At 41.5% G+C, this 60,948-nt stretch overlaps 1 protein-coding gene across 3 annotated transcripts; it reads right to left on the bottom strand.

Annotated features, from left to right (window-relative positions):
• Positions 1-10,256: 10,256 nt before the first annotated feature.
• On the bottom strand, positions 10,257-35,572 carry apln (apelin). Of its 3 annotated transcripts, none has more exons than XM_088989473.1 (3): positions 33,617-33,712; positions 16,709-16,881; positions 10,257-14,147 (listed from the first exon to the last, which is right to left on the bottom strand). In XM_088989473.1, exons 1-2 carry the CDS (start codon positions 33,690-33,692, stop codon positions 16,715-16,717), a joined length of 243 nt encoding a protein of 80 aa, XP_088845599.1. In that variant the 5' UTR covers positions 33,693-33,712; the 3' UTR covers positions 10,257-14,147; positions 16,709-16,714. The 3 variants fall into 3 exon arrangements, with proteins under 3 accessions (XP_088845599.1, XP_088845602.1, XP_088845601.1); XM_088989476.1 differs by lacking the exon at positions 33,617-33,712 and adding an exon at positions 17,000-17,164; XM_088989475.1 differs by lacking the exon at positions 33,617-33,712 and adding an exon at positions 35,100-35,572 and having other exon boundaries at positions 10,258-14,147.
• Between the last annotated feature and the right edge of the window lie 25,376 nt (positions 35,573-60,948).

Genomic DNA, 60,948 nt, shown 5'->3' with positions numbered 1-60,948 from the left:
CACTCAGTCACACAGTCTTGTACATTATTCAGAAAAGTTTTTTTCTTGCTAAAAGATACTCCATTACAACATAAAGATTCACTTTAACTTCATAAGAATCCGTCAACACGGTAGCGAGTCCCCAGAGGCTTTCCCTAAGTGAGCATTCGACAAAAGGTGGAGCGTTCCGCCATGTCTGCGTCCAAGTCAAACCACACACACACACGGCTACCTTGTGCAGCTTTGCCAGAGGAGATGTCAGCCGGGCTGATGTTTTATAGCTTACTCCATAGACAAAACACCTCTGCGGCAAATCCCCTCAACGACATCTGCTGCCAATTGAGTTGAAGCATTCATGAAGCCTGCTTAATATTCACAGGGGTTAAGATCTGCCTGGATGGTGGTGTTGGTGGTCAATGGAGGGGTGATCAGCGGGTCCGGGCGTCCAGACAGAGTGAAAAATGAGAGGTTAGCAAAGAGTGATGTGGAGCAGGGGGCTGTTCAAAAAAGAGCTAATTTGCTGGGATAATAATAGTGTTCATGGCAGGCCAGACTGTGCAACCTCACAAGAAGTTTGCAACATGGCCTCGCCAAATCAAAACACATTTAATCATCTTGCGAGCAGCTATTCTGGAGATGAAGACTCATTGTTGGTGAACGGTGCCCAACAGCAGTGCAGATTTGAAACCTAGAACATGTTCGAAAGTGTTTAGATGGAATATTATTCAAATAGTGTCAAAGGTGAAACTGATTCTACATTTACCTGTAGCTTTCAGCCTTAATGTAATTATTTTCATATGAAGCATTAAACTGCCTATAAATCTGGATGCATTTTGACATCAAGAGGAGGGGGGGGGCTCACACCCGATTTTTAAGGAGCACATGTGGGCATTTAAGAGGGAATAAGAAGCTAATTAATTGATCATTAAACCGGAGGCCCTTTTTAATAGGACCACACAATGCCCCCGTGGATTGTTGTGAAACATCGGAGGTGAGCAGCAAAGGAAGCGGATTTGTTTGCAGGAGCATTTATAAGCAATGTATTTTATAGCACACCGTGAGTTTGTTTCATCCAGAAGCAAATAAAATTCCTTGAAAGACAGAACTGGTTATATTTGTTTTCGGGGTGCAGTTTTCAATCCTCAGAACAGTTCAGAAATCTTTCTGCTTCAGTAACTTGCAATATATGCAAAGTCAATTGGAATCTATCGATCTTTTACAAGACATAAACAAACCGGGTCTGTATTTTACACGTGACAAGGCGCTCTGTGAACAGTTGACCCAGTCTGCTGGCAACTCTCCTGAGAGAGAAATGCCTTTGCTGCACCTTGTTGCCATGGCGACTGCATAAACATGTATCTAATCTTGCCGGTTGTTATGTATGACACCCGTGTGCATTGTGTGCCAGGTGACGAGCGCCATCAGAATTGATATTCATCACGTCCCTGTGCAGTGTTGAAGCGCATGCATGATGAATGCATGCATAATGACAGGAAGACAAAGAGACATGGGACTTCTCCCCCTACAATTTACAGTGGTTCAAAAGTGTCTTCATTGAAGCAAAGTATCTCAAGGATCAAGAATTACAGCACTGTACACGCTTTGTTTTTAGAGAGGTCCAGGGGGCGGGGTTAATGTTCCATTCAAATTAGCCACTCTTCACTCTATCACCCTTTTCTGGCCCCCAAGCCCCACCGCCATTTGAAGGAAATGTTAAAAGTGACTGATGCAGTTATGTTGTTATGTTAACAATTTCCCAGTGTCTATTTTGGTACGTGCTATAGATACTACATCAGTGTGTGCACGTTAACAAAGTTTCTGGCTCGCGAGATAACACACATTTGGATCATACAAGGAAGCATGGGAAGGAAACAGTCTATCTAGCTGAGGTCACGTGCTGCTTTTGAACCCATGATGATAGGAACACATGGAGTTGGCCTCCAGCCACACGCGTGCACGACCAGAAACACACACACACACACACACACACACACACACACACACACACACACACACACACACACACACACACACACACACACACACACACACACACACACACACGTGCACACACACACAGACATGCAAACACACAATATAATTTATCTCTCAACTTTAGCTAAAACTATGCCACTGAATTCCTGTATATCTCTGTTTAGGCCCATGTGTGAGGCTTCAACATTTTTCGGGATTTAACAAGCAGTCTGGTTTGACAGAGTCTAACCCCTAGAGAAGTTTTAAGACTTTTGTTGATCTAAGAAGCGCCCGCTTACTCCTCTGCTCTGATAGTCACTGGTGATCCTCTTCAATGTCCTGTCATTGTGGCATCAACATTTGGATATTACCAGGCTGCCACATGGCTGACCAATAAAATATTATCGCTCTTGATGTGGACGCCTCAACCACTTCTTGCACATTTGAATGCAATAGACCTCAGTAAACTTTGCAAACGTTTTATAAAATGAGTATAAACCCAGATTCCAATGATGTTGGGAGATTGCAAACATGTAAATAAAAACTAAAGACACTTATTTGCAAATCCTTTCAAAGCAATTGAATTCAATGATGTTCAAACTGATTTTTTTTTATTTTTTTGGAGGGAACAAATATTCACTGGTGTAGAATTTCATGTTGGCATGGCTGCAACAAATCCCCCCCTCCACCTCCAAAATCTGTAAAACTGATGTGCTAAAATAATAAATATAAATAAACCTGGTCTGTATTTTATGCGACCCTTGTAAGGATGAAGTGGTCCAGGAGATGAATGAATGAATCACAGGGACAAAGCAATCAATCATTGCTGACTTCCTAAATTTTTAACATCCTTCGATATTCTCACACCAACAGAGTCATCTCCTAAATTTTCAAGGGGGGTGTGAAATCATCATGAAATCATCATGTCAATCAAACGCATCAGAACAGTGCAGTTTTCCACAAACTGACCCACAGACAGATGAATGAGATTCTAACGTGTCGAATTAAAGCAGCATTTGCAGTTTGCAGGATTAAGCAGCTGCACCTACGTCACACTCGGCATCCTGACTCATCTCACTTGCGGTTTCCTTGGGGTCAGAGAGCCCTCCGTATCTACCGCATACTGTTGATGTGCATGCACTCACCGTTAGCCTACTGCAAACGAACAAAACACACACACACACACACACACACACACACACACACACACACACACACACACACACACACACACACACGCACACACACACACACACACACACACACACACACACACACACACATACACGCACACACACGCACACACACACTCAAACGCATGCACAAACTGTTGCCTGGGAGAAAATCAGCTATTATTGTTTGGAAAAACAACTTGGTGCAGTTAATTAGCTGATAAGATGCCACTTTGATTTACTGCGGGGACTATTCCCTGCGAGCGCAGTCTCTGTCCAATTAGCATAATGTTGAATTTTTAATCAATTAACATCCTGAAGGAGAATTGGGAAGGTGTCGAGGGGCTCCAACGGGAATGTGCAGCCAAGGACAATTCACTGATATTTGCATTTGGCTCTTGTTTGCACTTACTGTATGTGTACAGTTCCACAATGAACACAAGCAAAACTTCCACAAATAGTTGTCTGGAGTAATTCTACATATTTACTGAATTGCTTCTGTAAACCGACAATGATTTTGAACTGAATGTTTCAGCTTGTTCGACAGGTGTTTAATAAGGTTTTAATTAGGGCTCATCAAAAAAGCCTGATATTTCGTTCAGTCGTTGTCGAGTGGAGCAAATCAGCCCGAGAACTAAACTGAAACAAAGTTTCGGACTCTGGGCAAAAAATGTCTCAAAAGATTTCCTTAGCAGTCTTGAGGTTTTTACTGTACGATGAATGGATTTTATTGTACAAAAACATGTACATGTATTATAGGTTATTAGAACACTCTAAAATGTCCCTCAGTGTGATTGTGATCAGAAATGGTTGTTTGTCGATGTGAGCCTTGCGATTGGCTAGCAACCAGTTCAGGGTTCCCTCTGCCGACTGCCCGAAGACATCAGCGATATGCTCCAGTATTCCCTCCATTTCCCTCTGCCGACTGCCCGAAGACATCAGCGATATGCTCCAGTGTGCCCAGCGACCCTTCTCTTGATAAGCTGATGAGAATATGGATAGATGTATAGGCATCTGCTGGGCAAAGCATCTCTCGCTGGTCACTTGCACTTGTCCCTGACTTGAGCCATTTTGTTTACCTGCCTGGAATTCTTTGTGGTCTACATCATCCTGTTGAGTAACCATTGCCGCTCACTTTTTCAAGTTCATTGTGGGTCATTTTGAGTACACTCAATTTATTCTGGAAACACTCTCCTACAAAATGCCTTGGCCCTTTTACAGCGCACCAAACAGGCACAGTGTATACATTTGGACACAGCCCAAGAAGAAGTTCACATCAGAAACCTAAACCTTCCATCTAGTAATGTTTAGTGATATTACAACTCGAAGTATACATGTGTATATTTGCAATTTAGCAGCTCAAAGATTTTCAGATATTTTTTTTCTCTTCTGCAATCTTATTTTTCATTTATTCTTTGGTCCACTTGGGTAAAAAAGTATGCAGAATGTCAGCGTTGCATGAGGAATTTTCATGGTTTGGAAAGGAAAATAAATAAAATGTTAATTTGCGTGGTCACCACTGTGGCTGTGAGCAGTGCTTAATTCAGCGGCTCAAATTCTACCTCATCTTATTACCACTCAGATGATTGTACTAGTATAAGCTTGCCAGCGGGCAAATGCATGCTTCTCAGCTGCATGAGCAGATAAGGAAGCCAGCAGAGGCAGAGCTGCTGATTCAGGCTTTTATTCTGACTAGTTGCAAGTCCACAAGCTTGACCTGCACTAAAGACTTGCGATAGTGCCTTATGGCTAATAGCAAAATATTTGCAGAGCATCCTCAGATGCCCGTAAAACAGTGGAGTTCAGCTATTGATGTAAAGAAAATCTGTGATTTTCTTTTAAATGGACTTCGCCTGATCTGGCCTGGTGCATTATTCATTCACAGCTGAATGCCGGCCAAATATTTTCCAGTCAACTTTTCTCCACATAAAGGTTTGCTTTAGACAAGCACAAATGTTTCTTTTTTCTTTTCTTGCAGCCGTGATCCTGTTGTTACTTAATTAAGCATGTTCAATTCTTGCACCTGTCATAGACATTTATGGCTGTTGGGCCCTCGAGAAAGGCATCACATTCCTGATAGTACTCATTAGACCTATAAATGAAGTACATATCACTGATTTATTTTTCAGAGAAAAAAAAACAGACACATAATCAGACAAATAAATAAATAAATAAATAAATACATACATAAATAAATGCATTAATTAATGTATATGGTGCACTGTACAGTACTTAATGTCCTCTTTATACATATATCTAATGGTATTTTTTTTGTTTGCTCTTTTTAATGAACAGTATATGCTCATTATTATTTTTCATATTTGTTTTAAATTTATCATAAGTATTAGCTTTTAAAGAAAAAAAATACAAAACTACAATTTAAAAATGTGCTGTTAATAACATTTGCTTAGGCCTGACTTCATCATATTCAGTTGGAAACAAAAATCAATCATTTCCAGGACCGCTTCATCTACTTGAAACACACTTATGTGTTTCTACATTTTGTTTCTAAGTCACCCTTCAGGTGATTGGAGAATTGCTTTGATTTGGAGTGGACTGCCAATGGTCATCTGACAGCCATTTGGTGATCCTCGGCAATTGCAAGACGGCCCTCATTCGCCCTTTGGGGTTCTTAGAGATCACTGGCCCTTTGTGTAATTAAAGGTCAGTCGTGGCCATCCGTTGCAGACCATTTCCATGTTTGTCTTCTGACTCTCCGTGCAATCAGTGGGCTGCTTCTCTTTCCTACTCCATGTGCAAAAATGGACCGGATGCTTAAATGAGGAAGCAAAAATGTGTGACTTATTCTACCAATGGAGGATTGAGATCAGTGCCCAACAGCACCAAATATCTTGCACCTTTCACATGGATCTACTGCATGTCACACTTTTTTCTATCCAATCAACTGGTGATGTTCTATTTTCGCAAACTGAAGATGAGACATGTCCCGTATGTCCTTACAATGTAGTTGTGAAAGACCCACGGAGAGATAAGAGGGAAATACCTTCAAGTTAGTATTCGGGATTGGCGAAGGTGACTGGTCGGTCTGACACTGTTCATGCCTTCGTTGTTCAATGACAAAGTGACGCCTCCCGACAGGTTGGACTGAGTCATGAGAATCAAGGGCTTTTAACAAGATAATGCAGCATGTATTATTCCCCTTCGATCAACAGAAAATGTTTGCTTTGTGGTTGGGAGAACTGCAAAATGGCAACGCTAAGCGGATCCTGAGAAAAACAATGCCATGCATGCCTTGGATAACTACTACAGTAAAGTCTCGTTATATCGATATCGGATATATCGATAGTCCCGGTTATATCGATACTATTTCTATGCACGCACGGAGAAAATTACATGCAAACAGGGTCGGATATATCGATAGTCCCGGTTATATCGATATTTTTTCGGATTCCCTTGAATATTGATATAACGAGACTTTACTGTACATGATTTTTTCGGCATAGACCTCAAAATTTCAAAAGAAATGTAATTTTGACAATTGAGAACAGATTCCAATTGCAATGGCGAGCTGGCCTTGGACAACAGAGTATAACAAAGCCAAAACGATAGACATTTAATGCATATTGTCAATGCTGTTTTTCCTCCCCACAAATTGATACTATTGGTCTGTACCCACTTCATCTATTATTCGTTACATACAATTAACCAACTCAAGCGATGAAAGTTGCTTGAGAATAAAGTTTTGTCACTCTCAAATGGTCAAAATCCAGGTTGAGTGAATGCCACCGAAAAACCTATCCTGTGACTGTAAAGTGCCCTTGAGAGTTTTGAAAAGCGCTTATGAATGAAATGTGTTATTATTAAAATGGCCCAAGTGAGATAAAATTCCTTCTGTAGACAATAACAAATGAAAATAGCATGGATGACTGAATTGTATGGCTTCTGAATGTTTGTCATCGATAATAATGAAAGGGGCAAGGGGCGAGGGGGCGTGATTGGGAAAACAACTCAGGAAAGACATGGTGATGGGCAGCTCGAAATGCTCAACTTTGGAAGGGCTCTAGGCTAACTCAATTAGCCTCATAACTATACCATCATTATATGGTACACCCCGTTGACGGACAAGCCTGCGCTGTAAAGATCAAAATGTCCCGCGAGCCCCAAGTCAAGTGTCCTCTTATTGGGAACTTTCTTTCCTCTTCAACCCGGAAATATTAGCCACCAACTATGGTTACACGAGTCTCCAAGGAGACCTACGGATGAGGAAACACAAGCTGCTTTTCTTACAAATTTGAAGGAAACAAGCAAAGCCCCGAGGATTGAAACCAAGAGACCCGAAAACTAAGAGCCATCTATGCAGCTCCGACTGATAAAGTTCAATTTGGTTTGTGGCAATATGGGATGGATAAAACCCTGCGACCGATGTTTAAGATCTTCTGGAAAAATACAGAATCAACTATTTAAATCATGATTCCCATTGCTAAATTCCACCGGCATATGAGTCATGTGTAAGAAAATGCTCAGTGATCTGGTAATCATAAGGAGGCACAGTAAAAAACGAAATCTATGAGAGAAAACAGAACATGACAGGAGTTGAGCATTCCAATATTCACAACTTGTCACAATGACCCGCCAAAGATCGACAGAAATCAAGGAACAAACTAGAAGCAAAGTGACAAACAAAGAGAAACACCTAGACGAGACACGAAATGTTGACGGAGCTGATTGGTTAAATACAAGTGACGCTGATGAAGAAAACAGGGGGAGACAAAAAAAAGCACATGAGGGAACAAAACCAATCCTAAACACAAATATAACAAATTTGGCTCAAAGAAACATGAAAATTGGACCAGTATTAATTTCTGAAGGTGAAGTCCCAAGTTGTTAATGCTGCAGTAAAATGAATAGAATATGCACTAGATAGTTTACAGCAGGGGTGTCCAAAGTCGGTCCTCGAGGGCCACTGTCCTGCCTGTTTTCCAGCTCTCCCAGGAGCAACACACCTGATTCAAATGATCAGCTCATCAGCCAGCTCTGAAGCAGCATCAAAATGGTCCTGATGATTTGAATCAGGTGCGTTGCTCGTGGGAGAGCTGGAAAACAGGCAGGACGGCGGCCCTCGAGGACCGACTTTGGACACCCCTGGTTTACAGTATACCCTTAAATACATTTGGTCAACGTTTAGAAGCATTTTGATTCTTCGTGGCTAGACTGGTATTGTAGGAAGCCAAATTATTTATATTCACAATGAAGTCAAAGAAAGATTTAGACATCACATGTCATTTTGGGATGTTTTTTTAAAATCTTTCTCAACTGTCAAAATAACACGAATAGACACAAAAAGACAACTGCATGCAACACCTGCTGGTAATTATGTTACGCATGGGTTTGATCTTGGCTGGAATCGTGAACTTTCACTATACAGGTGCTCGGTTAACTGCGTAATGTTGTTCTTTGGTGGTACCGCGGGTGAGCCAGCAACACTAAAATTTTTTATGATTAGGCAGGAGTAGTTTCCGGGAGTTTCTGCCAAAAGCCATACAGATCTTTCTCTTTGCATCTGTTTCAGCTATACACACGGACGCACGCGCACACACACACACACACACACACACACACACACACACACACACACACACACACACACACACACACACACACACACACACACACACACACACACACACACACACACACACACACACACACACACACACACACACACACACACACACACACACACACACGCACACACACTCACACACACATACACACATGAATAGAATCAGCGCTGTTTTCACATTTAAAATAAGAGCAAAGGACAGATTATTTAAACGGACATATCTCAGTTTCTTGATCCCTTTCACCACAACCCCGTCAACGGCTTTTGCCATTGCTAGTTGGCGTCAAGTTAGCAAGTCCCACCATGCAGCACTCACATCTATAGTTTGAGTTCAGGAATCAAAGTAAAAAGTCATTTGAATAACAACTCACTCGTATATCAAGGCACCATTGTAATAATAATGATGATACGGGGGAGGGGGGATAAATAGAGACTTGTGAAAGAATGTTGTAATGTGCCATGTCAACCATTACACTAAAACAGTGTCTTATTATCTACACTGTAGAGGACCCAGTGTTTTATTTTTGTCTTGCAGCCAACCAAACATGGACGGGCAAGCCATCCTGCCCTCAGCAGCAGTCTGGTGGCTGACAGGCAGCGACACGCATTCCAACAGTGACAGTGAACAGGACCCGAGTCACAACGCCAGATGGACCTTGAACTCTTTCAAGGGACGTTTTGGCCTCGCACCAATGCACCCCTTCCCCCGTAGCCCCCGCACTCCACGCCCCTCCCTCCTTCCCATGACCACAAGCTGAAACCCAATAGCCTCATTGTCACGCTCCATATCCTCCTGCTGACCATGGGCACGATTATACCGCTGACCCAGGCTCGATGATATAACCTTGGGCGTCTTTAGGGGAGCGCTGGGGATCAAGGGGGTCTACATCTTGTCGATCGTGGCGTGTCAGCCCTGCGTGCGTGTTAACCAGACACTTCCCCGAGTGGTCCCAGTGGGGATTACAGGGAGGAATACTGACTCCAATGCTAGGCCTGTTTCGTTGCAGCATGTTCCCTTAAAGACCCCTTTAAATCAACAACGCGATGATTGAGAAAAGGGGGGCAATGGGAGCGATCTGAGATTTATATTTTTGTTTTTGTGATGCTCACATGCATTCTTTTTCAGTGAAAAAAATATACAAGGCAGTCCATTATTTTATAATCTGGACAATATAACAAATAGCGGTGAATATGAGCATATAACCTGAAGGCTTCTGATAGAAAAGCCAACTTGAATAGCTGAAAAGCATTTGAAGTTTTCCAGAGGCATTTTAAATGCTGGCAGTTGAGTTCTGGCTCTCATTTAACACAAATTTAAATGTGATTGGTTATTTTTGAATACATCCACATTAATCAGCACACAGGGGTGTCATTTTATCTGCCAGGCGCAGTTCGACTTTGTGTAAATGTTATGGTGCTCACTTAATTTTTATGAACCGTTCAAAATGACAACTCGATTGCGTTATCCTCCTCATGAAAAAGACCATGTCATTTTTTTTTCTTAGCCAAAAACAACTCAACACCAAATTTTCTTAAAATAAGATTTTTAATATTACTTATTATCATAAAGATATATGTACACACTTTACAGAAATAGAAAATAAAAACACGAAGCTACGCATGAAAGGAAAAAAAGTACTCCAAGAGCTAAAGCTTATCTTTTATAAATTAAAAACCAAAAGTTCAAATATGTACACAGCATTTCAACCATTTGTGATACACTTGTTTTATTTTATTTGTCATTTAATTTTGCCCAGTTCAACATCAAAACAGAGACAGGGGACTGTACATTTGGCCTGGTGAGTAATATTGCTCACACACCTTAAAACAGAATATAGGAGTAATACACTGTCTTTCTGCTCAAGACCTAATAACACTGTTATGCCAGCCCGCAAGTCTCCCCCCGCGGTGGGCGTAACGCTTTTCATGTGGATTGAGAATGTGTCACAATCAGGGCAGGAGGGGGGCCTGTGTGCTATTCTAGGTGTAGGCAGTCTCATTTGCCAAGCTCCAAGATAATGTCAGATCATAGTCGTTTCCCACGGGATGGGAAAAAAAACCATACTTTGGGTGGCCCAACCGATTTGAATACAGAGGATTTAACAGTATCCACGCTGAAAGATGACATGATGCGTTTTGGAAAAATGATGAAGATCGCTCCCATTAATTTTTCATCATTATGTAAGCTGAAATATGAAATGATACTGCGCTGTGTTTAAAACAAATTTGCTTGGTGCAAGGTGTTTTGACAGCACACAATCATCGTAATTTCACATTCCCAATCAAATGAATATGAATGACAAAAACATGGGGCAAGGTGTCAGAACAATCATTTTGTTGAAGGAAAACATGCTCACAAGTGCATAGAAACATTACTTGGGTCTGGTGATGATCACACACATGAAGAACCGGAGAGAACAGTGAGAGACAAAGTAGGATTTCTCTTGGGTAATGATTGCTGGGGAAAAAAGACATTAGGGCAAATGGTTTAGCTGCTCGAGCATAATGTATTGGTTTACCATTTCAGGTTGAGCCAGAACATGCTTGTCCTTCCTCACCACTAGCCCAATAAACCTGATGTGCTCTGGGCTACGATATACAAAAAAAAATAGGAGAGGATGCCTGAAAGCTTTCACGTTTCCAAGACATATTGTGCTGCAGACTACGTTTCAAATTTGTTACATCCACAAAAGATACAACATTTCAGACTGTAGTCAGAAAGGTAAGCTTTGGACAACCAGCTAGACAAAAAAAGAAAGAACAAAAAAGATCAAATTGCCGCATCACACTGGAAAACCATTTTAAACGAGGAGAATCTTGTTTTCAGGGTGTGTTTTTCCAGCAGCATAATCTAATTGCAAAAGTGCAGCCTGGCGAACCCATGCAGAGAGGCCTTGGAATAAAGCCACACTTATTTGTTGAGATTACTTCAAACCGTATACTTTGGATCTGTGTGATACTTGTCTTTGAATTTTGGATTCAAGCAAGATTCCAAAATCGCTGACGTCCGGTCTGTTGAAGGGCAGCGCGGCTGGTGCAGATGGTGAGGATACATTCATGACCAACAGTGCGGATACAGACGTTCGGCTCCTTTTCCAATAAGGTCCGAGATGGGGGGTCTGGCAGATATCAATACGAGCCCCTTGTCACGACTTCTAACGTTAGGACTTCTGTCCCCCAGCTATCTTCCCCCATCACAGAACACCTCACATCCGAGGAGCGTTAATGAGTTCTACACCTCTGTCTTAGAGGATATGGAAAATATCATAATTACGGCGGAACTGGAACTATTACGCTTCACAGTGTTTGAGGGTTGAATACATTTTTTATCATGGTATAATCTTGGAAGTGTTGACTACCGCTGTGGTGCTCTCGTAATCAAGGTTCGTAAGCCTATTCATTTGATATTTATATTTATAAATACAAAAAATATTTGCATGACACGCAGTGACAAAGAGCGAAACTGAAACGGAGGACTGGGCTTTAAATCACAAAAGTATATATCGTATGGTACAGTTTGCACTTTGGTCCTCAATGAAATGGCAATCAAAGGTCCTTGTCTTTGACATGGTCACACATTGAACCGTTGACGGAGGGATTGGAGGTGAATGCTATCGTTCCAGTCTAAGCCAATTTAACAAACAAATTCAGTCTATGCGGCCTGGGTCAGCCTCGAGCAGATCCATCTGAGAAAGATTAACTCAGCGTTTTAAGCGAGGGTAAGGATCAAAGCCTCGACCACCTGTGCTGTGGAAGAGCTGGCGGACTGGCGAGGCAACTGTACCCGAGTCGAAGTAGGCTAAAGATCACCATTGCAAATGGCCCCGACATGGACACGTGGTTATGTTGTACTACACGCAATGACACTAATGCTTTTTACGAAAATATGTTGATTATCAGCTTTAAATATTGCAAACTCTATGATTGTTTTATATGATAGACTGCTCTAGTAAATGCATCTATGCTAGCACCCTGAGGAAAAAATAAAGACTGAAACACAAAGCTAATAGATGAACAGTGGTGTATTCCAGTATGATGGAAAGCCATATTTTTTTGATCCAAGGTTTAAAAGTCAAGAGATGACTAGACAGCTGGACCATTAGGAATGGACTCATGTAGATTTGGGGCCTGAGTCGAGGACTAATGGAGTAAATGTGAATGAGTATCCTGTGAGATTTCTCATTTATGTGGCTTTCTTGTAAGTAATGCAAGGAAATGAATCCAAGCATCAAGAAGATGTCTGTTTTTGACATTGTACAATTCAGGTGATCCAAACCAGGAGTATTCGGGCCAGGGGTGTAGTGCCATTATAGTTATTTTAGTCGAATTGAAATTTTGTGGGTGTACAATGAGCCACCCCTGACTTCAAATGCACATTAGTGTTTCAAAACTTGAAAACAGAGGTAAGTTCTTCACATCACGGATAGCATTTGTGGAGAGGCTCCGTTATATGGCACTTAATTGAAAGGCAAGGTGGGTCTGTTCGTGGCGCAGACGACCCTGCCAGTTAACAGTCATGTGACAGGAAGGTGTTTGGCTTTTGGAGTAAGGATCGAAAATGAGATTTGGGGTTAATGTCTCAAAATTTGACTCGATGCATTCTGCTACACTGCCCGAGTGCAGTTCCGAACACCAAACAAGCTTCAGTTTTCCGAATCTCCTAAATATAGTAGTAGTACTATCATTTAAAGAGACCATTTTGACATGACGTGTGGAATTGTTCCAGTTGAAAATGAAGCTGCATGTGGATGGCATTCGAAGATGCAAAGCACAGTCAAATGCAGCGCTTCTGCTTTTATCATCGGCCATGAAACTGTTGATTGCTGTAGCCTGTATTAATCCAGACTTTCAATGATAAAGATGATCAGAATAAAAATGATCAATGACTGATTAACCATTGAATGATTCAAACCTTCTTCCTTAACTATGGCCTTTAAGCTGCTACACAGTGACAAAATCGAGGGGCGGAGTAGCCTGAAGTTACACTGACTTATGGAAAACTACACAATGGAGAAATGGCGGATGATGTAAGAGAGAGCGTCTGAACCAGGTCATGCTAAGTGTGTAAGACACGGCTATGATCAGTGTCTAAATCGTGAATGACATGTAAAAGAAAAAAAACAACATTTGTGAAAAGACAGAGCGATCAAGTCATTTAAGGTGACAAAGGAATAGATTCAGATAGCTTGGGGCTCAACCTCCTGCCATTCCCCCGCCCTCCAATCATTGCCCTGTCTCATTCCTCCTTCGAGCTAAGGATTGAGTGGCTTGTCCTGATTTTTTTTTCTTCTTGTGGACAGAGTTGCTTGAAGAACCAGCAGGTGCTATGGACATCACTCTTCAGGCTGGGCAAGCATAAGCCCGTGAGCAGCAAGGCCCCCCATGGCAAAGGAAGAGCATAGAAATCAGAACCTGGGGGAGGGCGCTTAAAGCAGTGCCTACAAAACAGAAACACAAAAGTATCATGAGTCTGTGCCTTTTTGTTTATTTCTTTTCTTTCATGACTCACTTCAAATCCCCGTCCCTTTGAGCAACATCAAACAGAACTTTCTTTGTATGGTACCACGTTTTAGCCATCATTTGAAGAAAGAGTGAATAAGGCTTTATCCAGACATGTCTCAAACAAATTTCATAAGGCCTTTAGTCAAAGTTCCATAGTATATGTCTCATCTGCAACACAAACCCAGCGTTATTCTACGGCTGCGACACAGGATCAGCGCGTCTCCAAAAGCATCTCTTTTATCGCCTTTTGCCGTTTTATCTTCTCCCAGACTGTGATCATTCCCCAAGATTCCCCATAAGTTTGCGCTCTGTTGCATGAAAACAAGTTGCCTTCACTGATAAGGGCCCATTCTTTTTCTTTTTCTTTCAAGTAGGCATAGTTTTGCAGTCATGTAATGCCCAGTGAATTGACGCGCATGTATCCGATCTGATGTTTGCTGGGTCCTTGGAATGATCTCACTACTGCTGCTTGAGGTCATACCCCTTATCGATGCATGTTTTCAACACCGCTTATCCTGAACGAGGCTGCGGGGCTGCTGGGGGCTAACCCAGCTGACTACGGGGAAAAAGTGTATATCCTGAAGTGATCACCCGTCAGTCGGAGAGGACATATAGTGATGAGCAATCATTCGCACTCACAACCACACGTCACTGAGAGGTAACTGAAGCCTTGATCCTGACGGGGGACTTGTTGAACGACTCTTCATTTCTAATGGGAGTGGGGTTCGCTGGAGGATTAAGCACAAAGGCCGTCGTCGGGCTTTCAGAAATTGCCTGTGGCTTCAAAATGTGTAATATCCTGTCGTCTGTCTGGGTTTTAGGCGCTTGGCTTTTATCAAATTGACCTAACGGAATGTTCAAAAGTGAGAGTTTGCGATCAAGAAGATGCCTTTCATCTCACATCTGGAACATGTCAAAATGAGAGGTCCATGTTGCCCATGGCGTCTTGCGGAATAAAAGATGATCTGTCCAAATGTGGCGAGATGCTGCGAAACGGCCCTCCTAGGGTGGATGGGTAGCACTGTCTACCATCACATTACAGGTACAGTTTTTGATTCGGTTGTGGTTAGTTTTGATTGTGATTGTGATTGTGATTGTACATTGCAGCCAAACAGACAGTGGTATGCAGGAAAAATAGTTCCTCTTTGTCCTTCAATATAGAAATAGTCAGCAATTGTTTTGATATCTTGAGCAAATGATATTTAGTTTCTTATTACAACAAATGTACTGATAATACCAGGCTTCTTCCGCCACACCACCCTAAGCCACCTAACATTTTCCTATAAGCAAATATAAATTAGAATACTTTGATCTATTTAAATATTTTTTTTGCAGAGACAGTGTTGTGATTTACTGAACCATTGCCTTTTCAGAGCCACTTTCTTATTATGTTGCAAACACAAGTAGTTCTGAAGGGTCTCTCTTTTTGTTTTTTTTTATGGTTCAGCCAAGAACAATGGGTGACTGAGGTTCTGTCAAATACGTATTATTTCTGAATGTCACTCATTTATTCTTGAATGGAAGGCACAATGGCAAACTTAAAAAGGAACTGAGACTCAAAAAAACACACAATGATGATCATAATTCTCTACGGATTGTAAATTCACATTCCTGGAAACTGATTAACCATGCCTATACATCAATTGGCTGCAGCCTCAACTCACTCGGACTATTATTTTGTTGGCCTCGGTGGGTCAGTGTTTTTTTTTTTACTTTTCTTGCATGGCACCTCCTGGGAAGTGGCGGGAGGTGAGGATATTGTCTCAGGGAGAGTTCCTATGTTGCTTTGCACAATTGGATTAAGATTCCCTCATGCATCTTGTGTTTCTGAATGCTTACATACGAACATGGTGCTATTTCTTTACATTAAGACAGTATGCAACGTGCAAACACGGGCGAGTGTGTCGGCCAACACTGTACATTTGATCTTGCCTCAGCATGTTTTAGTTTCTCAATGACGCCTGGTGTGTTTTCTTTTGAAATGCAGGGAGTTTGCTTTGGTTAAGCCCAGAAAATCAAACTGAATAGGTGAGAAGTAAAATATTGTCTCAGATTTTTGATCAGGGATTTTTCACACAAGGCTTTGTTTGACTTGACAGCAAAGTTAAACATTCTTTTAAGCAGCGGAGGTTAAAATGAGAAACCCAACTCTCAAATGTGTTATCTCTGTTAAATGGTTATTTATAATCGACTCACTCAGCTGGACGGAACCCATTTATTCCAGTGCAATCAACCCGAAGGTTACGTTTCTAACAATATCAATTTCCCATATGGTTCAACGAATGACATCGCCGAAGGACCCACCTCCGTCATACAATAAAGGCAAGCGAGTTCATTAATCTGTTGCGACATGCCCTTTCTTCCCAAGTCAACAATAGTATTCTTTTGGTGAATTCACACTTTCCGGCGCTATTGTGACATTTTGACGCTTTTATAAACAGGAACCTTCAAATTGACTGAACGCTGCTGAAGAAACATTATGAGCCTGGAAGTTCACCTTGCTCTAGAACGGCATGGGCCCCTTGTGGGAAAGACGGGGCCGTGGGCGTCTCCGCTTCCAGCCGGCTGGCCTGTGGCTCTGACCACCCCTCGAAGGGCTTTGCTGCACCAGCTTTCTCACTGGAGCCGCTTCCTCCAGATCTCTGCCATGATCCATGGAGGCCATTGGACCTGTAATATCCAAACACAGATAAACAACCAATAAATTCCAATCAGTTTGTATGAGCATCACATTTTGATGATCCTCTATTGACAGAACGTGGAAAAAATAAAGAGAAGGGTGCGATACCATGACACAATTGGAGATGTTTCCATCTTTTGAGCCTACCCTGGATCATTGTGTGCGGCGGAAGCTAATAGAGAGCAAATGAACAAACTAATATCTTGTGTTTCATGTCTCGGTCCCTCTGCCTCTAGATTCTAATAAACACATCACAGTGACAGAATCTTGCCGAGGTGCACCCTGTCGCTTTGTTTGGTCCCAAGATTAGAAATGAGACTGCGTGTGTGTGTGTGTGTGTGTGTGTGTGTGTGTGTGTGTGTGTGTGTGTGTGTGCGCGCGCGCGCGCGTGCGTGCGTGCGTGAGCGACAGCGTGTTGGAGAGTAATCCCAGATGTTCTTAGCCATTGCTGAAGTCTGGCCTGGTTTGTGTAAGAGCCGGTGGTCAGACTATGTTGTGCCTTGGAGTGATCAAATGTCATAAACTGAAAACACACTGATTTGTAATGGGATAGTTATAGTAATCATTGACTCCATATCAAATTTTTATAACCCTATAGAACACGTAGTACTACAACTGAGCTGAGCTGAGTATAAATTGTGGTCATCATTCATGTCAAATTTCTCCTTTTGAAAACCAGGTCAATCTTCTCTCTGTTTCCTTTTTTCAATTTTAGTTTGCCCATCACCTTTGCAGTCCTAAGACTTATTCCAAACAAAAAGAGAGGGAACAACAATTCCCATTGGGCACCGTCAAAATCTGACGTAGGGGTCATGACATTCCTGTTTGCTCAGAGACTCTGGCACCATTTTTAGAGCTCCCAAAGTGTGACATTTGGAAGCTTTACAAGAGCTCGCTTGAGGACACAGCTTGAGATAAGACACAGGGTGGACTGCAGAGGTGAGACTGGAAGGGAAGCAGCAGCTCAAGTCACAAAGAAAGGTTTGCAAAAAAACAAACACTCTACAAACATTGACGGGATATACACGTAGCAGTTTCCTCCCTTAAATTCTAAAGAAATTCTAAATAGTGATGCCATACTAAACAAAATATGGACAAAATATGTATGTGACTAGTTTTGTGTTGAGCCAAAGTGCATCATATATATTCTGATATATGCCATTGCCTTCGACAAAAAGAATATTTTAAAAATAACCAGAAACGGTGATCTTTTTTCTGCTAAAAAGGTATCACAATTATTATTCAAGGAGAGTACAAACTGCTTAGTAATAAACCAATATTAAGTGCAAAATCAACTCACCCAACATTTGTATATGCATCCCGTTGCAAAATTAGTAGAGCTACTCATGTGTTACTCATGTAAGTGCAACCAAGCCATAGTGAGTGGTGACATTACAATTTAAAATCAAACAGTAGACCTTTCACATTCATGGAAGAGGGATATGGCCAGCCTTCAAATAGCAATGATTCACACATAATTGATGTCTTGTGATATGGTTTTTTTTTTTTTGGGGGGGGAGCGCAAATCTTAAAAATCCTTCTGGAAAAAAAGAAGATAAACCTCAAATATGACCTTACCATGGAAAATTGATGTTGCCCATTCACCCAAAACAGAAAAAAAACAATACAAAACAAACCTACCGAAAATAAACATAAAAAAAACCTGAAATAAACAGGTTCAAAATTCACACTTGTTTTTTCAGGTGATGTGAGATTTTAAAAAAGGGTCAATGAGACTATGGGTGGATACTGCACGTGGACCACTCGTTGCCCATCCCTGCCCCAGGGTGAGATTGATAATGAAATTGGGAAAAAACCCACTTAGCATTCATATATAATGCGAGTGAAAGTATCACACTCTTCGAACATTCTTCTCTAAGCTCCCCAAGGTTGATTTTATGAGTAGTTAGAAGGCTTTTGAAGCTGTTCCTATGATTAGCAACCTTCAGCTACACTATCTGAAGAAGAAATGGCAAAAGAACAACTGGGAGCGTTTGAACAGCATTCATGAACTGTGTCACTGAGCTAGTTCATTGAGAGTTTTGTACGTTATCCCTGAAATGCCAGACATCTCGAGTTCCATTTCCACACTAATCCCCTTTAGCAAGCATATTACACGCTATATTTGTGGCAGAACACTAGGCTAATTCATGGACTGGGGGGAAGGAAAAAGAAAAAACTGTGTTGCACATTTCCGCATCTAAAGACCATATTTGCCGCCAGGGGCTCTAATCTGCACATTATCCTTTTGTTATTGTTCCTTGATGCAGAATAAAAGACGTTCACAGATTCTTAAAATATTTTGCTCATTTCTTCCCAATCCATGAGGCTGAATGTTAATACTTGTCTTATTTAGGTAGGTTTTAGGGCAAATTCAAGCATCCTGGCCTTTCGTCTGGTGAAGAAACTCATTATTTAGCCCAGTCACCTTTGAATCACACATACAACATGCATTAACCATTGTGACGTTTGAAAGGTGCTCACTTGCACTTAAAAAGACAAATGTCAAAACAATAACATAGTGGTCACATACTTGATTTGCTCTGATTGGCGTTACCTAACGATTTGGTAAAAAAAAACTCAGACAACTACTGCATATAGCAAATGGTGGCAATAACATTGATTCTTATTGGAAGGCTTTGGCGGCCCTGGAATGATTATCACAGATTTTAGGGGAAAAATACACATTCTGACACCACCATTGACAGATTTGTGATTGCTGTCATAGCTGCCATCACACATTAATGCCTGGTGGATGGTGGATTTAGAAAATGACACAATCACCAAAACTAGAGGCCCAGTTGCTGATAGTGTCGCATCCCACGGATGCAGTGACACAATTTAGAAGTCCACCGGCGCAGCTGACTGTCAGCAAATATATATATATATATATATATATATATATATATATATATATATATATATCACTGTAGCCTATCTCAGCTGTCTTCGGGCACGAGGCGGGGGACACCCTGAATTGGTTGCCAGCCAATCACAGGGCACACAAAGACGTACAACAGTCACTCTCACACTCACACCTAGGGACAATTTGGAGTGGTCAATCTGGAGTGTGGGAGGTAACCGGAGGACCCGGGGAAAACCCACGCGGGTCCGGGGTGAACATACAAACTCCACACAGGGAGGCCGGACCGGGACGCGAACCGACGACCTCTGCACTGTGAAGCCGGTGTGCTAACCACTCGACTACCGGGCCGCCCCATATATATATATATATAATATATATATATATATATATATATATATATATATATATATATATATATATATATATATATATATATATATATATATATATATATATATATATATCTCCACAAACAACTGAAATTAGAAGGCTCTGCTTTAATCTTTTCCCAGGAGAGATACCCGTAATTGTTTTAAGCTGCAAAAGCACACCGGATAATATACATCAGAAGCTCTCAACTCTTCTTTTTTATGACCTTGGACACCCTCTTCTTTAGTCTCTGAACTCGTATCTTCCCGTTGCTAATTCTCAAATTAAAGTTTCACATATAGAATATTTGAAGAATGTCTGCTTTCCGTGTAGATGGATATGGCGTGCGGTGGTATTCTCTTGTTTAATGCCAAGTTCACCAGATGCCCGCATGGCAAGTGTGAATACACTGTATATCACAGTGCTGTCAAGGGGCTGGCTGCCTTTGAATAGTCGTAAAGCTGATTTGTGTGAATCAAGTGCCAAAACAACCACATAACAAATGTCTGCGCTTATAAATGGAGCGACAACATCCATTTTCCCGTCATTATAGCAGCAAAGATTAACTGACATAAGATGTCAAGAGAAAGAACAATCCACACAACCGTAAAACGTGGCCACAGAGTGTTAATCCACGTTCCATATCCTTGGACTGATTGTCTCTCGGATCTTCATGAACATTTGTTTACCCGTCTTTCTTGTCACTCTCCTGCTTCGGACAAACTGCGAATCAAGCGCATTGATCAAATCAAATCTCACGGTTGGATGAGCTCCTCATGAGCGTTTAATCTCTCCGCCGTGTTCACTTTACTCATCTCACATCGCTTATCTGACACCTCTGCGACACAGACTATAGATAATAAAGATGTGTACATGATCAAACTATGAGAAGGAATGTTACCGCCGGGGTGTATTTAACTTCATGTACTGGTTTTAGGCACCACTAGAAATATAACAATACTTTTCAAGCAGCTTTTTGACAAATGTGGCGTGGCTCTGATTGTCAGTTGGCACTTTGGCATATTAGTAAAAAAAAATAAACAAATATTTTTCAATTCTTATTCTATACACTCAAGGCCACCCATACATAACTGGTGACCCACATAAATTACACTTGAATTTTTACTGTTAGGTTGCCAGCTGTTAGCTTGGCAGTACATACAGGTATGTATCCATATTTGGCCTTTTTTGTTGTGCATCTGGTTTAAAAGTACCGTACATGGTGTCAGAGTAACGCTGATAAAAAATTGTGGCCTTCTCAGTCATTTAAGTAGACCCTCCCTGCGCTAGACTATTTGCGCAGGGAATGTTAGAGTAGGAGTTAGTTGAATTGGAGTATTAAGTAGGAACGGAAGTCAACACATTCAACAAAGAGGTTTCTACCTCTTTAATTCGACTTCTATTTTGACGTTATTGTCAAACTAAAGTGAAAAAAGAATGACATGTTATGTATTTAAAACAAAAATAGCCACTATGATATGAACAGTGGTTCATTCGACAATGCAGTACGTCGGCATTTGTAACAATGACTTGATGAGTACAACACTGGTAAATAGGCATCTCCACGGGTGATGCCTTTGCAAAAGCATAACAATAAAAACAACTCTAAGAGGTTTGCGTTGGTGAAACTCAGAGCTCAGCCCTCTCAAATGCCATTTGTTTTGATATTTGATTGAAAAAGAAATCCATTTGATAGAAGGATAAAAATGGACAGTACAAAGAGTCTATTTTGGTCATACAGTACAATTGAGTGTCAATGATTGTCTGCCTAAAACTGCACAATTTCAATATGTTCCAGACAATTGTTGTTAATAATAAAAATAGATAAATAAATCAGAGAATAACATGCTATGTGGCTGCAGCCCATTACATGGACAATGTGCTAACCTTCTGGGCAAATAAACATCATTTGCCTTCACTGTGTAGAGGAAGAATGAGTTCCCCGGAGTGTGTCGCCATGGTTATTCATGACGTCTGAGGAGCAAACCCTCTGTCTCTACTGTTCGCCTCCCTTTCTTCATTAACTAAAAGGAGACGAGTGGCATTAGCCAGTGAATCCACACCCTTAGCAAAGACGCTCACCCGCACAGGCAGACAGACCCAAGAAGCTTGCCACCAAGTAAGCACATTAGCGGATGAGGATGATTTAGCTGGGCTGAAGTGTAAATTGTGTTTGAAGAATCCAAACATTCTCTTAGCCTTTAATAAACGCTCACGCTGTCACAGCTTCACAATGACGGATTTGTCAGCTCTCGTCGCACACATTCATTCTGCGGATATGGGAAGGTGTCTAAACAAGTAGGGATCTTTTCACAATCCAACATTTAATGTCAGATATGCTGCTCATCGCAGACGCTCATCCTCTCACCCCCCTCAGTAATTCTAGGCCTCGGCAGAAAGTGGTACCAATTGCTGACTTTAAGACCATGTTACCATGGCAGCCACCATGAAGATGCTCAGTCTAGAGCAAAATCAAGGACACTGTCGGTTGAACTCATCCAAATTATAATCCAGGGGTGTCCAAACTCCAACCTGGGGGCCATTTTCATCTTTACTTTCCACATGTTAAAATTAATAATTGACACATATTATGTTGTTTGTAGCCTTGGATTAATTGCTTTCTACACTTAGTGCCAAAAAGAGCACATTTGCTCTCATCTTTCACATCGACAGTCATGCTGTTCTTAATTTTGTTCAAAGTCATCCAAATCTGCATTTACCCCTGACTAATGATAGTCTTGAACAAACTTGGTCTCAACATTTCCAAAACTGTTTTTTAAAGTCATACAATAATTCAAATGATGAGATGACTAACCAGTTTCATAGGCAAATTAGAAGGTACATGCACTGCATGACTGACTAGTTCCTTCTTCATCAAAACATTAAAGTGATACATGTTTTACAAAAGAGGCTTACTCAAATATATCTGACTAAGTTATTTTCACATTATAGTTTACAATTATTGTTGTTATTATTCTTACTGTGGTTACTTAACTCATGTGGTTTTAGATTGAAAGTCATCCAAACTTCAATCTTGGCTCCCAATGGGGGAAAGAGTGGCATTTTGCCAAACTTCTCAGGCTGTATTATATAATAGATTGATCCCTCTAGCTATTTCCTCCACTCTAAATTGGATAATAATGCAGAAAAGTAACAGAATACACATGAGACCAGCAGTATTGTTTTGTAAAACAAATTTATACGGACCATATTCAATGAGATTATTCCCTAACAGTACCGTATTTAATTATTAATAAGAAAAAATCTTTTTTATATCTTTACCTACAATGATGAATGGATTTTCATGTTTTCATCCTTCAATTTTCTCTATGCGGTTTTCACGATTTCAAGATTTTTTTACTACACCTGAAATTTTAAGGGTGCAAGTGTAACATTTTGGTGCACACATAAATCACAAATCTCCTTGCAAAGCGACTATTCATGTTTTCACATTATTCAAATTAAATGAATCGGATACATGTCGAGCAAAGGTTTATCAGCAACATCAACTAAAATATTCCCAAATAATTATTGTTTTTCTCAATCAGAAGATGTACTGCTCGCACCAGATTGAATGGATGATTAATTTAGTTTCATTGTATAAACTTTTTTGAGGGAGTCTGCACCTCTAACTCTGGAAAAAAGAGTTTTGGCACCCTTGCTCTAAATTCAAAGATTTCATCAAGGTACCGGCAAACCGTCCAGTTGGAATAAATCTTATCTGTGATGTTAAGCCTCCTCTGTACCCTCAGGGGGATTTGTTTTGCATGATCTTTGATTTTGTCTGGAGGCTGTTTGATATACAGCATTGTTGTGCTGCCATAATGCTTCGCTTGTAGCCGAGCTGAAGGACGCCTTTGTCCATTAGGGCCCCAAAGTGCTTGAAAAGTTTCTCTCGTTTACTGGAACTTCCGAACTCAACCCCCATAGTACCCACAGAGTGACGGTTCAGAGAAAATTCAGATGAAAAACAAGCAGCCCGTTACTTTCAGCAGATGTCTTTTTGAGTCAGCCTGCCTGCCTTGTGCCCAAATTAGAGAGCGTATGAAATGATGAGGTGTGAGACGGCGTGCTCGCCGATGATCAGAGCTCTGCCAGTTCAAAGGGCCGCCGGCAGCAGCACTGAGCCAGCTAATGAAGCTCTCGACTACCCTCCCTACTTGACACTGCTTGTCGCTTTTTTCCCAGTCACACTTCTAGTTAGAAGGGTGAATTTGTGGCTACAAGGTGAGTGAAGGTTGGGAGCCTTTGTACTCTGATAGCAGGACTAAGTAACTCATCAAAACTTTTTTTCTGGTGAAGAAGAGCAAAATAATCTAAAATTGCTCCACCTGCTGCAAGCCCAAACAGCAACGACCACCAAAACTAAGATTGAAGAAATTAAAACAAGATCAAAGTTGTCCACTCGCGAGGTTGGCAAGCTTTCCTTGTTCTGTGATGGAACCAATGTGGTAATTGTAGTCTGTGAGGGTGTCTGTGATTACAGACTGCCGTTCAAAGTTCTCATGCAATGTCTCACATCCTCCACTTTTAACTTTGAGATAGACAAACAGGATTGCACTCCCACTACATCCAGAATTCTGCTGTCTCGGAGGCTAGCATCTTTAAAAACCACATGTCAAGGGCAAGAAAAAGCACAATCCCCACCCTCTGTCTCTCTCTGTCGCTGTCTCTATTCTGTCTCTCTCTCTCTCTCTCTCTCTCTCTCTCTCTCTCTCTCTCTCTCTCTCTCTCTCTCTCTCTCTCTCTCTCTCTCTCTCTCTCTCTGTCTCTCTCTCCTCTGTGTCATCATCATCATCATCATCATCATCATCATCATCATCATCATCATCATCATCATCTTCCCACCTCCCCCTGGGCAGTGAACTGTCCTCTCATTTGATAGGTTGGAGGAAGAGAAACAGGAGGGAAATGTCACTATGCAGGGGCCTTGGCTCTCCCCACAGCACCCTGTATATACACTTGTGATGACAGGAAATAGCAGCCAAGTTGCATCAGACTGCGTCATCAGAGGAATATTGTTGGCTCAGATGCTTAACCTGGACACAATGGGTTTAAGGAGCTCTGCTACTTTGAACTATATGGATTTCTACTTATGATCAACATGAACCCAATTATATTTGGAAGTCATGGTTATCGATAACTGACATGGATGGATGTGAACATAGAAAAGATATGAATAAAATGTATAGAGATGTAATTAAGATTACCTCAGTGTCAGCCACCAATGTTGTAGATGAACTACAAGGTCTCCCTCAGAATAAACTGTTTTCATTTTGTGGATAAAAGTTTATAAATAGATTTGCTAATTTTAGAAACATCTGTTTCCATTCTCCTGGCAAGGGGCCTATACTGATTCAGGGAACTACCTGCCCTTTAACTAGACCTCTACTATTATTCATTGCAGGTCGTTTGACAGACAAGATTTAAACATGTGAAATAGTCACCCGACGTTCAACAAGACATGCATTCCTATATCGCAAAGTGTCTGATGAATAATGTACAATTTAATTCGCCGGGAAGTGATCTCCAGTTGTGTGGGGAATGGGAGGGATGCTGTGAATTCATTCAAAGTGAGAACACTACGAACATGACAGTTTGAAACCACTTGAGAGGAGCCACAATAGCTTCGTGATGGAAACACATTGCCCATAGCTCCCCGTCACACCACATCCCCCACGGGGGGAAATTTGAAAAATTGAGACCGAATCCCACTACAATGGTCAGATCTCCTTTCTTTGCCCACATCCTTATTTTCATCTCAATTCATACTAAGAAAAAACGACTATGTATTGCTTTTAGCCACAACTAGATTTGTGAGCCTTGATTATAAATATGTCTTGGCCTCTATAAAAAATGATATGCTCAAAGCATTTATTTGATATGTTTTTCAATTGAGTCATTAAATCATCTGTATTCCCAAAGAGCACAATATTTCGTCTGTGGTCACTTAGTTATTAAAGTGTGCCTCAAATCTTGATCACTAATTAGAAATGCCAGCACTTCTGCTATAAACGTGTAAACATTTGATGTTCAAAGAGAGTGTCTTAAATTAGATTTTCACTGGGCACCGGTGGAAATCGGGCTGCGCGGTGACAATCTGGCTCTAATTAACAGAAACGCCAGGCCATCCACTTCAAATGGCCCCATGCCCAGCTCAGGTTATCCCTTTTCAATTTTAACGGGGGATTTATGCATTCAATTGCTGCCACCACTAATCTCATATCTTGATGTACTTGTATATGAAATAATTCTCTGTTGAACTTGAAGTTCTGCGAATCAGTTTTAAAATAAATTATTTACTACTACTACCACTACTACAACTACTGCTACTACTCCTATTATTACTACTACTACTACGAATAATAATAACAATAATAACAATAATAATAATAATAATAATAATAATAATAATAATAATAATAATAATAATAATAATAATAATAATAATAATAGCAATAACAATAACAATAACAATAACAATAACAATAACAATAACAATAACAACAACAACAACAATCCTACTACTACGACTACTACTACTACCAGTGTCTGAAATAATGTCAGCCGAGATGCCCGGGTCGTGCAACTTTTACGTCAGGGGTACAAGTTACAAAATGTCTCCGCCCTGGTGGCCGACAACTTTTTCAAGAAAAAAAAAAGATTTTCTTTGGGCAATTTGCATACTCGGCAGTCAATCAGAAGGCTGCATCGAATAACTTCGTGCTTCTGGACTTTCCCGAGCGTCATAGCCCGAGAAGAAAGATTCAAAAGAAGCTAACAAAATGTATGACGCTACAAAACATAAACGTACATTAAAAGCATCGTGGAAAGAGGAGTTCACATGGCTTGTAGTAGACGACGCAACACAAACATTGCATTGTGCAAAATGCCGAACAGTGTATGGACAAACGACAACTGGAGCAAAATCATCAGCAAGGGATATTTACGATAAATTAAGCAAGGAAGCATTTGTGGTAGGTACATTTTAAAGTGTTGTTCTGTTATATATTCTGATTATCAATCCTTAATACTTTGCAACAATAAGACAATGTAGTTGTCTTATTGTGTTTCAAGTTGTGAAAAATGGGGCAGGCAACTTTATGGCCAGGCAGGCTGCTTTTCAGAGTTGTCTGCCCTGGTGTCTGGTAATTTTTTGTCATGAGTTTCAGACACTGCTACTACTACCACTATGAATAATAATAATAATAATAATAATAATAATAATAATAATAATAATAATAATCTCATCTCATTTTCCGTACCTCTTATTCCTCATTAGGGTCGCGGGGGTGCTGGAGCCTATCTCAGCTGTCTTCAGGCACGAGGCGGGGGACACCCTGAATTGGTTGCCAGCCAATCGCACGGCACACAAAGACATACAACAGTCACTCTCACACTCACACCTAGGGACAATTTGGAGTGGTCAATCTGCCTGCCATGCATGTTTTTGGAGTGTGGGAGGAAACCGGAGGACCCGGAGAAAACCCACGCGGGTCCGGGGAGAACATGCAAACTCCACACAGGGAGGCCGGACCGGGACGCGAACCAGCGACCTCTGCACTATGAAGCCGGTGTGCTAACCACTCGACTACCGGGCCGAATAATAATAATAATAATAATAATAATAATAATAATAATAATAATAATAATAATAATAATAATAATAATAATAATAATAATAATAATAATAATAATAATAAGACCCAGTGGGGGGTTATAATTCCAAAAACGTGCAAGTTGGGTCACTTGAAATTCAAGGCTACCTTGTAATCGGATTTTTTTACAATATAAATAGTTCATACATGCTTTTTTCTCCAAAATACACGAAAAAACAGAATTCCAACACTTTAAATCCGGTAGGAATCTTTACTCAAAGAAGTGACAGGTCATCCATTACATTGTCTACAGACGATTTTTATATGATCTGTCGGCATGTGTTGCTACATCATTTGTATTCAAATGACTGCCAGCCAATCACGGGGCACACCTCGAAAACCCTCTCACAATCACACCTAGGGACAATAATTTAGTGTGTTGCATTAGACTACCTATGCACCATGAGGGGGACATGCTAACGAACAGTGTGCTGCTGTCATGCAATGTATTACTTGAAAATTCGGTACACAATCATGACATTTTGTTTTGGTTCATGTTGTGAGCAATCAATCTCCAAGGCAATCACCAGGGCAAAGGACCACACTACACAGGTGCTTTGTATCATCATTTCAAACCCTTTTCCAGGACCTTGACCCCTCAATGAAGAATGGTCGTACCTGCCTCTTCTTGCCACATAAGTGGAAGCTGCTCTGTCCTGGGACAACGCCGGTGTGTGCGTTGTCCCAAATGTCATTTAGCCCTTAACTAAACTTAACTGCTGTGCTCCAGCAGATGCCGGTAAATGTATCAAATGAAAGGGACTATGCACGTTTAATATACATCCACTAAAACATAAACTTCTCAACTGGTGGAATGTAACAAATCACATCTTTCAATGTTCAATTATTACTGACTACTGTTACAAAAAAATGAAAAATAACAAACTCACCACATTGCTCAAGATCTGCAAGTCACTTGAATCATGAACAAACTGTAGAAATGTTTTACATTCTATTATATTATGTTAAAACCCGGCCTCTATTTAAGATAACAAGGAATATTTGAGTGTCCTCTTTTCCCATCATTCATTTTAAAACAACTTTCAAATTTTGAAGCTTAGAATAGATAAATGGAATTATCATTTCATTGTAATGAGCCGAGATGATTAGTGTTATGTGTATTTGAAGTGATGAGTATGATCATGGCACTCATGTCTCAATGAACTAGGTGGGAGACTGCACCTCATATCCACAAAATCAATGTCAGCTTTCGCTGGCTTGAACCATCTGTGTGATTATCAATGAGACATCCTTCAGAGCTTGCTCCCAGTCCACCCTTTTATTCTAGCGTTCCTGAGCTTGTCTTCTTGAACTTCCTGCCCTTTCCTCTTACACTGCATCTGCTCTCCGGAGAATATCTAAGTGAGTAGATTTATTCATTCAAAGGGTTCTGTATTGCAATGTGGCGACCCGGCATACGCCAAAGTCTTCTGAGCTCCTCGACCAGACTCAAAGGTTTGCCTTATATCCCGACACAAATGACTTATGGTTTTTCTTTCAATCACTTACTTAACTCCCAGAGTGGTGGGTGCCATTTGCGAGGGATGTGTCAGCCAATATTATATAGGCATCTGCATGTCTTTAAAAAATGGGCCTATTTGAGGCCAGAACGTCTCCTTTGGGAATCCATTCTTCGCTTTCAAACACAAGGCCACAATATTGTATACACCCGGTCTTAATTTCATGCCATCGAACGCAAGAGCCAGTGAACAAGCTTTCCATTACAAAGACGATGATGAAAATTATCTATGAATCATTACCCTTCAGTGGAAGTTGGAATTGTTTTTTATTGATTGTAACATTATTACAAGTAAAGAATTAAAAGGTTTGTGCATCATGATTTGATGTTGCAACCAAATTCATTAAGCTGCTTCTACTGATGCCCGCACATTGGCCACTGACTAAGAGGCAAGATATGACTGTAAAGTCATGCAGACACAAAGAAGAGTGCTACTACTACCATTACTCCTTCTGCTACTGCTCGAACTACTACTGTAAGTGGCTTGGTAAGATATCAGAATTTCCACCAATCTATATATGCCTGTGAGTCTTTTGATATTGTATGCTTATTTGTGTTGTTTTATTTCTTATGGTAAAGCTGTAGTGGTTACACATGCTTAGATGTGTAAATTTGTGTTTTTGTACCAGCAAATATGAACTCCTTATAATGATGCGAAATGATTTGAATCAAGTTCACTGCCAACACACATTGCTAGTATGTCAAGTTTGCCAAAATCAGCTCAAATCTCAAACCCTGTAAGGTCGTATCCCTCCTTTTTCAAGGCGCTGCTTTACTATCCATCATATACTGCATATTGCACCACTGCGTCTAATATTTGTTAGCTACATGAGCATCTAAATATTAACAATGCATTTTCACAACAACATTGATACATATTTTTAAGTAATGCTTACAGTACTCATAATATAAATTCCTGCTCTTGTTTTGGATTTCATTGGTTAGAGTTGTATCTAATGAATGGATGTGTATGCATTTGGCTGCTTTGCAAACAGCTTTTTTCCAGCCCCTTATTGGACTTGAAGAAAATGGTATTCTTGCTGCAGTGGAACAGCTGTAACTCACTGTGTTTATTCGTGACATGATATCCAGTGCATATGTTTCACAGCACCTTCATTTCTCCAATAATCCCAGGATAGCATTCTTCCAAAGTGCCACCTCACTTTCATACAGCATTCATGAAGATTTCACTGGTATCTGGAAATATTTAGCTGCATTTGGTCTCTCCTCAGTGACCGTCATCGCATCCAAAGGCATGAACACCCTCTTTGCATTAGCACGCCCCACATAATGATTTACACTTGCCAATCGGGCCAGATAGGGCATTGTTTTTGGCCAACGCAGAGAAGACTTGCTTCCTGTTGTTGGCTGTGTTTTGACCTGTTACACTCAGTTGAGCACGTGAACGCGCTGCAGTGAGGTGCCTTATGCGTGCATCCAGCCCCAACAATACATCAAAGTTTCATACGGAATAATAGCAGCGCTGACAGGCTCACATGATATCGCCCGCTTTCCAGGCAGCCGATTTCTCGCTCAGATGAAAGCAGCATATCAGGGCCTCATGACTACCTCACCTGTTTAACCCAGCTCAAACAATTACAACTGTGTGCGTGTATGCGTGCGTGTGTGTGCGTGTGTGTGTGTGTGTGTGTGTGTGTGTGTGTGTGTGTGTGTGCGTGTGTGTGTGTGTGTGTGTGTGTGTGTGCGCGTGTGTCTGTTCCAGCTGATATTATGTGTTGCTATGGGATGCAGAGAAATGGATGGCTGCTCATACGACCGACACAAGGAAGGACTGTTTACGTCTTCAAACTCAGAGTGAGAAAGAACGATTGGCCACAGGGATGAATTATGGATACCTCATGTCTAAAGCGAGAGCCCACTCTTGAGCCAGAGTGCTTTTCAAGGATGGGTAATTGAAGTGCACAGAGGATGACGGTATTATATGGAGAAGGCTGCTCCTATTTTGTCCAATGATTGTGAATTTTATAGTGTTCAACTACCATTTCCACAACATAATTTTTAGATTAAAATAAGTGTATTTATGTATGTATGCGTGTGTGTGTGCGTGTGTGCGTGTGCGTGTGCGTGTGTGTGTGTGTGTGTGTGTGTGTGTGTGTGTGTGTGTGTGTGTGTGTGTGTGTGTGCATGCGTGCATTGTTTATCTATCTACATGTATTTATTTATGTTTGTTTATCTATTTATTTATGTGTTTATGTATCAAGTTATTTATGTGTATATTTATTTAGCTATTTATTTATCTATTTATTTATGTGTTTATGTATTTATCTATTTATTTATTTATGTGTTTATTTATTTATCTATTTATGTATGTGTTTATTTATTTATCTATCTATTTATTTATGAAAAAAAGAAATGAAAAGGCCTCCTAAAGTGGAGCAAATTTTTAAGAGGATCTCAATGCTCTTTGCTGCTGTGAAATGTAAATTTCTCCACTGTGAGACTAATAAAGGCAAATCCAATCCAATCCAATCCAATGCAATCCAATGAAGAGCCTAACCTCAATGAGCCTTAAAGGACAACCGACGTCTCCGGACAAGTTGTGTCCATAATTTGTAAAATCGCTTCGAATGACTTCTACGGAGCGTATTTTACAAAGATTCCACCGCATATAGATATATTTTACGTTTTAAGACTTGTGCTGAATATTCCAGAAGTCTTGTTTTTGAGTTGGTGACGAGTCCGTACGTGACGTCACTAAAGGACACCCCCCTTGACCGACAAAAAGACACATTGTAGCAGTCCTTCATCGCGTCAATGTATTTTGCTGTACTGTTTGTCTGAAAAGCTTGATGTTGCAACCAAAAGCCGCCAGAAGAGAGCATCCAAGCTCCATGGAAGGAATTTATCAGCCTGTGGCAACGGGATGATTCATTCCTCATGGGAGCTGGTCGCCATTTTTGGGTAAGACATTACCCCCCGCCCGTTTGCCTCAAAATGACACTGAAAAAAATTATTCAATCGATTGCAAAATTGTATGCTTTCCTCTTCAGAACTATTTGAATCATATTCATAACTGGATGTGTAACAAGAAAGCATATTCTCCGAATCTGAAGCCATTGTTTTGATTTTTCAGCAATGCAAGACAGCTTGGTGTGACGTCACGAACTGGGGGCGGGACTTTCTGAAAATGCCCAATTCGCAGCTCAATTTTTTTCAGATTTTGGACACACACAAGTCATTTTTATTGGTGTTTTGCATTTGAATAAAAATATCATACTGCGTGTTTTGGGTATTTTAGATACTATAAAAGGTTTTTCTGATGTCAGTTAAGAAACAAAAAAGTGACGTCGATTGTCCTTTAAGTGGGCACTTAACGACAAAAAAAAATACAAAAATGAAAAGGACTGCAATGTTTTTGCATCATTTATCGTGAGATCGCTTCTCAAGTAAGGTGACAAATAGCTGCAATGAATAGAAAAAGTCTACAAATGCCTGTTCAAAAGTTTTTGTGTTACAAATAAAAATAACCTAGTTATATAATGTAAACACCATGACCAATAACAACCAAATGTTTTTGCGAGGTTTTGTTCAAGCGAATTTCAAGCAGTGTAGCTTAAGCAAATACCAACTAACAAAAACGTGTTTTTTGCGTCCCCCTGGCGGCTTCAGTCCCCATATCGTTAAAGAAAGCCTTCGACAACCTCTAAAACAATGGAAAATGATTTTTTGGGGAGGAGGGTCTTAAAATACACTTTCATGAATTGCCTTTTTATTGTTGTCCTAAATTGATTTCTTCTAATTCAAACAATTGCTGACTAATTACGTACTGTATATTCATTCAAACCATCACATAGCGTTCATTCACAAACTGAAGTTGGTGACGATTGGCCAGCCACGTGCTTACAGTGTTTTTAGTCAGTTTCGCAAGGGTTTTGTCAACAATGCTCCCATTTTAGAAACTTCTCAATGACAAAATGATGCAGTTCCCGTCAACATATCCTCTGTCTTAAACACCATGACTATAAACCTGAAATACTAGTCTCACTTCGTAATTCAACACTGGAATTCATTGGATGCAGCGTAGTTTCCCTGTGAATTTTGCCCACTCAACCCCTCCTACACACATGCGCACACACACACACACACACGCACACGCACACGCACACACACACACACACACACACACACACACACGCACACACACACACACACACACACACACACACACACACACACACACACACACGCAAACACACGCAAACACATGCACACACACACACGGCAGAGACAGATGCACAATGAATCGGAAGATAATTTGTCTCAAGATAAAAGACTTCACACCCACTGCCTACATGTAAGAGCTTCTTCTGACACCTTTCCGCGACGGCGCATGCTGCTTGTGCCGAGCAGACACACTCCAGCTAGCATCCTTCTCCACACCCAGTACCGCCGCAACACACTTGCCTCCCCTCATCTGTATCAGCTCTCTTTTTCTCCCTTCCTCGCCATCAGTGAAGCTCTGGTACTATACGGTAGCACCTCGGGGCTTAGGAAGACTAGGAATGGGAAGCACATAAGCAACATGACTGGAACAATCACTAAGACGGATAAGCTGTGGTGAAAAGCCCAGTTTTTTCACCGTGGGGCTACGCGAGGCGGCGAACGTGCTTCACCACACACAGGGGTGCAAAAAACCACACCGGCCATGATGCTAGATAATTGCTTCTCATTTAGTCGTGCACTCAGTAGCGTCGAACAAAAATAGAGTGTGTCGCTGTATGGAAAATGTGCAGGCAAGAATGGGGAAGTGCAAGGTGCCACTCTGGTGGATCGATATGCAGAATGTAAATCGACCTATTGCACAGTCTCTCTTTTCTACCTAACTCTATAATTTCAGCCCTGTAGGCTTATCACTGCAAGCAATAAGAACTCAATAACACCTCACGCTCTCAACCCTAATCACCTAAAGCCTGTTTTTGTCTTCCCGGCAAATGCAGTTGAGAGGTAAGTGGTAATGCCAAGAATAGCTTGGACGTTTACACAAGCCCTAACTGTTGTTTTTTCACACCACAGTGTTACCTGCATGAGATCTTTAGGCTTGGCCCATCACTCTCCCCAGTCCAAAAAAGGCCCCCCTAAACCCGCCCAAGGCAATAATATGCTAAATTAGACTTAACGGGCATTGAGATATCATCCAAAAGTGGTTCAAGTGGCACTTTACGGAAATTTACTCTGACAAGGCGTCAAGACAGAATACTGGCAGAGATGATCCACGCATCGGTGCTGGGTGCGTTGCCCTCACCGACCCATCTGACAATTATACAGTCCTGATTACCATCACCACAGATTGCTTCCATAAGCAGTGTGTTGCTCTACTGCACGATCAAAGTCAAGGAATAATCATCATGCGATCCAGGTCAGATGGAACACAAGTCGTCAATTTGTCAGAGTACCTCCTGTGCATGGGGAACATGTGCCTTGCATAGCATACATTTCATAACAACACTCTGCCATGAATCCATCACCCAACACAGACAAGCCTTCAGTTTTCCATTCGCGGCTTGGCTACACATCAAGGTGAGACGAGGGGACGATAACGATGCGCCTATGCCAGGAGAACAACATTCAGGTTGAAGCCTTTTGAACCACCGCAGTGCAGTACTGTACTGAGCCAGGTGCTCCTGCAATCCTGCTGAGAGCCCACACATGCTGGGTAACTGATCAACCACACATACAAACACAGATCAGCCTGCGTGAGCACAGACCGGACAGAAATAGAAGAAGGAGGAAAAAGAAGGGAAGGTGCAGCATGAGCGGTGCCTCGCTTCTACTCACCAGCACTGGCAGAACACAGCAGAGACACCAGGAGCACAATCACCAGCGTCAGAATCTTCACATTCATTTCTGCACTCCCCTCTGGCTCGCCGCTCGCTGATATACTGTAGTGCTGTGTGTGTGAATGTGTGTGTGTGCGTGCGTGTGTGTGTGTGTGTGTGTGTGTGGGTGCGTGTGTGTGTGCGTGTGTGTGTGTGTGTGAGTATGTGTCTGTATGGTAAAGAGAAGAGAGAGCAAGTGAGGGAGACTGCTCCGCTGTGTCTGTGTGTGTGTGTGTGTGTGTAAGTCTGTAAGTGTGTATGAAATGAGTGTTGTCAAAGTGTGTATTTGTGTATCTGTGTGCGTTTTATGTGACAGGACCACTCCAATGACTGGAGCCACGTCTCTATCCGAGCTCCCCCTCAGTGTGTGTCAGAAAAGCACCAGCCAAGTTCAGCCGAGCTGTGAGTTTCTCTGGAAGTCCTGCTCGCCTCGGATAAGGAGGCTGTCTGGTCATGTGGTTTATGTATCTCAGACCTTGTAGGTCACTGAAAAGCCACCTCCCCCCAAGTCAGTAAGTGTGCATGGGCTGGGAGTTGGTAAAAAGAGAGGGAGGGGTGTGAAGAAGAAGAAGAAGAGGAAGGAACGTGGGGGGTGCGTGCAGGTTTATGATAATAGCCCAACAGATGCTCTTGTTGAAAACTCTTGAAATTGCAAAGCAGGGTGACATGCAACGAATTTGAGGAGAATGAAAATAAGCTAGTCAGCTATCGCGGATGAAAGAAAGGAAGGTGTGAGATGAGCTTCCTACTTTTGTATCCCTAACCCTCGCTCCATTCTTTCAGCAGCGTGCCTCAGGCTAAATAGGTATGATGGCTTAAATCACCACGCACCGTTTGAAGTCGGCCTCTGTGACAGTTGGGGAGTTACTGCAGGAAAAAGCGTATCAATTATTGCTCCCCGCCTCCTTTAAGCAGTCATTTTTTTTTTACATTTATTATATTCTTCTTGCCAACAAAGGCCGATAAGAAACCAACTTATCTCATTTTCGTTTGTTTACAACACAATAAACAGGAAAGGTTGATTTTTATTGCAATGAATTGAGAATTGGGAGTTTCCTTATCGCAACGTGCCATGTCGCGACAAGGCGATACTATCGGTATTTGTTTTTCTTCCATTAAAGCTTGTTAAAAAAATGAAGAACATGTCAAACATGAGTAAGGTTTGATTTGCATTACAGGGCTGGCCTTTGCGTTACTCATATTTGGTTTCAATATGTAAAAATTAAACCTCCAGTTGAACTATTATAATGCTACACACCCCGACTCACAAATAGCCCTTAAGCCAAAATAGCTTCTTGTTTCGGAATCGACTGGAAACAAATGCCAAGAAAGAACAAAGTGTTCAAAATTGCAGTCCAAAAATCTTTGGATGTGTCAAATGTAAATATATAAGTACACATTTGGAGCATTCTATAGGCGAACCGATTGAATGGAAATAGTGGGTATAAAATGAACATAGTTGAAACACTCAGAACATAAATTGAGTCCTCTGGCTCCATACAGTGTCCATATCTCAAATTTTCAAAGCAAAAAAAGAAAAAGGAAAAACACGTGAATGACAGCCCACACTTTATTTTAAAAGATAAATAAATCAACTCACTCATATTTCAAGGTACAATCAGCTGTAACTTGGTCTTCCATACATTGAATTTGAGCACTATCATGATCATAACCCTTTTGATTAATCTTTCATTAGATGTTATGTTGTGAAGGTGTACCTAATTAAGGAAGCTCAAATGGGATCTGCTCACATTTGGGTTTGTAGATCCAAGTCCCCAAAGGCAAGACACTTGATTGATTGGCCGCCTTTGGGTCCCACCCTTTGGACCTTAAGCCCCTCCCCCCTCCCCCCGCCACCCACATCAATGAAACATATTTTCTGCATATCAACTAAACAGTCACACTTTAGTGCAGGGGGCCCGTGTCCCTCAACTCTCAAACTCCTGTGTCACAACAGACCTGCCATTTTCTGTCCCAAGGGTGCCGTGGGGACAACGGTGTCTTTGCCACCCACTTGAGATCCTACAAGAAGAGCACCTTTCAAATTTTACACGCTGCACGTGAAGACAGATCCTGGTCCTGCAATGTGCTCCTCTTGGCCTTGGGGTCCCTCAAGATACTTATCTATATCCCTTTCTTTATCCAGGAGATAATTAGCTTTGTTGCTTTTAGAATAATTTGTTCACGACATCTTCTCCAATGTGCTCAATGATCACTGACAGAAATCCCCCCCCAATCGTCGCTAATGGTGGATAGATGGGGTTTAAGGCGCCATTACCAGCCCACTTAGTAGTTAGGAGTACAGTAATTCCAAATTCAATGTAATCCAACAGTCAAGAAGGATTGTAAAGTGAGCCAGCAGAGATATTTCAAATGAACAGTAATGTGCTTGAGTGGGCTATTAAACAGTTGCGGCCAATCCAGGTGCTTGAACACCCTCCTTCCTCACTGTCGTCACCACCCTCAGCCGCAATTTGGATAATTCATGACTGTGGCCTTGGCAGCCATTAAAAAGTTGCATGGATATGGATGACATGATGGCCGACATTGTAAAGTTGGCAGTACCAGCTCAGACATTTGTACTCTATTAGATTTAATTGTCTTAGCTCGGCGCAAAGCCGTGTAATGAAACTGTAGCAGATGGCGTTTCCTCACTGTGAGTCGGTGGACGTCTGCCATGACGTGAACCCTAAGCCAGGGGATGGCTGCTCGTTTGAATGGGGGAGAGACGGGGAGCTGGGTGCTTCGGGTCAACAGGACACGGGTTGAGGTCGGAAGGCAGCAATAGGGCCAAACATCTGCTTCAACACAGGAAACACTTGGCTGTTTACAGGAAGCGCACATGAAGGAATGTTGTGGATGTCTACATTTGATGACCTTCCCTGATTCCTGACTTCTTAATAATAGGCAGACATTCCTCTAGTAACACGTACTGTTTGATGCGAATGGCATCTTTTTCCTCTTTTCCAATGTCAATGTCCGCAGCAGGAACCATCAACAGGTGGCCCCTCGATTGATGCGGTTGCTAAATGAAGAACATGATATCATGAGTGTACACAAATAATGACTTTTCCTGTTTTTTTTCCGCCTCCATAAAAAGTTGCTGATTCCGGAAATATTAATGAAGCTATCGGATGTTTTTTTTTTCAGATTGTTGTTTCGCTGACTGAAGACAGACATAGATGCTGTTGTTGAGAAAAAGTGGGAAAAAAAAACTCTACTTCTATATAGAGGGCAGAAATTGGATATAAAAAAAGGCCGACTTGGAATGAGATCAGAATCAGAATCATCTTTCTTGCCAAGTATGTAGAACACACAAGGAATTTGTTTCCGGTCGAGCACGCTGCACTAGTATCATCATCATCATCATCAAAAAATTGCAAAGAGGCACTATACAGTTCAGTTTGGGCTACTGTTCAAAGAGTTAATGGCTTGGGGGAAGAAGCTGTTTAAATGTCTGCTGGATTTGGTGCGCATGGATCGGTAGCGCCTGCCTGAGGGGAGTAGCTGGAAAAGGTGGTGGGCAGGGTGCGGAGGGTCCAGTAGGATTTTTCCACGCCCTAGTTTGGATTCTTGCATTATGTATTTCAGAAATTATAACACAATGTCATATTCTTTCCAATGATTGAAATACTGCATTTTCCTGAAGGGAGTGGATATTCGTTTGCAGTGTTTTGTGAAGGCAAAGCTGTGACCCTTCCTTTCATCAAGCCATAAAATGTCATGGAGTTCAGCGTAGCTTTGAAAGGTCCAATTTTAAGCATTTGGTGAAAATAATTCCTTGAGAGTTTTATAAGAACACGCCAAGAGATGACAGCCCGAGTCATCTATGACTATTTGAGAAGAAAGAAACATTTTAAGTGTATTATGGATGTCTGGATGTCTGCCAGATGGACTGTCAGTAAAATGTTTCCGCATGAGAGGAGAGGAACACTTAACTTATTTTACATGTGTATGATAGTAAATAATAAAAACTGTTTCTGGACTTAAAAGACCACCTGCACAGTTAATACAAGATTTAAAGGGCCTATATGCGAAATTGACTTTTTTTAGCTTACAATTCTCCTTTCTTATAAAAAAACACCCACCCCAAGTGATGTTTTCCTGCTTCATGAATCTCTGATTATTCCTGCTACTCCTGCTCTCACCTAAGCAGCTCCAGCCCAGTCCAAAAAATAATTAGGCAATCAATCTTAAATGTGTAAGATTGTGCAGACAAACCCATTCTGCCACTGCGGACCAAACACATGGTCACTTTCTCTGAGCCGAGATGCATCGAGATGCTGGACAAACATATCTGGGAGATAACTGCTGTGAGCTGCCATCTTGGCCGCAGCGCCAGCTTCCCCAGCGACAGGCCATCAAGCATCTGTTCTTTTGTGTTCGTCATTTGTCAGAGGATGGCGCGGTGAAACTTGGCCTGGTCTTAAGTGGATTGGACAGGAGAATAAACCTTAACACTACCGCAATTTCCACAATTATACTTGCTGGAGAGGCCAGAGTAAATTAAATTGGCAGTTTAGTCTCAATCTGTGTTTTTTATAGCTTTGTTGCCTCCCAATTTCCCAAAATACACATGGCAGACACTTGAAGTTGTCCCTAGGGGAGAGTGTAAGTGTGAGAGCGAAGGGTTGTTTGTCTCTGTGTGCCCTATGTTTGGCTGGCAACCAGTTCAAGGTGTCCCCTGCTTACTGCCCGAAGACAGCCAGCATAGGCTCCAGCACCTTTGTGAGGATAAAATAGATCGGAAAATGAATGAATAATGTTTCATAGTTGGTGCGTTATGGTGACATTATGAGCAAAGCTAGGATTTCATGAGCCTTACTGTTGGGTGAGCAAACTACCGCCAAATAATTTATTTAGAAAGTACAGTTGTGGTCAAAAGTTTACAAACACTTGTGAAGAACATAATGTCATGGCTCTCTTGAGTTTCCAGTTATTTCTACAACTGACGTTTTTCTCTGATAGAGATCACTTTTTCTGTTAATTCATAATAAAGTCATAAAAGAACCAAACTTCATGAATGTTTTTTTGTGACAAAGAAGTATCTGTTCCAATCACTCTATCGGAGAACAATCAGAGTTGTAGAAATAACCGGAAACTCAAGAGAGCCATGACATTATGATATTCACAAGTGTATGTAAACTTTTGACCACAACTGGAGGTCATCATCGTGCCAAAGGTAACATACAATCACATACATGCCTGTGGAAAGATTAAATTAGCATATCGGCAGACCATTTTGAAAGGGAGTCCTTCAATTTCCATATTTTCCTGCTGGATGAATTGAGTCTTAATTTGAAGAAAATCGTCGTCACTTCATAAGCCACATCTATCTTTACATAAAGAATTTAAAAAAATATTTTAGCCTATGGACAGGGAGGGTCTCCAATCAATCTCGCATAGCAGTTTTTTGGAATGTGAGAGGAAGTGGACCAACAGTAAAGCAAGCATGAGGAGAAGATGTGAAATCCAAACTGCTGACACTGGAAGTCTGAAATGTCATCAACTGTGATACCTGAATAACGAATTAGCATAGTGGTGCCTTGAGTGGCTAGTTGAATTTCTTCAGTGACTCCCTCGTATCTCAAATCATCCAATGAATGGAACTGGCATTAATCAATTCGTTAACCTTTTAATTTCATTTGGCGAAAAGGATGAGGTCTGTGTGACGCACCCGTGTCAAAGTCAAGGCCCGGGTGGCCAAATCTGCAACACAGTCATTATTCTTGACTCCCGATTTCAAAACTCGTTATTCATTCATTTGTTCTGCGTTCTGTATGCAATATGTGGAGGGGATGAAACATTCTAATGGTTTCCCAAAATTCATAACAGCCATGGAGAGAAAACCGTAACTACAATGTGGCAAAAAAATGAGTTTGACACCCTCGGTGTTGAGTAGACAAAGTGTAAGTTTCTTTGGCATGTGTTGAATTTAACAGTAAACATCGACCTTGGTGGCATTCAACATCTTGAAACATTTTTTCGGAATAAGTATTTACTCTTGGACCAAGTGCTGCTCATTGTAAAATTGTGTTGAGATCACTGCTCCCATACAAGGATTATATCACAAGTTTGTACTCATGCGTTTGGCTCTCTCATACCTCAAGGCCCACTCATACAGTAGACAAGTTCACTTCCATCCCAATGAGCATGTACAGAATCTGCTGCAGACCCTCATGCGTGCGTCAAAGGCAGATATTAAACAACAACAAATAGCCACTGAATCAGTCGAATCATAACACGCGATCTCATGCGTGTGTGTGTTCAGGTGCCAGGTGATAGCAGCACCATCTCGTTCCTTCGCTACCGTTGATTGCCTCTTCACTTGTCAGCAACCATCTTAAGCTCGGCCTTTAACCCCAACTGTGTGCGTAGGTATGCGAGCTACAGTGGGGGCAGCCGGTGGCAACGTCCCAGCATCAGGCAGCTCCGAACAGCCTTTCAGGAAAACACACCAACCTCAAGCTTCCCAGAGTGCTGCTGTCATTGTTTCTCACCAGATCCAGCCTTGTTTTTGATTGTAAAATGGCATCAAACAGTCAAAACAAGCTAAAAGCAAGGAGGCGTTGTCTCCAAAGTGGCGCTCTCTCTCGCTGTCCAATATTGTTGCTCTTATCAGATGTGAGATCCATTTAGAAATGGCCGATTTGTTTTTTGTGGGCGCAGTCTGTCAGGCTGGGGGTTTGAGCGTGCCAGGGCCTGGGCTCGGGACAGACAGATGTGACGTGACAGATGAGAGATAAGAAAATGTTTTGTAGTGAGGAGGTATGAAGGGGTGAGGGGGGGCAACAGGCACTGAAAAAAAAATGACATGATGTCTTTGAAAGAGATTTTGTGCCTCTTAAGTGGAGGCGCAGAAGAAAACAGAGCTTAGTGAACCACTGACGACATTTTCTTAGGTCTTCCGTCTTGAGCAATGGGTCTTTTTTGTTGGTTCGACTTAAAAGACAAGAACCCGAACTTTTAAACCCTTTTAATGTAAAAAAAAAAACGGTTTTATTTTATTATTCTTAATGATTACTTATTATTACAAACCAGTGGTGGGCTGTGCATGTCACTCCTAGGCCTTCAGTAGTGCTATGTCTGAATCAATCAGCTGCGAGTGTGGTGTGATATTACTACACGTCTTTTCGAGGGTGGTGTTGGCCAGGAAATAACTTGTGACTTGAAGAAACTTATGAAATACTGTCATTAAACTGTTCGAATTCTTACTATGAGCGTGTGGATTCATGATAACCTATTAAAATTGCAATGTTATTTGCTATTTTTGCTAGCTTCTGAGCTGTCCAACCTTTCTTAATGATTTCCATCTATTCTTGAAACGTCTGTCTTGAAAATGGCTTTGACAGCATATTTGCAACCAAATCCTTTTCTTCTCCTTTTTCAACCATTGTGAGTTAACAAAACGAAATACGAAAACACACATCTGGAAGCAGCACAAGAGGGGAAATGAAAGGAAGCTGAAAGACAATTTGGAATTATTTAATAAGAATTCTTGGACAAAATGCAATTCACATTAGTCTGTGATTCTGATATTTTTAGGCCAGCATAGAAAGCCTTGCAGGCACTGATGGCCTACCACTGCTACAAGGGCATGGAGGCACTACTTGAACTGAATCTTGCCTCGACCTGTGCTCAAAGCTGATGTTGACATCAAGACATCAAGTTTTTTTTGTTCTTAATTCCCAAATCTGCTTTTAAATCATGTTTCAGAGTTTATCTTTGCAAAACTAATTTGAATTACAAACACTGTTCAAGAACATTGTAAAACCAAAGGCTAACCACGCCCATGCACACACCTCACGCATTCATAAAGCCGCTACGTTTTCGTATCGCCATGGTGAACAGATCGCAAACAGAACACAGAAAATACTTTTTTTATGTCTTGACTAAGTATAAAGAATGAATGGAAAACAACTAGCCGTCGAGATGACCGCTTTAGGTCAGGGGAGCAAAAACAGGGAGAGGAAAAACTCTAACAAAGTGAATTCTTTTGTCCTTTTGTTTTGTATGTCGTTGTAAAATTTGTCTTTGTTTTCTTTCCTATTATGAAACCTCGTTGCTGCCTTGCAATCACACATTTCAACACTCCCCACCCCCTCCTGTTACGATCTGGGCAATCAAATACATTTTTTTGTTCAAGCATTCTTGGTCGATAAAGTCGAATCGGCGTCTAGTGACCGCTTCATCTTTAGATGCCTTTTGGGCCACTTCATTTACGACACGCAAGCTTTTTTGTGCATTAGGCTCAGTTCATTGCTCTTTTATGAGAGATAGTCCAGCTCACCTGGCTCCATTAACCAAGATAAGAGGCATTAAAGAGAATTTCAAACTCACTTGAATGAGGAGCACATGGGGGCGCATTAAATGGTGGTGAAATATTCCTAAAATTATCTTTTTCTTCTCATGTTATTTGACAAAGAGGAGAATGTGTATGGGTTCCCCTCTCAAAATAAGGATATATCCCACTATCTCTTTATTCTGTTGGCACTCACAGAAATTCATATCTGACTGAAAAGAGTTGGTGGCGGGTGGAAGGGGTGGGGGGTCTGAGAAAAAGAGAAGAAAGACAAACAAAAGGGAGCAAAGGATATTGTGTCCTTTGTACTTGACATGCTGCTTGATGAATGGACGTCTGTAAGCAGTCACGTCTCCACAGAGGACGTTTGACCTCGTCGCTAACATGGCAGTCAGCGTTTCTTCTATGAAATTTTATTTCATTGTTTGTTTGTTCGTTTTTAATCTGGCAAATGCTTCGATTTAACACGTTTTTGTGAGACTTGAGCCATCATTCAGAAAATGGTAAACAAGTGTTCAAAGAAAAGAGTTTTCAAGCTGTTTTTGACACCTTCACTAGAAGTTGATTGTCATACTAAAGATGAACCAAAGAAAATTACATCTTGTATATTTAGGACCAGGGATGGCGCTACACCGGTGCATTGGAGTGCTATAAGCCATCAGACATCGGTTAAGTCTCTCCATCATTTTTTGGGGAATACTGTATCCTAAAATGTATACGTTGAAAAATTATATTCGCAGCCCTCTTATGTGTCAGTCAACCCCCCTAGCCCCTCTGCCTCCTTTAGCTTCCGGAGAGAAAAAAAAGTCTTGGAGCTGTTCCACATGGTTTAGTCTTTCACTAAGCCATCTTGATGTTATTCCTATATAGCATTTATGTTGCGGTGCGATAATTCAACATACTATTATCTGACATCATCCTCCACTGTAAATCAATCTTTGGGCGCATTTTAAGTTCAATCAATCAGAGGTATAAACAACTACAAAAATAAGAGGAAACAATGTCGCTCTCTGCATTCCTGACGGTAGTGTGGTGAATCTAAAATCTGAATTGTTAAACAAAAGTGATTTTGCTGCAGTGTGTGTGTGGAGGTGTTGTGGGGAGAGTGAGAGTGAGAGAGAGAGAGAAAGAGAGAGACAGAGAGAGAGAGAGAGAGAGAGAGAGAGAGAGTGAGAGAGAGGAAGAAGAAGAAGAAAATAATATAGAGTGCTTATTCTCATTGAAATACAAAACATTTTTGTCAGTTTAAGGCTAAAACGGATTGATGTGATTTTCATTGAAAAAGCCCTTTATTTATTTTTAACAAACACGCTTTGCTGTTTGGTGCCAAACCGAGAAGATATATTTTCATTGCACAAGAAATGCACAAGAAATGCCGAGTTAGCAAGCCGACTTTTCTGTTAATGTAGTTTTTCAATGTATGTTCTCTGAATTCTCAACTGGCACCAAATCGTAATTCGAACAAATATTTCATGTTTACGAGTGCCACCGATAAGAAGTAAATATAGATATGGCATGTGTTGAGAAATGGAATTTTATTCAACCACATTCATGTGTTTGCTCATATTTTGAGTTATGTGTGGCTACAAACGCTCCCCACCTTACGAACGAGATACTTTCTGAACGGTCATTCGGAAGGTGAATTTGATTGTAAGCTGCTTCAGTGCTATATTTTGTATGGAATGTATGTTTAAGTCAAACACTGAACGGGGAAGTATGAAACACAGACGATCAAACAGTTGTTATTCACACCTACTGTAGTACAACAACATATATTGTTGGGTCTTCAGTAAGCCATGAATGAAGTTGCCATTACTTTATGTAATGCATCACGTCCTTCCGGCCCACATACTCTACACAGCCAATCGTAAGCGAGCTCAGCGCCTCTTTCTCAGAGCGTCAACTGGGAAGAGGGATTTCCTCCCCGCCTACATACTCTACGGAGCCTAGTCTAGGCAGCAATCGTAAGCGAGATCAGCGGATCGGGCCCTAAACTTGTTGGCAACAATTCAGCATAGCAGGGCGCTGATTGGTCAGCCTTGGTGTCCGTCGCTTAAACATCCAGCCCTTGAAACCTCTCATGTATCTGTGTGCGTGCGTGTGCGTGAAGCACAGTACGCAGTCAATTGCAAGCAAGCTCGGCCGGAAAAAGCCGCACAATACAAAATCTAACTTACAGCATCTCTGTCCGAACATTTTTCGACATGCAGTGATACCTCAGCTTACGAACTTAATTGGTTTCCAGAAAGTGTGTGTAAGGCGAAAAGTGTGTCTTCCAAACATTAATATCCCATAGGAAACCATTAAAATGACAAGCAGACATGAGTGAGATTTTCAAAGCTGGACACAAAATTGAAGTGCGGGACTGCATAATTGCAAATTTGATTGCTTTAAATGTGCACTGGGTGCAATTTTCCCAAAAGCAAATCTTTTAATTTAGGAACTGCCAACCGCTGGTGGTAAGCGATTGAGAGCGAGACCGCCCTTGGCTTTGACTGGAAATGTGCCACCATGAATGAATATCCCATTTTATGTGAGCGCATTAGTTTTTTTATTGAAGGATGCAAATTTACGCTTGAGCCAGAAACAGTTATATAGAAATAATACTGGATAAATTGAAGTGCAACACAAATTTCAAGAAGGACAACCTGATTTGCGACAGTGTACAACAGTGTAATTCCTGAAGTTGCAAGCAGTCAATTAACATGAAAAACTGAAGAGGTAGTGCAAGTGCATAACTCCACTAAGCTCCTCCACAAAAAAATGGAACATGGACAAACATAAATTGTGGCATTTTTTTTGTTTGTCTCTAATTTCTGGTTGAGACATAGCATGATGGGAATGGATGGACGATGCCATTGATATGAAATGCAAAAGTCTGAAGGAATCAAAGAAAATGGGGGTCTGCCACTAACCAATAAAACTGCCCTCTTGCAATGCACTGTACTAACCAAGGTCAGTTCAAGGAATATGGCATGTAGTTTCTACAATCCTTTTTTGATTTTGTTGATAAATTCTATCAAATGAACACATGGAAGCCTTTTTTAGATCGAATAATTAAATGCCAATATAAATTTTTTTTGGATCTTGCGATTTTTCAAGTAAATAATGTGAATTGCCCTTAATTGTCCCGATGCAAGTCAGTCATCATTCTTCAAGAAATAAAATGAAAATGGTGAATTGATATTGATACACAAGTGGTCTGACTTTTTCAAGACATGAACATCATTCAGATTATTTTTGTTGTTGTTGTGGAGTTGTGACTCCATTACAATACCGTTAATCGCACAGGGCATTGGACCAGTGCGACAGCTATAAAACTCCTTAAGGTGGTGCTGAACCAACAGTTGGGGACAGAAATATTTCATGTCAGTCTGCAGTTTTGTGACATATTTCCAATGTAAATCATCAGAGGCAAAGAAATGATATGCTGACAAAAAATGCAAAGCCTAAGCAGTCAAATGCTGATGGCCGCACATCTCTTTGAATTATACTTGAAATGAAATAAGAAAAAAAGAAAGAAATCCAGAGTTGCTTTTGGAACATTCCTCAGTCATATTGATTCCAGGTACATTTCAATTTCATACGGATCTGAGCAAATGACTTGATGAATTATACAAAATATTTCTGCCTGTTACAATTATTCAAACATACGGTGTTTCATTTAGCCTTTCTGCTCAAACAATCTTTGTTGTACCATTGTGAATGGCAGATCATGTATGCAACCAACACCAAGAAGTCAAAGAAGCTTGAGACGTTGACACAAGGGTTGGGCTGGGCCATCTGTGTGCTATTTAGCCCAGTCCCAGCAGTCCGAGCTGCTTAATTCCAAAAGTGCCATTATGTGTCGACCATTGACAAGCTTCAGATTTCATTAGGGCACAGGAAGGGCCGCATAACCCCCTGGATTAATGTCATGTTTGGAGGTTCAGAGTTGCAGGATTGGGTGGCATTTATGTGGCTGCTTTGACCTGCCTGTTAAAACACACCCTGAGTCATTAAGAACAACCTAGAGCTGATTCAACTCTTCACTAGCTCATGAATTATGGAATTTTTCTTCTAGACGAATATTTGCGACACTATGGAGGCCTAAAAAAATATTTTGTGAATGATTCCGTCATTTGGGATTGTGGACTTCCCCATGATTCTGTCATTTGTGGACCTCCCTATAACATTGCATCATCACGGTCTGTTTCGTAGCAAGATGTGCTCCACTGTGGTGATGGGATGTGGGCTGGTCATGTTTTATCATGCCAGGAATTGCTATGTCAAGAAAGTTGAGATGCCACCTACCATATGTCATTAGAAAACAATATGAAAATGGAAATGCGTATTGAGCAGACCTCCACCAAGGCCAAACATTACTGATTTGGATGAGTGTAACGTTGGACAACATGCACCATGTCCACTCCCATTTTGCAATCTGTGTGTATATATATATACAGTGAGACCTCAATTTACGAACTTAATTGGTTCCCAGACAGAGTGTGTAAGGCGCAATGGGAATAATGCGTTCCTGGGTTTCCATAAAATATACTTTTCAACTAAATAAGCCTTAAAACTACACACAACATATCTTATTCTATGTATAATAAATGTGCTATTGTATTGTAATGAAAGAAATACACTGCATTGTATCATAAAGTCACTTTATTTACATTTGTGATGGTCATTTATGGCTTGATGGAATGGCGTTGGAGGTCGAAGGTCAAAGGGAATTGCTGTTTGGAAAGAGAGACGCATTACATGACGACTGTAATTAAAGAAATAAACTGTGCTGTAAAATAAAGTTTTATTTACCTTTTTGATTGTGGTTGATAGCTCATGGAAGGAGAGTCACCTTCCATAAGGACTGTTGGTAACTTAACCTCTGGTGCTGTTATGTCGTGTGCTTCCGCCGAAGATCACTCCGCCAGCCGTGGTGGGTGTGTATTATGAAAATAGTGCTTATGATAAGGTTTAATTTTCATAAATTTGACGTTTGTAAGACAAAAAGTTTGTAAGTTGAGGTCTCACTGTGTATATATATATATATATATATATATATATATATATATATATACCATGGGGGGTTTCTGTCCCCCATTTTAGCTCGGGTCCTCTACCAGAGGCCAGGAAGCCTGAGGGTTCTGCGCAGTATCCATGCTGTTCCTAGCAGTGCGCTTTTCTGGACCAAAATATACGATGTTGTTCCCGGGATCTGTTGCAACCACTCGTCTAGTTTGGGGGTCACTGCCCCGAGTGCTCCGACCACCAGAGGCACGACTGTCACCTTGACCTTCCAGGCCCTCTCCAGCTCCTCTCTGAGCCCTTGGTATTTCTCAATTTTCTCATGTTCCTTCTTTCTGATATTTCCATCACTCAGGACCGCTACATCCACGACAACGTCTTTCCTTTGCCCCTTACCTATGACCAAGATATCTGGTTGGTTGGCCATTACCATCTTGTCAGTCTGTATCTGGAAGTCCCACAGGATCTTTGCTTGATCATTCTCTACTACCTTGAGAGGTGTTTCCCATTTTGACCTTGGGGTTTCCAGTCCATACCCCGCACAGATGTTTCGGTAGACTATGCCAGCCACCTGGTTATGGCGCTCCACGTAGGCTTTCCCTGCCAGCATCTTACACCCTGCAGTTATGTGTTGGATTGTCTCAGGTGCCTCTTGCAGAACCTACACCTTGGGTCTTGCCTGGTGTGGTATATCCGTGCCTCTATGGCTCTGGTGTTCAGGGCCTTCTCTTGAGCAGCCAGGATGAGTGCCTCTGTGCTGTCCTTGAGGCCAGCCCTCTCTAGCCACTGATAGGACTTCTTGAGATCAGCCACTTCACTTATGGTTCGGTGGAACATCCCGTGTAGGGGCTTTTCCTCCCATGATTGTCCCTCTTCCAGCACCTCATCCTCTGTTTCCCATTGCCTAAGGCATTCTCTGAGTACATCATCCGTTGGAGCCTTCTCTTTGATGTATTCATTGAGCTTGGATGTTTCATCCTGGACAGTGGCTCTCACACTCACTAGTCCGCGGCCTCCTTCCTTACGGTTTGTGTACAGTCTCAGGGTGCTGGACTTGGGATGAAACCCTCCGTGCATGGTGAGGAGTTTTCGGGTCTTAACATCCGTGGTCTGAATCTCTTCCCTTGGCCATCTTATTATTCCTGCAGGGTATCTGATCACTCGCAGGGCATAGCTGTTTATTGCCCGGGTCTTGTTCTTGCCAGTGAGCTGGCTTCTCAGGACTTGCCTCACCCGCTGGAGGTATTTGTTCGTAGCCGCTTTCCTTGTTGCAAGTTCGACGTTGCCATTGGCCTGTGGTATACCGAGGTACTGGTAGCTGTTTTCAATGTCTGCTATTGTTCCTTCAGGGAGTGAGATCCCTTCAGTGTGGACTACCTTGCCCCTCTTGGTCACCATCCGACTACATTTCTCCAGCCCGAATGACATCCCGATGTCACTGCTGTAGATCCTGGTTGTGTGGATTAGGGAGTTCATGTCCCTTTCGCTCTTAGCATACAGCTTTATGTCATCCATGTAGAGGAGGTGACTGATTGTAGCTCCATTTCTGAGGCGGTATCCATAGCCTGTCTTGGTGATTATTTGGCTGAGGTGGTTCAGTCCTATGCACAACAGCAGTGGGGAGAGTGCATCACCTTGGTATATGCCACATTTGATGGACACTTGTGTTAGTGGCTTGCCATTGGCTTCAAGTGTGGTTTTCCACATCCTCATTGAGTTTGCAACGAAGGCTCTCAGGGTCCTGTTGACCTTATACAACTCCAAGCATTGTGTGGCATCGAGTCATATGCTTTCTTATAATCAATCCAGGCTGTGCACAGGTTGGTATGTCGGGACCTGCAGTCTTGTGTGACTGTTCTGTCAACCAGCAGCTGATGTTTGGCACCTCTAGTATCTCTACCAATTACTTTCTGTGCTTTGCTCATTTTTTTTATTGATCCATGTGTGCACTTATCTTAGCCGCAATGATGCCTAACATGAGCATGTGGTGGAGAGACAGGTTATTGGCCGATAGTTGGAAGGAACTGCACCCTTTGAGGAATCCTTCATGATCAGGATTGTTAGCCCTTTGGTTAGCCATCCTGGGTGAGTCCCATCTATCAGCAACTGGTTCATTTGTGCTGCTAGGCGCTCGTGGAGTGCTGTGAGTTTCTTTAGCCAGTAGGTGTGGATCATATCGGGGCCTGGTGCCGTCCAGTTTTTCATACCTGAGACTCCTTCTTGTATGTCTGCCGCTGTGATTGTAACTGGGTTCTGTTCAGGGAGGTTGCTGTGCTCCTCTTTCAGAGTCACCAGCCTTTGTGCACTGTGGTTATGTGCGACCTCCTTCTCCCATATGCCTTTCCAGTATCTTTCAGTTTCCAGCCTTGGAGGGTCTCCTCTGCTATTAGAACCCTGCCACTGAGCGTACACTTTCGCAGGTTGTGTTGCGAACAGCCTGTTTATTCTTCTGGCCTCATTCTCTTTCGTGTACCTCTTTAGGCGACTGGACAAGGCCTGGAGCCTTTGTCTGGCAGTTTCGAGTGCTTCAGGTAGGGTTATCTGCATGTATCTCTTGGGTAATGGCCTTTTATTCACACCTCTCTGGGTCTCCGTCAACTGACTCACATCTTTCCGAGCCGTCTTGATCTTAGCCTCCAACCGTCTTTTCCATGGTGGGTAACGAATCTCGTGGCTCTCACAGTTGCTCTTGTAGCCAAGCATCTCTAGGATCACTGATGCTGAAGCATATATCAGCTCATTGGTTTCCGTAATCGTTCCGGTCGCGATCGCTCTCAGTGCTGCATTCACAGTTTCCATGAGACTTTCAGGTGGTGCCTCACATAGCCGTTGTCATCGGTTTCTTGGTTGCCCAGTTGTCATTCTTGCCATTATCTTATTTCTCAGGTCAGTTGCTGCTTCACTAATTTCGAAGTGTGTTTGTTTAAATTTGCAAGTTGTGGTTTGGCACATTAAAAAATCATTTGCACTTTGGATGCAGAAGGGTGAACGTCTCCTTTTGGTCTCCAGAAGTCTCCAGTTACACCACAAAAAGTCAAATCTGAGCGTCATAGCCTTATTCCACCTAGGTCGTCATGGTAAGAGCGTCATAAATGGATGTTGCATGCTGGAAATTTTTAGCCTTTGTTTCTTTTGAGAGAACGTTTTTTCGGCAGAATTCTTTTTTGAATTGTGAAGGAAAATCTGACATGGACATTGGACGCTAAAGTCCCTTTATAGCACTGGGATTGTGGGAACAATCTCCCGTCCAGACTTATAACGCATCCTCTTTGAAGTTTACGGGTGGCCCTTAATTCCAAAATGTTGAGAATAACGTGTTTTTATATCCGACAACTATTCTTATGACTTCTGTGTAAGCTCTCAGTTGTACAGGAGTGGTCCATCGATGAGAAGGTTTCTTCAGCCGTCATTGTACTTTTTGAAGGCCCATCTGTACGTTCAAAAAGTACAGATGACGGCTGAAGAAACCTTCTCATCGATATTCTTATGACTGAAATCATGTTTGGAAAATTAATGTACTATAACTGCGCTTAAAAAAATGAATGAAAAAAACGCAATTCCAACTGCCAGTAGAATCAGTTCTTGCAGAAGGGGGTGGAAATAAAGTTAGCTGGCGCTTCGAATCTTCCCCACTAAATATTACAGCTTAAGTGCTGTAGTAGCTGTCCGACATTAATAACTTCAATCTCTCTGCAACGTTTGCATTAGGTAGCTTTCTGCAAATCACTTAACACGCGTAGCGTCATATGTTGTAGCTCAATGCAAATTTGAAGTGCAATATGATGTTTCACCTCCTCAGGGTATTGGACTTAATATAGCCTCTGGAGCGCAAAATAAACACGTGCTTGAGCCAACCTAAAAATGCATGCCATGTCAATTTGACAGGGAACACCCACAGTTTCAGTTTCCTCGACCCAGAATGCATAACTGACATGAAGGTGAATAAATAACAGAAGGGCGACTGATCCACATGGGAGAATATGCCACTTACTAACTAACGTAAAAATGACTAAGAAAACATAACCAAGCTGTGTCCTCTTACAGTTATTCATCTATTGTGTGGCCATCTCATTTTACAGACATATGCATGTCCATATACATGTACAATACGGTACTGCAAAAAATAAATAAAAACGCTGTCCTGCAAAGTCCTCACAGACCCTCTGTGTTTCATCAGCATTCATCCCTTGCCTGCTACCAACTGTGAGAACTTCTGAGGTTCTTCATCACGAAATGATGTTGAGCAGCTGTGATTCATGGACCACACGGCTCGTCACACACTTAGATGCTGCACCCTACTTTAACAGCGCACAACATGCACACGCGGGATCTAATTTCTGAGTTAATTTTCTACAAGTTGAACTCACAACATCTCAAGAGGTGGTGCAATATAAATGTTTGACAGGTTGGTCGGGCCCCTTTCAGCTGTTTTCCCTTCCATGCTCAACCTGTGGAGTGATTCACATGTTTCTGTATCTTTGTTTCAGTCCACATTGCACACAAGTAGGATGCAAACTTCAAGCAAAATCAGCTCAGTCTGACAAATGTATTTCTTCACAAAAGTGGCAAATGTCAAATGTGTAGAATTAAGAACACTGTTAAGAAAGTATTATTCAGTGTGGTGAGTATTGTTTGTTTTTGTATTTGTTGTTGTTTTTGCTGTGGTTCATACGTCATCATTGAGGCCTGCATTGTGGAAGCTGTTCAGCGCATCTGCCATCAAATGACATGACAACACAAGATAAAATGCATGAACTAATGAGAGCCTGCACTATGTGAGAGCAATATGTGTCATATATTCTGCCTTTGGTCATGATAACAAAGCCCGGTTTACATTCAGGGAAAGATTTCGCAACATTAACAATATGTTCAAAATCAACCATGTTGCCTCTCAGGCAGGACAACTTCAAGGGAATAATGCCATCCATTCTGTGATTACTTGACATGTCACCTGCTGCTAGACTGGGAAAAGACATTGTGTGGACTAAAAACACGACCTTGACCCACTTTGAACAACAACACTGCACTATGGGAAAGCAGCAACACAGGCAAACTTGATGAAATCCACCTGAAACCTGAGACGTGCAGAGCGATAGTTGCCTACTATTTAAAAGTGGGTGCCACGACGGTATCAACAAGTGCTGTTCAAGGAAATGGAAAGACTCTCATGATGACTACGCACCGACAAAATTTTAATCGGAAGACTCCCCGGAGAATCAGAGTCCCTGTCAGCTGGTGTCAAACTGAAAGCAAAACGTTTAAGAGAAAAGGAGCGAGATTGAAGGAATGAGAACTTTTAGAGGGGACACACATTTTGTAGCTGGCCTAAAAAAGGACAACACAAATGTCAATTTCAATACAAACAAAGCACACACATCAACGGGTCTAGTGAATCATGACAAGACTTGCCATCAATTCCGCCTTGCAACTGACTGTTGAATGGAAATACTTCAGAACTGGCTAAAACTGTAAATATGCCTTTCACTCACTCAAGTACAAAAAATAAACAATAACAATTATTATTGTTTTCTTTTACAAATATACCTGAAATTTCAATTCCAGTGTCGAATAAACCTCTCTTAAAAGCATTTGTCTTTTCACTTTGAACACAGCTGCTCGATGTAAATGAATAAGCAGCCATCGTGTTTTCCCAAATCGCTAAGCGCTTACAGTCCATAACTTGTATCCTGTCCGCTGTTTTGAAGGCATGTTGATCTTTTTTACCCAATACGGAGGAGCTTGAGAGCTCTCGGGAGAGGCAAGATGGATAAAACGGCAAAGTGCCGCCATATGAAATGAGTGTGCTCCTTACAAGCAGGAAATTGGCAACGAAGGCAAGGGGCATCTCCACATTTATGCAGGGTGCGCAGGACAGCTGTTTTGTTCATTACCTAAAGTCTCTGAAAGTCAGTGCAAATGATTGCCCCTGCTGGAGAATTCATGTTTACTGGACACAAATTGACTTCAAAGGAGAGTGAATGCTCTTCTTCTATTCGAACTATCTGCGCAACCCAATGCTCTTCAAGACGACGCACAAGGCAGAATGGGATTCAGTAGTATAGTTAGGGAGGTTTGAGAACAATGGAGAGTATCTGTTTTATCTTCTAGGTCGTAGGGAGTTGTGGGACAAATTGCATAAAGACAAAATCTCACAAATGTGAGATAATTATGTCCATCCATCCTTTTTATGTTTGTAGCTGGGATATGCGGTATTGGGAGGCTCTGGGATGTGCTTCAAATCAAGTAAAATAAATGTCAATATAAAGTAATGTTTTTCATTTTTAGTTTCGCTGGTCCCTGCTATATTTTTTGTTTCTTTTTATACCTAAGAATGATATGATAGACAAAAGAGTATGCTTTCCGTGTTTCCCGTGTGATTGCATTCAGGCGCTGAGTGAGGCAGTGAATACCCCGCATAACCCCAGATTCTGCAATCCTGCACCAAAAGCAGAAATTGAACAGGGTACCATCAATTGGTAAATTCACTGTCGTGTAACAGAGGAGGCGAGTGGCAAGGGCCTCTTCCTATCCATTATCATGACATTGTTTTCACTATTCAAGCAAAGTCCAGTTGCAAGGCTCACTGTTTACTTTTGAGAAAATTGAATGTTTTGTGTGCCTTGTTGTGCGGAAAATGCAGTGTATACTGTATATTCCTCTAACTTAATGGGGAAAAAAATCATGGAGTGGCATGTTTGTGATTTTTGTTATCCTTCCTTGGGAGACGATGTTGTCATTCACAGACAATGCCATTATGATGCCGCTGTCCTTTTTTACTGGGACAGCGTAATTACTCTATCTTGAGTTGAATGGCAAACAAGAATTAAATTCATAAAATATTTAAAAAGTAAGAAAATCCACACCTTATTCTTTCAGACTATGGTTGGGTTAAGAGAATGACAACTTCCCTGTACAATTTTGGTTTTGTAGACGTCATGAGTCATACCAAAAAAATAATAGTAACAAATACATTCATATTCAATCATTTTGGAGTGTGGTTTTCTTCTTATTTGCTATCAGGGCACCTCCTGATTCCATGATCAAGATGATGCAAGGCACTTAGACTCCCCAATTTTGATTGTGGCATGAGCTATTCTTTCGTAATTCAAGCTTTTGACTCCTACTGATGCGCTGGATTTTTGAATTGAGGTTTATCGCGAGGGCTTAATTGTCTAATCGTCATCCAGGAAGCGATGGGGGAATGAATGATTCCATTACAAGTCAAACAAAAAACCTAGAAAATAAATGCCAGTCAATTTAATTTCTATGCAAATGACAAATTATCCTATATTTATCGATCCCTAACTACCACAAACCTGAAGCAGTTGGTTTGGTTTACATCAAAAAGAAAAAGGCAAATATTCCAGGATATTTCCCAAAGTTGTAAATAAATAAATAAATAAATAAATAAAACAGCTATCTTTGCATTTATGGTGCAGTGTTTTCCTGTTCAAGCCATTAGGAGGTTCCATATTTCAATGTGTTTGAGTTGTTGACTTTCAACAGATGTGCTGACACTTGGATGAATCATTCGTCATGTTGCACTGCATGTGCTTTTGTGACAAGTTCAGTTTCTACTCCAACAGAGTGCTTTACGGTGCCGATGAAGAATACGTTTGGATGTGATTCTTTGCATTGCAACCACAAATCTTGTATTTGTCTTTTTGTCTTGACCGCCGCCAAGTGCACGCAAGGCTTTTCCCTCGTGGCTCAATGTGTTGCAAATTGGAACATGCATTGCAACATTTAGCGCTTGCATATACAGTACAGTAAATGCTGATGGTGGGAGGTCATCACTCCTCCTTGCTGGCTGTCTTTTCTACAATGATGCATTTTCTCATTAGTGAGCTGTGCATTTGCTACCTAGCCCTTTAATCTAATTAATCCACTTCTTAATACGTACCGCCATCACATCACAATTTACAAAATCATGATTACTTCTCAAAACACATGTAACATCTTACGTGGATCACCTGGAGCATACCAGCATCAGTATTTACTGAACTTGCCTTTATTCTAATAACATGACTGAAACATGAACCATTTCAAAACTCCCCAGAGATGCTGGTTATTGAATAATTAATGTGTGCTGATGTATTTTTGGCTAAAACAAGTTTTGCTCCTGCTCACCAGAGGACAGAAAAGATGCTGATGTCATCAAGCCAAGTCATCGCCAGGTTATATCAGACATCACCATCGATCCTCAAAGCCTTGGGCAGATTAGATTGACATAGCAGAAGGTAGAGGTTAAATGTGATTGGATAAAAAGTCAAGCCACCATGAGTACGTGGAAGCAGTGTGAGCAAGAGAAATTCAATGGAATTATGAGAAGTGACGGTTATGAGCAAGTTAACACAATTTCATGGAACAAATATCGGAATTAAATTTAGAAATTTGGGCCAGTAGCTACTTCTGATCGTGTTAAGACCAGCTGAGAAAGCTATGATGTCCCTGGCCACCCAGCACTTTATATTTTTGATTGTTCTTTGCGTCAGGAGTGACATTTTTGTTGCCAAGGTCACCTTTTCTGGTCTCTTAATGTTTTCGAGGAGACACGGTGCGTGTGGGTGGCATGACAGTTAACAAGTAGAGACATCAGACACTGCAGGGACTCCAGTCAAGGTCCAGAGGAAAGTAAAATGCCACTGAGGGCTTTTGTGACATTTGCAGAACCCTGAGCCAGTCTAAGAAGGTTCAAGCGTCAAGTGAGAAGTGAAAGTGGCAACCATGAATATCAATATCTCACGTTAACATATACATTCAAGATTTATGCAGACTGCTGATGAGTACGTTGGGCTCCTGTTTACTTCGGCCAACACTGGAGGTCAAGTTTTTAACCTGCGCAGCGAGTAAAATTTGCAAACGGTTGACAAATGCGGAACCTCAGTATGATCCTAGAACCAATTTCTCAGGGACAGGAAATTACTAAGCATACTCACAAATGTCCCAAACAGTTTTGAATGAATGGCGGTAAGGTTTCAGTACTGTGACCTAATAACATTTTACACCTTTTGATGATGAACTGGATTCTGATCTGGATATGGCTACATTTGGATCAGATTTAAATTGTAGCTTTGGTGTAGTACAAGGAAAAAGTTTTGCTCTTGAATTATTAAGATCATACACAGAAGTGAAATCTGAATCTGCGACGCTTTTGTAATATGGACATTAAAAACGCTTTCGACCAAATTTAGGTGTGTATCTTTAATATACATGTAGGACATGTTGATAAATACTGCTCATAATCTGGATTCTAACCAGATTCTGGAAATGGATCAGCTTTGTCACCGAGCCATACCTCACAACATTTTGCAATTAGATTTTTATCAGTTCATCCGGATTGGGTTCCATGATCTTGGTACAAGTCAATTTTGCAAAAGGCATTTCACGAAGTCAAAAAGAAGCAAAACCATTTTAAAAATGCAATATGTTGAGTGGTTTACAAAAGGTGTTGATGGATTATCATGCCACACCCCTACCCACCTCCACCCCATTCCCCAATCAGATGGGAGTGCAGTCATGGGAGATTACATTTTGAAGTAGCCCCCCAACAACCCTTATTGTAATTTTAATGGACTCAAAAGAACAATGCCCTTACTGTATGCCCTTCTTGGTGAAGCATTCTTTTGATTACTACCTTCTTATTTTTAGGATTATCACCTGATTGGTTATTGATGTAAAAATTGGCTTATACCAACCTACAAAAGGACTGGATTTGCAGGCTGACATAGTGTTGACCATGTATCTAAATAAAGCAGTTTTCATTATTTTCTTGAACTGGGTCCTTTTTGTATGACCAATTCCCTTGTCAAAGTGAATGTTGAACCTCACAATTGCACTGACGTTTGAATGAGGAAGAGTAACGCCAAGATGGAATCGTCTTCCTCTTGGTGTTATGTTGGAGGGTTGTACTTGTACTGTGGGAGCTTTTTCCTTCGGTCCCCCAAAAAATCTATTACATTTTCAGATGCTTTCAACTGTGTCACATGACTTCCTGGTTGTCCGTTAAAAAGTGCTGATGATGTGAAAGATGGGAAATATTAAAATACTTGTACGAGAGGCAGCAGAGACTGTCTGTCTGGTTCTTCTGCAGAAAGGTCATGATATGACTCATTTAAGCCCTTGTTGAAATAGAGGGGCCTCATAGATCTCAAAAGTCCACGACATAACCCACCTTTGAAGGACCTCCACCGTGGAAAACCCGTAAAGTTGCATGATGCGGAACTTGCCAAGATATTTCAGGAAAAGTACTCCTGATAGTCAAAAATCCTTAGAATGTCTCTCCTCTACTATTAGTGTTATTCATCACGCACGTTTTAACGCTTGTTTTTTTTTTGTTTAAATTTCATTTACAACCAAATGTAAGAATGCAATCTGTTTAAGAACATTAGATTCTCTTTGTAATCTTAATCTAATCTAAAGTAGATCATCGTTTCCAATTGTCTTTAATCCAACAGCCAATTGATCCCGCTTAACCGGTTAATTGTCTAAATGATTGAATCCAGAGAGTGAATAAGTGGACCTCCCTTAGTTCCAGCTCCTAAAGGGCTTTCTTGGGGGCCATGTCGCCCGTCATCGGTCCCATTGTCCCAAAACCCAAAATATCCACTGAGCGTAAATCGACTTGTGGTCAAAGAGGACGGATAATGAGACTCAGCTGTCCAGTCAGTTTCACTCATGTGTGTCCCCTAATCTGCTGATGGCTCTGGAGAGGATCAGTTGTTGGGGATTTGAGGCACAGCCAGCTAGCAGAGTGCTTGGCGGAGGTCTGGTCCGGGATCTCAATGTTCAGGGTGGGTGTCGGTGTTAGTGGTTGCCATCTGTTTCCCAGGCGGCGCACCAGGCAGAACGCACTTGAATGCAAAGTCATGTTGCAATGACGCCATTGCCGCTATTCGTTACAACGCTGGTTTGTTTGGGATGGATTTAAATTCAGTTGCCTCAAGTCAGATCCGATTCAATGACAATTTCATCGTAATGCCTTATACTCCGAAAGGGGTAAAATCGAATTGAGGACAATGAAATACAATAAAATAAAATGAAAATTTTATTCTAACTGGACGAAAATAAGGAAAGCCCACAAATTTAGACCATACAATTATTCACATTGGGCAGATGTCTAAATAAATATAAGGCAGCAGTGTAAATATTGACATACCTGATATATATGTATTTCGATTGGTTCTTGAACATACGGTAGATGCAAATAATGTGTTGTCATTAGTCCTTACTTGGGGTGAAGGGCAGATGCTTCTCACAGCTTGGTGGTAGAAGCTGTTTTTTAGCATCATGGTTCTCGACCTCAACATACTGCATGTGACATTTTCCAGAGGAATGGACGGACGGGGAAGGGTCGGGTGAAGGTGCCTTGCAGGGTTGGTAGTATGCATGCAGTCACCCACTCTGGAGGTTTTCTATCCTGGATCCGTAGAAGATTGTTAGCATGTGTTGGAGGAGCTGGGCTTGGCGTAGTTTCCTGAGGAAGTTTAATCGTTGACATGATTTCCCCACCTGTGGACCAGCTGAGGTCTGCTGAGATGTGGACTCTGAGGAACTTGAGGTGGAACTTGCATCCCATCCTTTCCATATCCTCTCCAGTTTTATCCAGCGAGAACGGATTTCCCGAAGTCCATGATAGTCCTTGTTGATTTTTACTTTGCTGCATTCATGTAAACATTGTTGATTTCCCACCCTCACCCTCCTCTCTGTAGGATGACTCATCGTCGTGTGGTGTCGTCAGCAAAACTGACGGCGGTGTTGATGGGGTGAATCGGAGTGCAGCTATGTGTAAAGACAGAGTAAGAAAAAGACTCCAGACACATCTCAGAGGTACCCTTGTGGTCAGGATAAGAGTGGAAGAGGTGTTGTTTCCAATGCTGATATTCTGGGGTCTATTGCTAAGGAAACTCAGTTTCCAAGTGCACAGCGAGCTACTGATGCCCATGTTGCTCAGCTTTTATAGCAATTCCTGTGGTACGGCCGTGTTAAATGAAAAGCTGAAATACAGCAAAAAAAGCAGCGCTGGTTGCTCAGGCGGCTCATCGAGGTCTTCCTATGTACTTGGAGACAATGGTGGCTCTTTTAAAGCAAGTCACAACCAGACTGCAGCAGCGCGAGGATAAAAATGGTGTCAAAACCTCTGCTCACTGATATTGACGTGACACATCTTGGCAGTGGGCCAACTTTTGTCTGACGTGTCTCGCATGGGACCATTGCACGTCATGGTTTGGGGCAGTAGGATGAGCGAGTGGTTTGGCGGGTTATTCTCAGTTCTGCGGTTTTGAATTTGCAACTCAAGTTTGGGTGTGTGTGGGGAGCTGTCATTATGGCAACAACCTTGATGGCATTCTCCTGATTTCAAGCTGATTTTCAGGTCAAAGAACTGATTATTTGTTTGCATCTTCCATAATGGTCTTTTCATATTGCCAAAGACAAAGCGGATGAAGAGCCTGCATGAGTGTTTTGGTGACGCTGGCGGGTTAGCACAAGCACGTAT

The sequence above is a fragment of the Hippocampus bargibanti genome, linkage group LG02 (assembly GCF_051943395.1).
Source record: "Hippocampus bargibanti isolate YZ-2025 linkage group LG02, ASM5194339v1, whole genome shotgun sequence".
Taxonomy (NCBI): Eukaryota; Metazoa; Chordata; class Actinopteri; order Syngnathiformes; family Syngnathidae; genus Hippocampus; species Hippocampus bargibanti.
The sequence above is the reverse complement of the archived record's forward strand: the minus strand, read 5'-3'. Positions and strand labels throughout refer to the sequence as shown.

Excerpts from the sequence above, each read along its gene's own strand:
- apln (XM_088989473.1), bottom strand. The coding sequence starts at position 33,692 with ATGCTAGCTGGAGTGTGTCTGCTCGGCACAAGCAGCATGCGCCGTCGC. Across the intron at positions 16,882-33,616 it reads GTCAGAAGAAGCTCTTACAT|GTCCAATGGCCTCCATGGAT; the intron begins GTAGGCAGTGGG and ends TGGATATTACAG.